General features: G+C 36.8%; 2 protein-coding genes across 4 annotated transcripts; both read right to left on the bottom strand.

Moving 5' to 3' along the window:
• Positions 1-14,786: 14,786 nt before the first annotated feature.
• LOC113322261 (DNA-directed RNA polymerase III subunit 2-like) lies at positions 14,787-31,304 on the bottom strand. 3 transcript variants are annotated; one of them, XM_026570320.1, is made up of 38 exons: positions 31,120-31,304; positions 30,949-31,030; positions 30,746-30,867; positions 30,549-30,641; positions 30,048-30,120; positions 29,883-29,973; positions 29,739-29,791; positions 29,591-29,655; positions 29,273-29,378; positions 29,059-29,169; positions 27,781-27,840; positions 27,554-27,586; positions 27,382-27,432; positions 27,201-27,299; positions 26,626-26,685; positions 26,450-26,539; positions 25,277-25,378; positions 25,079-25,189; positions 24,848-24,964; positions 23,488-23,604; positions 23,321-23,401; positions 22,976-23,080; positions 22,812-22,892; positions 22,588-22,719; positions 22,452-22,496; positions 20,706-20,783; positions 20,501-20,640; positions 20,288-20,378; positions 18,556-18,662; positions 18,315-18,450; positions 18,067-18,197; positions 17,732-17,857; positions 17,590-17,645; positions 17,364-17,434; positions 16,694-16,778; positions 16,504-16,607; positions 15,370-15,498; positions 14,787-15,201 (listed from the first exon to the last, which is right to left on the bottom strand). In XM_026570320.1, the coding sequence occupies exons 1-38, from the start codon at positions 31,134-31,136 to the stop codon at positions 15,151-15,153; spliced, it is 3,402 nt and encodes a 1,133-aa protein (XP_026426105.1). In that variant the 5' UTR covers positions 31,137-31,304; the 3' UTR covers positions 14,787-15,150. The 3 variants fall into 3 exon arrangements, with proteins under 3 accessions (XP_026426105.1, XP_026426107.1, XP_026426106.1); XM_026570322.1 differs by lacking the exons at positions 30,746-30,867; positions 30,949-31,030; positions 31,120-31,304 and adding an exon at positions 30,210-30,469; XM_026570321.1 differs by lacking the exons at positions 30,746-30,867; positions 30,949-31,030; positions 31,120-31,304 and adding an exon at positions 30,210-30,472.
• Positions 31,305-35,337: 4,033 nt separating this feature from the next.
• Positions 35,338-36,439, bottom strand: LOC113324483. The gene is made up of 4 exons (XM_026572803.1): positions 36,077-36,439; positions 35,765-35,990; positions 35,641-35,681; positions 35,338-35,484 (listed from the first exon to the last, which is right to left on the bottom strand). The coding sequence occupies exons 1-4, from the start codon at positions 36,437-36,439 to the stop codon at positions 35,338-35,340; spliced, it is 777 nt and encodes a 258-aa protein (XP_026428588.1).
• Positions 36,440-72,089: the final 35,650 nt, after the last annotated feature.

A 72,089-nucleotide genomic window follows, 5' to 3' on the forward strand; every position in this document is an offset into this window, starting at 1 on the left:
AGATGGACCATCTTTTAGAATTCAAAAACACGCTTCGTAACGAAAAGGTTTGTCGTGAGCTTCCTCCCAATTATCAAGAGTTGTTTGGACCACTGCATCTTCAGTTACATCGATGAAATTTTCTCGATCAATTTCCATTACCAGAGCAAGAAATGGCTGGGCTGCAAGCCTAATAGATTGAAAATGAGCACACAATCGACGAGTATCTCGGTTTCCTGGGTTTCCCATCAATGAGACGAACATTGAAAAAAAATTCTCCCCAAAATAAGCGTCTTGAAAGACCATACCAGTGATTACCCTATGAAAAAATATGCTTTGCATATAGTTATATCCTCTTCTTCAGTAAACTTGGGACCACGATTTCTAATAGACATTTCTGGAGAGTGAGAGAGATTAAGAATTTTAGAAAAAAAAAAATGTGATTTTGAAGATGGGAAGAATGGAATTTATAGGTCAAGAAAGAAAATCGAGCCGTCAGAAATTTAGCCGTTGGCGTTTGTAGTATAACCGCGCGGCTTTCCTTTAAGCGCCTGTTTGAATTACCATAAGAGTTGGCGTTTGTAGTAAAACCGTGCGATCTTACTAAAACCGCTCGTTTGAATTACCAACGCGTATTTTTTTGTTATAAATACAACACTAGGGGTGGCCTCTCAACCAAACCAACAGATTTCTTTCTCAATATTCACCATGTTTTCTAAAGGAAAAGCGAAGCAAATATTATGTGTCGAAGCAAAAAAGGTTTGTCCATTATGTTTCATGGATAACCACAGTCTTATGCAATGCCCTTGGATGTATTCAAAGTATCCCCGGGATGCTTGTTCACGCATCAGAATGGAGATTGAATCACAATCGGAAAAGCTCAGGTATTTGCAATGTCAAGATCCCAACTGTCCAGAGGAACCACATATGCTAGATGATGCTATGAAGATTAAAAAAGAAGAAGAAGAAAAGATTGCAACACTCCGCAGAAACTTCAAACTTAAATCCAAATCGAAGAAGGAGTTATTACACTGCAAGCATTATGGATATGGAGATCACGAATACAAACATTGTCCACAAAGAATCAGTGGATGCTCAAAGCTCGATTGCAAGATTCTTACGCATTTGCGGACTTCTTATGAAGAAGACACATATGAAAGGCATTTCTAGGAATGTCCTAAGTGTTTTTTGGTGGAGTGGGATGATTGAAGTTGAAGGAAAAATCGATTCACTATGGTATTATGTTATTTGGTTTGTTGTTTATTTTGTGTTATTACGATTATCTAACACCAAAAATGTGGATGTCTTCACATTTGCACTATCAATATCATAAGTAATTTAAATTTTTCCTCGATTAAACATTGCACCATAAATCTCATAAATAAAAACATGTGGATGTCTTCACATTGTATCATACATGAGAATAAAAAAAATATATTAGATTAAAACAACTAGTACATAGGCGTCAATTCTCGGTGGGTGGTGGAATTCCTAGGGTGATGTAGGGATTGTATTTGATGAGCACCCTAAGAATGTTGAAACAAGCATGGAAGTCGAAAGGACGACCACAGTGAGATGCTGGACACATTGCTAGAGTTATGGGTTCCAGTTCATGTTCGGCTTCACCGTTGAGCTTATTTTTGTGATTCTCCATTATTTGAGCGACGAATTCCAATACATTACAACTAATTACACTAAAACGATGCGCCAATCCGTGACAATCACGCCCATGAATGTTCATCGTTTCAGCGGCGAACATTTCATAAACTTTCTCCCAGAATGTCAATTGGGATACATTACTACTGGTATCGGCAACATCTTGTGTGTGAAAAACGTAGTCTCTGCAAATAGTTAAATCCCCTTGTTGAGTGTATCTAACACCACGAACTCTGGGAGGCATTTTTGTAGATGGTTTGAGAGTGAAGGATGTGTAGAATGTGTGAATTTGGAGTTGAAATGAGGAGTATTTATAGAACTCAAAATAGCCGTTAGATCACAAGAGTTTTCAGCCGTCCAGATTCAGCTGTTAACGTTTCTATGAAAAACGTGGCGCTTTCAGGAAATACGTTGGCTCTTTAATCAAGAGCGCGCTGGAAAGACAAGTGCCAGCGTTTTTGGCTCAACCGCCAGCACTGGTGCGAATCTCGCCCGGCCTTTCATCAAGCGCGCGCTACATGTTCCAACTCAATGAACAAACCAACAAATTTGTTGGTTTGAACATCCACTTTTCATGTTTGTTGAGTCCATAGTGGGAGCAAAAACTGCTCTAACATTTGATGCATATGTTGTCGCAGTTATTTTAAGTTTTGGAAACCATACATGCTTTAGAGAAGTATAATTTAATTGTCTAAAATAGATGATTAACTCCACGCTTTCATCAATGATTGCACAACTTGTCGGTTTGGGGATCTCCATTTGGGTATTAGTTTCTTCACCAGTAGTTTGTGTTCGACCTCCATGTTGCATATTCTCTTCTTGAGTTGATGATGCCATTTGATTGCAACTAGAGCTCCCAGATTTTTGCTTTTTTGTAGGGAATCTACTTTGCAGTTGAAAGCCCTCTCTCCCTTGACGTCTCCTTTTTCATCTGTCAAAACGACTACTACAATTGCAATAGTTGAGTATTCATGCCAAGTACTGCAACATAGCATAGAAGATTGGTTTTGGATGGTTCTAACTTGGATGTTGGTTGGGTGTCTTAGGTTTGGGTTTCTGTTCAGTGTGTATTTGGTTGAACTTGTGTTGCAGGCTTTGATATGACTATGGATGAGACTAATAGTGGTTGCAGGTGATGACTTAACATTTTGGAAACACTTTAAGCATCGAGCTTTCCAAATGTATCATGATGTTGGTGCACATAACTGACTTCAATCTAGGTTTTCCAAGGGTGTGTCATTTCTGTTATTTACCCATGACTCTATCCATTGCTGCACACTTTGATTGTTGGTGTCACTTATGCTACAGTTCAGTCCAAACCAGTCTGCCTTGCTAAAGGGACAAAGCAGAAATATATGCATATCAGTCTCAACAATTCCACTGCACATACAACAAATGGGAGATACTGCGTTCACCCTAGTGCTAAGCTTACCGTTAAAAGGGAGAATCCCATTACAGCATTTCCAAACAAAGACTTGTATATGGGGTAAGACCTCTAAGGATCAAATATGTCTCCACATAGGACTGAGATGAGTTCATGTAACTGGGTTAACCTGTCCACCAACTAAGTATTCATAGATCGATTTAACTGTTAAGACACCATCTTTTTGTAGGGACAAATCAAATTATCAGTTTGACTAGAGTTTTTATTGAGGTCAATACTGGCTATGGTTTGCACAATGTTAAGAGGGATAACTTGATTCAAGAAATCCAAGTTCCATTCCTTGGTGGCAGCATCAAGAACTTCGCTTACTCAGGTTAGAGTATTCATCACAGTGGGCCTAAAATCACTTATGTTTATGGTATTGGGTCCATTTAGTGGTATCCAGTTGTGATTCCACAATTGGATATCCAGTTCATCCCCAACTTCCCATATAATAAAATCTTGGATGATTTTTATGCCACTCCATAATTCTTTCCATAGCTAGGAACAATTGTTTTTAGGTTTTTGGATGCATAAAGGAGAAGTGGAATTGAAGTATTCAGCCTTAAGGACTCTAGAGCACAACGAATTGGGATTTTTAATCAAACTCCACACCATCTTTGCAAGCATGACATGGTTGAACTTTTCAGATTTCTTAAACCCCCATATTAGTTGGTTTGTAGATAGATCCCTAAGATTTAGGGAAAAATCATTTGTTGTTTTCCTTGGAATGTCACCACCAAAAAGCTCTGTTCAAAGCATCCATTTTCTTTGAATTAGCTTTCGGTACGACAAAGCACGACATTTGGTAAGTCGCTAGAAAATCATCTACATGTTTAATCATAACCCCTCTTCCAGCTGGGGATAGCAAACTACGCACCCAACCTTTGAATCTGACCTTTAACTTATATACAAGCGGTTCAAAGCATTTTATTTTAGACTTGTAGGTAAACAGAGGGACCCCTATGTACTTTTCATCGAGTCTTATCAGCCAACCTTGAGAATTTGAAGGATTTCCCTAGCTTCTCTACTAGTAATAAAGTTACTCAATAAAATACCAGATTTTTCATAATTTATGAGCTGGATTGATCCCTGGCTAAAGAGGTCAAGGATCTTAACAAGATTTTTGCACTCTTTTTTCCCAGATTTTTCATCCGCAAACAACATGTAAAATATAGAAGGAAACATCTTAGCGGATTTAACTACATTTATGAGTTTTTTCCCTCTGCTTCCACTAAAACTCTAGAAAGACCCTCCATACAAATAGTGAATAAGTACGGTGAAAGAGGGTCTCCCTGTCTTAGTCCCCTAGTGGGATTAAAAAACCCAGTTGGGGACCCATTCTCAAGGACAACACTAGAGATTGTTCCTATGCATTGTTGAATCAACTCAATCCAATCTTTACAAAATCCTAACTTTTCCATGACTTAGACAAATGGGTCATTCAACCCGATAAAAATCTTTAGACATATTAATTTTAATCCACGTATGCCCTTTTTTTTATCTTTTATCTTTTTTTCTTTTCTTTTCTTTTCAGTTCTCATAGTATGGATGATCACGTGCAATAACTATGTTAGCAACTATCTTCCTATCAGGGACAAAAGCCAACTGATAAGGAGAAATGATCCTTTATTCTGTTAGCAAGCAACTTAGAGATAATTTTGTAGATAGTATTACGCAGAGATATGGGTCTAAAATATTTAGGAGAATCCGGCGAGTCCTTTTTGGAAATAAGGTTGATGAAAGTGGAATTGATTTCCTTCGGAATATATTTTGACACGAATAAATGTTGGATCATTTTTGTTAGTTCATCTTCGAGAAGAAACCAGTTTTTTTTTTTGAAAAAAGATGGTCGGGAATCCATCAGGCCCTGGGAATTTATTAGGGCACATATCAGATAAGATGAGTTTTATGTTAAGTTCATATGGTTGTCTCATCAACTTTGTATTGTCCAGATCATTAATGCAATTTAGGATCAAATTGATAAGTGGTTAGAAATACTAGGTTTTGAGGTAGAAGCCATCGAAGCAAGATGGGAGTAGATAGTATCTATAATCCCATGTCTTTCATTGCACCAAGTGCCATCATCTTTTTTAACTGCCTTAATTCTCAGTTTTCTTTATCTATAATTAGCAGTCGAGTGAAAATAACCAATATTTTTATCTCCCAAATTAAGTTTATTATCAGTGACTTTTGTTTTCCATAAGGGTTCTTCGTAACAATACCATTTTTCTAAATCATTTTTTATTTCCAAAATTTTGGGTTGTTGTCTTGTAGCTTAAGGTTGTTCTTTGCAAAATTTAGATTCTGGTTGGGTTTTTTAATATTTTGTTGGATGTTTCCAAAATTTTCAACATTCCATGTTATTATATTTTGCTTGACATTTTTTAGTTTAGACACTAAACTGAAAGCTGCGACCCACCAGGATCGAAATCCCATCAATCCCCAATGACTTGGAAGCAAGAACGCTCTTCCATATATATGCCAAAGAACTTAAATGGTTCACCCCATGTTTCTAGAAGGAAGATGTTCTTAAGAGAATAGGACAATGATCCGAGCCCATAGGGTTCATACGGTACACCATGGCTCTAGGAAATAAATCCAACCAACCAGAATTTACCATGGATCTATCAAGTCTAGCCTCGATAAAATCGTGGAAAGTTCTTTTGTTGGACCAAGTAAATTGGTAATTGAAAATTTACTTTGTGATAAGTTGGGGCTAGGGAAACAATATGTACTTTCGTTGTAATTGGTTATTGAATTTCTTGTTATTTGAAGTAGTTGCTCTTTATGTAAACAATATTTTTATATTATGTATTTGTTAGTTTTTTAATATTAAAAAATTATAATAGTAGAAAAGAAATATCGCATAACAATGTGTATAGTTTTTAAATATTTGATCCCCAAGATAACAAAAATAATCTTTTATAGCAGTCGTTTACGATTGATGCCAAATTTTTATACACAAAAAAGGATGCAAAATGAAACAGAATGGATCCATATCAGATACCCAAGATGCACATCATATGTTATATATATATATATATATATATATATATATATATATATATATATATATAAAATAAGTGTTGTCTGTCTAAACTGACAAATCCGACCATCAATTTCGTCATCCTGTGACTCAGATCGAGAGTTGGCGAGAGATATTTTGGTGCACCGGATCCCCTGATTTCCTGATATTTTTACGTTCCCTTTAATAATTTTCGAGCATCGGATTCCCTTGGTTTCCTGATATTATTAGGTCCCGTAAATATTTAGGTTTCCTAATTCGAACAACAAAGATGTATAAAGACTTTGCTTTCATATCAATAGGATTTCCTGCGACAGATTTTTTTTACGATTGATTGGAGTTTGATTTATCGGTATATTTCGTCAAGATCCATTGAATAATTTTGTTTCATAGTGCCGACAGTACTGTTGTGATAAGAATATCAGGTTTAAGAGCAGTTAAGTTGTTCATGCAGCAACAATTTGTAAAGATACAAGTTCAAAACCTTATGTAAATCGCTTATGTCATTCGATAATTTGTTTTGGTTATTTATACAACAGGAACGGAGACAAAGAGAGAAAGAAGAGAAGTTACAGCATGAAGTAAAGAAAAAAAAATAGAAGATGCACACCCTCAGCAAAAAGAGGCTTTCGTTAATCAATTTTCCTTACAAAGAACTAAAGTAGAATTTCATTGAGTAAATTTGTTCGTACAACTTAGAACGTAGATGAAGTTGTTGATTGTTTGGTGCAAGTGATTTTAATGTTTGAATGAGATTCAATTTGCTGGGATCCTTATCTAGTTCGAATGTGTAGGTACAAAGCTATATAAAAAGAGGCGCAAATGCTGATCCAAAAAAAAAGACGCAGAAAACGAAAGAAGGATATCTCTTTTACCACCAGAGCATGCAACTCAAACGAGCCCCGTCCGTAGGCCTGATATAAAGAAAATAGGTATTTTGGTTGGTCACAAAAGTACAAAATAGCTTGGTGTAACCCTGATATTAGTAATATGACCTTCAATCAAATATCATTTCATAGTTCATATATATTCAAGGGTAAAAACGTATATTAAATCAATATTTACTTATTCAATCTTATATGTTTACAGATTAACAGAAATGCCATTGTTTTAAAAAGTATATCAAATTTTTTAAAAACTTGATGTTTTTCAAAATACATGTCGGATTTTTGTAAAATTGACATATTTGGAAATCTCTTTGCATTATCTACATAATTACTACAAATAAGAACATTAAATTTTATTTTACGAAAAAAATATCATTGTAATCATGTTTGATATTGTTGAAAGAGTAAAATTCAAGCATGTGCATCCCACATGTAGTTTGACTAGTTAAATTAAAAAAACACGCAAAACAATCTAGCATCAACAATAAAAAATATATATAAATATTGTTTCACTCCTTTTTTCATTATTTTATTTTTTTTAAAATCCAATTTTACTAAAAGACATGTGCTACCTATAAGCTCAAAGAATTAGCTAAAAAAGAAGAATGATTCCCCCACGTCGGTGCAAGTGGAATTCGAACCCCATAAAATCTGGGTACTGTCAGCATGTGTCTGACCAATTCACTTGTTAGACACTTACAAAACCATTCAACAGTGGACGAAAAGGTCCTGGATTTATAACATCAGTCAAGGTGTATATCTGAATGATAAAACTATTATATTAACAAAGTTTTATATTTTATCAAAGTTTGAATTAGGTGATATCCATATAGGAGTAGAATGAACATCCAATAAAGGAAATCAACTCGAAGATTTACCAAAAGGCATCGCTAGAAATGAGAATTTGGTACCCAATTTGCTTGTCCGGTCTATATAATGGTGGACTAGGTGCGGTTGTAATTTTTGGAATCCATCGATTATTGGATTGTGTGCAAGTGTTGTCTTAAAGATTCGTTGGACCCTCACCCCTGTTATGAATGATGTTTCCTAGGATGCCACCAAGAATATTCTTTTATGAATGGTGTTTAGTTGTGGAATCTTGTGTATTTGTCATGTTTGACAGAAGTATGTTTATTTACATCATATACTACTTGTGGTATCAAATAAAGTAACATTTTTATCATTACCATAAAAAAAACATTAATGTCACAATCTTTGTGATGTAATACACGTAGGATGTACTTAATGTGTAATCATACTTGGGACAAAGGAATATGAATCTTTACCGTTTAGTTTATCACATGAGAATTGAAACCATATTTTTTAGTTTTGTTTATATACATTTTAAATATATGTTATAAATGAAATCCATTAGATTTGTCCGTAGCTAATCCATTCATTTGCGTATCTATCAAATATAAATCAATTGGATGCTGGATTGGAAATAATTTCAAACATGAAATCCGTCATGTATGGGATGTGGATGAGGCCAAAACCGAACCAATCTGAACTGTGCTTAAACCTGAGCGTGCTCGTTCTACTGCTCGTTTTTGTTGAAGATTGTTACAAAATATCATACCTTATTAAATCATATTTTTGTGATTCAATAAAATCAAAACTTTATATGCCTTTTTCTCCATTTTTATTTGTAATAAGTTTTCGCGTAATACTTATGAAAGTTGCGGTTGAAAAACAATTATATAAATACATAAAAGTATATATACTAATATTGGGTAATGGTTTGGTCGCTATACAGAACTTTGACGAAGTTTCTAAATACATAAATTTTTTTCAAATTTCCGATGTTTTTCATGGTTTGTTGTATCTACTAATACGAACCCTTTTTTATCGCGTCAAATTTGTATTTGTTGATATTGAACTTACATGCTTAATTTATTTGTAGAACATAATATTTATTCTGTTTCGGCCAATACGTAGTATACTGATCGATATTGACTAATATAAAATAGAAAATACATATAGACGTCAATGCAAGATGCTATACAATGAGGCCCCTACTTTTTACAGCGTGACATGTTAGTTTTATTAGCTAAGTTCGATAGTCAAGATGATCAATCCTTGATGAATACAATTCGATACTTGTTAGTTTGATCTAGTAAAATCACTTATTATTATTCAATAATCAATAGAGAATCAGTGGAATTTCGATCAACGTTCTCAATATCCAGTGCATGAGAATATCGTGATAGACAAGAAGTATCATTCTCTACAAATGGGATCTTAGCTAGAAGAGCAAAGTCAACCATCCACCAGTTACTCGAATTTTGAAGAAAAAGTTAACTCAAACTTTAATATCTTTTCACATTATTGTTATGAATAATAAAGTCAATAAAATACACTTAGTCATATCTAATATCTGACGTAATAATTTATTTGAATTACAACATTTTTGGAATTAATAAGTTCAATCATCTTTGTTTAACTAATTTATATTGTACTTGACAATGTATTTAACCATACATGAAATTTCTAAATTGTGATTTACGATAATACCTTATTTAGGTAGAATTGCATGATTTAGATCAGTATCGATCAATCTCGGTTAGCAGATACCATCATATCGTATCTATATATGTGAGGATCGATATAATACTGATACCCAGTACAACGAACCATGGTTATTTTAAAATAAATATAGATGTCGTTCACCGGCCAAAGGATCCTTATAGATGAAATACGTAACAAAGTATAAAGAGAATCAGTTGATTAGAAATTATAACAAAAAAGAATTGGAAGGCATTTTAGCTATTAAAGAAATATTATTTTAATTTCTTAGCCTCAAGATCAAAATAAACGCATGGACCGTAGACTAGTAAATACTAAAAGGTAGGACAGGACATGGACTAGAGATTAATGAATATGACTGATGAAATAGAAGAACAAGCATTGGCCTATCTGGAAACTCGATACCCAACAATGGTTAAGCTACACAGGTAGAGTTTTATTTCAGCAGAAGTATATTGGTTTGATAATTTTGTTTCACGCTTTTAAAGTTTTCCAGTTATTAGCATCTTGATAAGGCTTATCTTTTCTTAGGTTTATCTTTGCTTAGCTTCCAAGTTTTGGGTTCTATTTAAGTGTTTATTGAATGCTTTTAGAAGGCGGTTGATGAATGATAATAAAAAATTAGAAACTCAAAAAGTTCTGTTTCTGTTCCAATTTATAACCACGCATCAGTTTTAACGCTATAAACTAATCATGTCCATGGCTTGAGGAAGAGAAGGACGTCGAATGAATACTTATGCTAACCTCCAAGAGGAGGAAGCGATGGAGTCTATGGGAGGATTATGGAACTTGAACGATAGGTTGAAGTACTCACCTGTCAGTTGGATGTTATGCAGGAATAAAATGAACATCGTCAACATCCAAATCGTGCGAGAGGCAGAGGATGATGATGAGGGGGAGGAAGACATGTACAATATCTTTGCTGGCAGCATAGTGGATAGTCAACACACCGCATATCGAGGATGTGGTTCCAGAATTGGGAATCAGGATTAAAGGTTGATATTTCTGAGTTTAATGGTAGCTCGCAACCAAATAAATTAGTTGATTGTAGAAGAAGTTTTGGAGTTTAAAAGGATACCGAAGAGCGCCATTACTAGCAACAAGGTTTCGGGGAACGGTTATTTCCTAATGAAACAACAGAAAGCTCATCGACAAAGATAAGGTAAGACAAATTGATTCATGGGAAAATCTTAAGAAGCATATGCGTGATGTTTTTATTCCTTTCAATTATATTAAGGTGTTGGCTCAACGAACTCAGCGATTGAATCAGGTTGGAAGGTTTATCGATGACTACACTAAAGAGTTTTACGAACTAGCTAGCATCCAGATCTACTCGAAAAGAAAGTGAAGAATGATTGGTTGATATATTGGCGTCTTTAGCCAGTATTATCAAGACACCCTAAATTATTTTGACCATTGGAATGTGTAGGAGAAGCTGACAAAATAAGGTAACTTGGGAGAATAGAGCCTCAGCTCGACCGAAACCATTTTTATTCTATCGGCTCTACTAGTCAACAATAGGTTAAAAGTCAACCTAAACCCACGGGAGAGTTGAAGTGTTATAAATGTGGTGATACTGTCCCTTTTACGAATGATTGCAAGAAAGTTACTCGTCATAAGCCAGTTCGTCCCGGAGTTAAAAGTTTGTTCATTGAAGATAATGGAGAAAATCATGTTCAGGAAATCACCCGCCAACCTGTATTTGACAAGAAATAATAAGACAGAAGAGCTCTCTGGTGATAACGGGCCAATATTGATCCTTGGAAGGTCTGATTACGTCCGCGATGATGTTGAATCTTCCTCCACTAACATTAAGAGGTTACTGGTGGTATAAATGGATTTGTTCACTCCTAAATAAGAAGAGGATGATTTCTGGATATGTAACAACATATTTCACTCGACTTGCACCATTAAAGGAAAAATTTGTTACTTTGTTATTGCTGGTGGGAGTTGTGAGAATGTTATTTCAACAGAAGTTGTGAACAAGCTCTGGTTAAGTACTAAAGAACACACTAAGCTATACAAGCTTTCATGGCTTAAAAAGGGAACCGAGGTAAAGCTTGGTGTGATGTATTACATGTGGATGCATGTCATATTTTGTTAGGGAGACATTGGCAGTTTGATCCAGATGTTTCTCATGAGGGAAAAAAAATACTTACTCATTTTTATTTGATACTAAGCCTATTATACTACTTCCAATAAAGAAAAAATTTCAACCATATGCCAATTTTGCTGACAATGCATAATTTTGAAAAATAAATGAATGAGTTAGATGTCGTATTTCTGTTACTGATAGGGAATAGTGGTGATGATTTCGATGCTCTGTATGAGGTTAAGCCACTGCCATCTTTATGTATAAATGTGTTCCCAACATATTTTCCTAAAGACTACATCATCCAACATCAGATTGATTTAGCTCCTGGTTATGCCTTGTTGAGTCAACCTCATAACCGAACGAGTCTGAGAGAACACGAAGAGTTGCAATGGAAAGTTATGGAATTATTAGCAAAGAGATTCATTTGAAAAGTCTGATTTTCCGGCATTACTTGCACTAAAGAAGGGTGGCAATGAATGAAGCTGATTGCAGTGAGTTAGTTAAACCAATGACTAGGGATGAGGTGACTGTTGCCCTTGCTTCTATTGGGTCCAACAAAGCTCCTGGACCTGGTGGCTTTAATAGTAATTTCTTTAAGGTTTGTTGGGATGTTATTGGTGATGAATTTGTAGTTACTATTCGGGATTTGCTTAAAAAGTATAAATTATTTAGAAAGATCGATAACACTTTTATTGCTTTGGTGGCTAAGAAAGATAATCCTAGTGGAGTAGCTGATTATAGACCCATTGCTTGCTGCAATGTAGTCTATAAGTATATTACAAAAATTATTGCTCTTAGAATTAAGGGAGTGTTGAGAAGGTTGATACATCCAAACCAGTATGCCTTCATCTCTGGTAGATCCATTCAAGACGGTATTTTAGTGGCTCATGAGATGGTGAGATATTTTGATGAAGATGGGATTTCATGTTGTATTTGTTCATTGGATTAAGTTATGTATTTCAACTCCTAAATATTTTATTCTCATCAATGGTTCTCCCTATGGCTAATCTGGTGCTCATAGAGGGTTGAGGCAAGGTTGTCCTCTCTCTTCTTATCTCTTTGGCATGGTGGTGGAGATTTTTAGTATCATCCTTCATACGTAATCTTACTGGCCTAACGATCACCTTTGTTTTGCAGATGATATCTTAGTGTTTTTCAAGGGTACAAGAGTTGCTGCTGTTTCTTTAAAGGATTGTATATCTGTTTTTTCTTCGTGTTTTGGGTGGGAAATGACTCAACCGAATACTTCCCTTTTCGACTCTGCTGTTGATGCTGATTCTTTGAGGATATTGTGCACATCCTTGATTGTGCTTCTGAAAAATTACCTATTAGATATCTTGGAGTTCCTCTTCTATCCACAATATTGTCCTATATTGATTTCAAGGATTATCTCTAAAGTCAAGTCTTGGAATGCTAAATTCCTTGATGGTTTGCTTTTTTTTTTTTTGCATGTCTTGTTTCATTTTGCCTAATAGAGCCATAAAGGAAATTTCCAGTATCTTTAAGAGGTTTCTTTGGGACGGTAGTGAGATGGGTAAGAAGCATTGCCATGTGGGTTGGTCTAAAAACTTTAGTCCTTATAAAGAGGGAGTGTTGGGAGTTAAGTATATTCAAATCACTAACTCTGCTGCTAACCTGAGGAATTTTTGGGATATTGTGTCTGCTAAGCATTATATATGGATAAATTGGGTGCATGCTAACTTACTCAGGAATAAAAACTTCTGGACCATGGCATCTCCTCAAGATGCTTCTTGGAGCTGGAGAAGAATTCTATACCAAAGAGAAGTTGCTAAGGATTGATTGCTTGTGTTCTGGGAGATGGGAAAGATACTATGATGTGCTCTCTGATAAATGTCACCCCAAAGGTAGATTGTCGGATTAGCTTGATGAGACCTTCATTCAGATTTTTTTTCCTAATGGTGACTATAAGGTGTCTGAGTTTGTTGCAGATGGCCACTGGAAATTTCTTCATTGTGCTGATGATGGATTAACTTTAACTTTTCTCAAATTTCTGTGGTTGAGCTGGATTTTAATGAGAAAGATAAACTTGTTAGTCAGTTAGTAATTATGGGGATTTCGGCATGAAATAGATTACTATGCTTTGATCAGTCCTGGAAAGAGTCTAAGTTGGAGTTGTTTGGTCTGGTTTAAGTATCATATTCCTAGACACTGCTTTATTTAATTTAATGGGGATTAATGAACTCTGCTCCTTGTACTTTGTGTGATGGGCGCCAAGTGGAAAGTGAAAGTCATTTGTTCCATGGGTGTGCTTTTGGTAATTAGATTTGTAAAGGTATGATGATTAAAATGGGTTATTGTAGAGAAGTCTGCAGTAGTTGGAATAATGAGGTGAGGTGGTGTGAAGAGCAGTTTAACGGTAATACTCTTATTTCTTTTGTGAGAAGAATGGTCTTCAATAGTTTTATTTATCATATTTGGAAAGAGAGGAATTTTAGGATTTTCTCTTCCAAATTTTCTTCCATAAAAATTGTGAGTTATGCTATCACTCATGAAGTCTGGCTTAAGATGAGTTCTCAGTGTCTCAACACTGATGATATTGTTGGCAACAGAGAGTTTGTAGAGAGATGGAGATTTGAATGTGCTTTTATGATCAAAGTACCAGTTCAGTGTGTTTGGCTTGCTCCTAGTGGCTATGATGTTAGGATTACATTAATGGTTCTCTAGGAGAAGATGCATCGGGTTTCAGGGCTATTACTAGAGATTCCTTGGGTACCCCTTTGACTGCAGCTTATTAAGGTTTTATTCCTATCTCTGTCATTACCCATGAGCTACAGGGTGTAGAAATTGGCATGTTGATAGCTATCAAGATTCAAGCTCTGTTCGTTCATCTGTGTACATATACCTATATGTTCTCTGCTTAATTCCTCTGATCTTAAGCCGCCTTGGAATGCAGTCTTGTAAATTCTGTTTCTGCGAAGATCAACCGTTGCTGCAAGGAAACTAATCAAGCTGCTGATCATCTTGCTAAGATCCATCCTTAGGAAGCTTGGTCATTGAGGATTTCTCTCCTGATTTGATTTCACAGAGATTTTAGCGGCAGACAAGGCTGGAAAAGTGTATTTTAGAGTTTAGGTTGGTTTTGGATCTTTGCTTGTAGAGTAGTTTTGCTTGTTTCTTTTGTTTGGTTGGGGTCTCTTTAACTCCACCTATCGTGTCAAAAGATAAGAAAAAGAAAAAAGAAGGACCGGTATCTTTCACAGGCGTTGCGAACTTCTGATACAAAGAAAAAAAAAATCCATTGATTTACGTTCCATTTTTTTTCCGTACAAGAGAGTTTTCTTATACCCCCTACTTAGCACTCGCAAAGTATGCTGTATGAGGCTGATGTCGGAGAAGATCTTCCGCCTTATGGACACCACTGATTTGAAATTTGAAACTCATGTAGTAGCAGCAGCGCAGTGTCACTTCATGTAACAATATTGGAGCAAATGAAGTCCGAAATAATATTTAAAAAGGGAAGCTGGAAAGTATGGGTAACTGCCACCTCATGACCCGTGTCTGACGGATGATCTTCTGTCCTACTCCACCTCGTTTATCAGGCCTCAGTAAGCTTCAACCGGGGAACTATATTCATTGATTGAAGTTCCTACAAGTTGCGGATCAGAATTCCATCAAATAAAAAGGAAACAAAGGAACAGTAAAATTCAAAAGAAAAATAAAATGAATAGATATCTCGCAATTTCTTTTCGAGTTTTTAAAATGTGGCATCTATGCACATACAACTAGTTCAGATGGATGAAAAATTACAACTCACTTGGAATAAGAGTTTGCAAGCATATGGCAGTTTCATCTTCGAGATATTTTCACCGTTTTTGCAAGAAGAACAAATACCAGTTTTGAGCTTGTGGTTGTAATAACCTAACAAACCGCATACCCGGCAAACCTGCACAAAACAACGGTCGTATTGAAGTGCTAGAGAAACAGCATTGACAAAATATGCAACCATATCAAAAGCACAATTCGAGCAAGCTCTCTTAGCATGCATCTTCCTATCAGTTTATAAACCCGGGATACAAGAGTGGTGGCTTCGGAAGTCTAATAATGTAAAATGTCTTCTTAATCAACTAAAGTTAGATAAATTATGGCAAGAACTGGTGCAATGATACATTTCACTGGAGTCCCATAAAAAAGCACTACATCTATGCATCGGGATTTTTGGTATCATGCAGCATCTTCACGACTTATATCCCATTCTACTGTGTTTATTATGAGTCACATCATGTGTGTGCTGATGAGAGTACAAATAGGTTCATTCTGGTTGCATATTCTGCGGATAAAGTAAAATAAAACATCGATAGTATCCTTGGGTAATCCAAAAAAGGACTCATGTCAGTGGAAAGAATCAGATAAGTAGTTTCTGCTGTGGCATCTCTATGGCAAGGAAAAGTTTTGCAGTCAGATAAAAATCTTCATCTTCCTATTCGAGGGTCTAACTGTGGCGCGGCTTAGCAAATCCCTAAAATGCTTTTGAACGCGAAGTCAACCAAAGCCAAGGTTGTTACTGTGCGGAGTGCTTCGGGCTTATCAGTTTGACAACTGTGCTGAGTTGTGTCTCCATAAACTACAACTTAAGGCTTTAAATGTCCATGCATATCGTGAGGATATCATGCGGTGCTAATTCCCAACCCTTAACAACAAAGACATGATCATGTTAAACATTTTGACTTGTATTGATCTGGTGGAGGCAACAGAAATAAGTCCGTTCCCGCACTGCCTGCATGTTGCTACTCATCCCTTCTGGTTGATAGTTATGCACTCCACACACAGTGATCCAAGCAGATCCCGTTGCCCATGGGTTTACGAGAAATTGATTTATATTTCATTGCTTAACAAAAGAGATAATAACCCTTTAGGTTTCAGTAAGAATCGTATAGGCAAGTGATAATACCTGAACCTCAAACGGATCACTAGAGATCATTAAGCGTTCATAAATCAGCATACTAGCACCATATGCAATCAAGCAATCACGTTCCATTTCTCCTAGTCGCAACCCTGGAAGTAGTTAAACAAATTAACACGAGCACACATTTTGCAGGATATGTGATAAGAACTTTAATTGGAGCTCAAGTATGCAATACCTCCATCACGACTTCTCCCTTCAGTAGGTTGCCTAGTGAGCATGACACGAGGTCCTCTACCACGTGCATGCATCTTATCTAGTACCTAAGAACCAAAGGAAGTCATATAAGAAAACATAACAAGACGGTGGGAAAAAAAATATGAAGATATTAGGTGGAGATGCGGAGGGTGTAGTGTGCATGTACTGAGATGTTCTCCAAGAGTCGGGTGGCGCAAGATGGGCATTAATTCCTAATCACTTAAAGAAGTGATTGCTATAATAAAGTTGCTGCTTCATACATCAAAAGTGAAATCTCTGAAGAGCCAAACCAAAAGCAGAGAAACATTCTTAACATAAAAGGAACTATGAAAATACCATATCAGGAGCTACTGAAGTCATCAATTAGTATTACACCTCTCCCTTGCATTTACTAATATCAGCAATCTTATAAATAAGAAAGTCGAAACACCATGGATTTGGCAACTTAGGAAGTAACCATAAGATTTCTGAAGGAAATAAACAAGACACTCCACACAGCATTTGCCAAGTCAAACAAAATAGACCACTACGGTGGCCAATAACTCCAGAAATACAGAATAACATGCATTAGAAGACTAATTAATTTTTAATCTAAGCTTAATGACCAGAATAGGAGTGTCTAAAAGAAAAATTAAGAACAAGCCTTTTACCATGTGCTTCAGCTTCTGGTAGTATATTGGTCCCATGAATATATATGCCTGTAAAGGAGACCCAGTGATACCTGAAACGGGAGGTACATGAGAAACCAAACAAAAATGGAGAAAACAGGAAGAACTGTTAAGTAATCCACGCCTATCCCCTAGCTATTTTTTAAATGTTACATGGTCCACTATTCAATAATTAAGCTGTTTAAAGTTTCAGAGGCAATAGAAAAACCTGAGTAGAGGAAATCTTTGCCATTGTAGCTAAAGCCCTTCTCCACAAGTGTTTTACTGTAACAAAAAAGAAACAATTCATTGGTGAGAATCTTGAAACCAAGTAAAATAATTAACGCCTTTGAAAGAAAGAGAAGGGATACCTTATGGCTTCAACTGTGTCTGCGTGGCCACTTGGTTCCCCAAAGGCACTGCCATAGTGAAATCTACCACATGATACCCCGGCCTTGCCACCAAGAAGCTCAATCATTTTTCCAATTGTCATTCGACTGATTCAACAAAACAAATTTTGATGAATACAATGAAAAAGATAATAATTATCCACGGATTCAAGGTTAGGACCTATCCACCAAAGTTACTTCATTCATCAGACATCAGTTGACTTAATGACAACAGACGAAATCTCATTAAGCAGAAATCCATTAGAAGGTCAGAAAATAAATAATCAATCATTCAAATATGCTAGGATTGTTCGCACCTTGGAAATCCGTGAGGATTCATAATTAAGTCAGGGCAAATACCACGTTCAGAAAACGGGAAATCCTCCTGCTGAACTATGGTGCCACAAACACCTTTCTGCCCATGTCTACTGCTAAATTTGTCACCCACCTGTGCCAACAGATAAAATTGATTCACAAAATTAAAACAAATAGGTTCCAATGATAATGATAAACCATGATGTTGAAAAGAAATTGTAGTTTCCTAAATGTAGCCATGTAAAATTACCTCCGGTCTACGGGTATGACGAATTTGGAATTTGATGCATAAATTATTGTTCACATCTGAAGAGAGTGCAACTCTATCGATTACTGCTCTCTCACCTTTAGCCCCTTTGTATGTCTGATAGCTAGGCTTGAATTGACTAGATTCCAAAAAGAGAATACATATATGAAAAAAAAAAAAAAAGAGGTTAAGAGACGCCTACATCTCTTAAGCAATAATGTTAAAATCCGAAAGTCAAATTTACATATTTTGTGAATTATCCTTGGTATTCATTGGGACTTCTTTATTGACATAGATGTCATAAGGCCTAATTATTTCCCCCGGAGCTGCAATCCCATCCTCATCTAATACCTATACATAAAGACAACTGTGTTTACGATCAATTTATATAAAAATTCATTTGTACAGAGCTTACTAGAGATGTATAACAGCATAAGTAGATTCAAATATCTCAAGCAGAACAACCAGTACAGGAAAGTAAACTTTACGAAGAGAACCAAATAAACTGTCTGTAACAAAAGCCAAACACAAAGTAACCATGATGAGGCGCAAAGGTTGTGACTGTTGAACATGGTTTGTGGGAATGCACACCAAGGCAAGCTTAGAAGTCACTATGTGTTTGGCATTTTTAATAATAGGAACTACGAAACCAACACTGTACTAAATTATTCAGACGGATCAACTAAAGAACTACATGGATGGGAAAAAAGGCCGACACAATAAATTAAACTTATTTAGGAAAAAGAAAGGAACTTTAACTAACTGAGATCTCATCAAATCTCAAGTAAAGAGTGATCCAAGTTACATAGTTGAACACTGACATTTCCAACTTAAAGTACAGAAGAGAAACATCAATGCTGTAATGCAATTCATCTTTAACTTAAATACTTTACTTGAAATTTGAAATCCATGCACTAGCTTATGTGTTAATCGAACCCGCCTACACAGTTATCTAAGTTCTCTGCATGGAGTTATTCCAAAATGATGAATGAAAAAGGAAACCTATGTCCTCCTAGGGTTCTGCCCAGAAAGCTTGCCACATTCTTTCCCTGTGTTGGTGTAGACATCTGAAAACTAGAAAGTTCTCATTCTAAACAGGCAAGATCAATTTCTCCCAAAGGTTGAGATCCTAGTCTTTCAAATGATGTAAGCAAGTTTGAAAAACTTTTCTTCTCTGCAATGCTGTAACATTTGAGTGAAGTTTCAAGGTTCTTTTGGAGTAAAATAAACTTGTTTCAGCAGAGCGTTTTAGTTTTAATATCAGTGACAATGCTAGAGACGATTATGAAAAGCAGATACTTTTCATGTCAAAATAAGACTCTCGTTTAAAAGAAAATAACATGAAGGAAAAAAGGACACAATATAAATAAAGAAGAACAATCACAATTTTGGTTTTGGGCTAAATATAAGTCGAGTAATACAATGACATACATAACCTCTAAGAAAGGAAATTCCATGCTTATTAGTTGATGCAGCAGTTGCAAAGAGTTAAGAATCAACAGCGGGAATAACAAATTAAGCTTGAAAAAGCAAGGGTTTATGTTCTGAATCCACAAGAAAATTCCTGGATAAACCTAAATTTATCATTTATATAGGATGATCCGTCACCTAACATGCTTTTAATGTTAAAGTGCACAGGTAACGGACACAAATTAAACAGAAGAAACTAAATAATTACTAGCAAAGAAATAGTAATTGCTACAGATAAATTGGAATTTGGGAACAATACAAAGAGCTATTCGGGTTCTGCATCATTGCTTTACAATGTCCGACAAGTGTCAGTCATGTAGCTAATTTGAGAACATGTTTTTTCTTTTTTGAGCGAGAAGGTTTTCAAAATCAATCCGTACACTCACTGCTTTTCCAAGTTGAGGGCAAGACCAGCATAGAAATTGTATAGCTTTTAAACTTAACTACCAACAAAATACAGGTATATCAAAAACAAAGCAGAGGTGAAAGGTCAAAAGATTCTTAACCTTCATCTTATGATGGTCAACACCCTTTCTGTCAGGCCTACGTATCCTGTCTTGTGTGTTGTTACCATACTTCTGCAATATTGCAACACTCCTGTCCAAAGAAAAATAGCTAATCAAAGAAGCGTCCTAACCATAAACCCAACAGCAAACATATGTAAGCTTGCACGTAAAACTGATAGGCAAAAATCATTTACGGTGAATAAGGTTAGTTACTTTTTCAGTACAATGCAACGGCCAAAGCCGCGATCAAGAGATGATTTGTTCATAACTATTGCATCTTCAATGTCATAACCGCTATAACTCATTACAGCAACTGTTGCATTCTGGCCAGCTCCTAATTTATCATAACCAACCTGACAATAAAAAGTATTTAGTTTCTCCAGCAGTCAAAGATCATAAAAAATGAACAGAAACCAACCAGTTCAATTGTTCTCGTCGTCAGTAGAGGTCTTTGAGGATACACTAAAAGGTAAAGTAATGAATCCATTCGAGACAGCTGCAAGATCAAATAAATAGAGGATTAGTTAATAAAAGACTATCATGTAACATTGACCATAACTTCAAAAGGCATTACTGTATTTGCATCCAAAACCAAAAGTATTTTGAAAAGGAATAAAAAGATCAAATAGAACCACGAGATCCGTGCCAAAACCGCATAGCCTACTTGCAACACCTAAACTCTGATTTTGCACTGAGTACAAACTTTAATTAGTATTCCTTATTAAAAAGGTTTCTTAAGATAAACCAGCAGGAACTCAACCTGTACGTGCTAAGTTTTATTCAAATGTGCAGTACACGGTTGCAGTTATAACCTGTCTGCTCCCAGGGATGGAGTGAGGTAGTGATGACTAAAGAGTATTATTACTCTGTTACAACTTAAACTAGAGAATGCTTACGGTTGCAGTTGTAAAGATAATAATCAAGCCGTAAAATTGAATAACTTCTACATATACAACCTGTTTATCCAGGATACCCTTCAAAGTAGATCATTCTCCTATGGTGCAGTCAGATTGGAAGGGAAACCGACAGACAGGCTTTCAGAATTTCTATGAACTTACTAAAAATTTCTCTAGGTATATGATGCAGTTTACTCTCATCTTGGAAGTCTATAAATGTGATGTGGTTGTGTTATAGTCCACCTGCATGCCACGTAAGAGTTTAACACCTCTTAGCCCTCAACTTTGGCGCAAACTGCTCAGCAATGAAATCCAGTTTTAGTAACCCCTTAATATGTTTATATAATTACTCTCTAAGTTGTTTGCTCTTACATACTACACCTGCTAAACATGATTTAAGTAAATTTGCATTGGTAGCCAAATCTCCACGACGCGGAGAAGGATCCGATGACCTTAAACTACGGTTTAAGGTTACCAGAGGAGGATTGGCCATATAAACTTCCATGGTCACCAGTTGTGTATACAAATTAGGAGTTAATCCTTGTTCTTTTTTTTTTTTTTTTTTTTTTTTTTATTTTTTATACGTGTTCCGGATTTTATATATAACACTGTTATACTATAAAAAGTTTGGAATCGGATTCCTCAATTAGTTTTTTTCATTTTAATATATATATGTATATATATATATATATATATTAAAATGAAAAACTACATTAATGTCTTAGATCTATTAGATAATTGAACCCTAGAAATATAAAGGAGGTGAGGGTCGAACTAAAATATTAAGAATTAACAAGAGATAAATCTGCTACAACTACAGTCCTTCACTGTACTCAACTGAGCTAAGGTCGGTTGTTTTACTAGTTGAGAACTGAGGCACTTTAATTTTCCAAAACAAACCACAAATGGAGCATAAACATTGAGACATAGACCTAGAAATCCTCAACAGTTTATTCAGAAGACATTGTGAATTTTGAAGGACGCATTTGAAACCTTGAACTACGCCCATTGCGTTCTGTATTGAACACCAGTAGTTTTGTGTAAACTTTAACATTGTTAGGTAGAGTACTTTATATGCATGGTCATACAGCTCACTGAAATCTGCAAGACCCTCTTCATAGCTCCAGGTACTACACGCATCTATGATTTATTGAACATGTAAGCTAAAATTGACTGGCAAAAAGTGTAGAAACTAAGAACATGCTAAAAGAAGAGTCTGGTTTCAGTAGGAAGATAAATCTCTTTTGTGGTATGAACAGAACTCTTACTTGGTTATAGGCAATATTGCCCATTGCTTGTTTTCCCATTGCACACTACAAAAATAACATGAATCAAGTTAGTTTAGGCAATTCCAGTATATGAAGAAAATATTATGCTTGAAACTGCAAAAGAAGTTCAGCAAACCTGGTATGTATTTCTTGGTGACTGATTGTGGTGAGGAAATGGAATTAGCCCAGCACAAACACCCAAGATCGTGAAAGGTTCAATTTCTATATGAGTGATATGTTCTTTTGGTTCCCCTTCATATAAAGCAATCTAAGCAACAATTTTTCACGTAAGCCATTATAGATAGCTTGGGATTAACATTTTCAAGGAGAACCAAGCAAATGATAGAGTTATAGACAAACCAATGCGTTGTTCTGCTCATTAACGTCAAGATATTCGATTAGTCCTTCGCGTAGGAAGTCGTTAAAGGTGCGCACTCCATCCTAAAAAAATTAAAAAAACATGAGGAATCAGATAAAGACAATATTGGATTTGCCTAAGCTTGAGAAAAATTTAGAATACAAACTCGCATCTCCTGCATATGGTGTTCTTTAATCCTGGATATTCCCTTGTCAGCAATGACAAGTGGACGACATACGCGACCTCCATCCGAGGCAATGTAAACACAACGCTGCAATAGATTTAAATAAGATTAGATGTACTGTTATAAGCTTAAACTGGGAGAAATCAAGTTGCATACTCATCCTTTCTCCCATCAATTGATGTTTTGAATTCTCTATGCTGACAACATTTGACAACCACAACACAAGTTCATTAATATAGAATCACTCCTCCTGCAATGACAGGAAAAACAGCCTAGATGACACTCTTACAGAACAACCGAAGTACCTGGTTGCAATAAGAAACTTACCTGCTTATCATTCACATATACACTGACAAACTCCCCAATCTTTCCTGCTCTCCGCAACTTTCTCATGTTACTTGCAAAACGCTGTTGCAAAACAGAAAGAAACGAGATATAAGATGTGAGCTTGAATAAAAAGTATAGGAAAAGAAAAACATAGCTAGGAGAACTACCTGTGGTTGCCTGTGCTTGCCAAGGATAAGCCCATTAAAAATGACCAAAAATGAGTTTGGCGTGTGAAGCTCTTCAGCGGACAACAGTTCTAAACCTTCCACACCCAAACTGTGACACTGACGCAAAACCACGGAATATGAGTGAATATAAACGAAGATAAATGACAAATACTACAAGAATCTACATAAGTTTCATTTCAAAGTGATACACAAGCACCAACAAGTTTGAAATGCTCTCGGTTAAGTAACAACAGTTGCTGGGAATTTTTGACCTGTCTTTGAAAGACGTCTCTATTGAGTGACGGGATACAAAAACTAACATTTCAACCTACGAGGTTCGCTGTAACAATGTCTAGTGTACTAAAGAAAAACATGACTGCACATTGGTTTTCTAAGTCAACGGACATAGTTGAGCCGAAAGGTCTAGGCATTTGTCTTCCAATTCAATTTAGTTTGACAGCGAGCATTGTTCAAATGATAGAATGAGTTTGTTGATTAACAATAGTAGTGTTCTGGAACCAAGTGAAGCACTTATAACCAAGATTTCTCCTTCAGAATATTAGAAAATAACATATAAGAGGGTTATCTAGGTCCAGTATAATCTTCCACAAAAAAACTTATTCTCTATACTTCCCGAGTCCAATTAATTGCTCAAAGAATCACAATAAGAAGCGGGTAAGTTTTACATTTTCTTTTTATAAAGGAGATAAGTAGATAAGTAGAACCTCTTCCTAGAATGTTAGTACACGCACAAAAGTTCTACTACCCCTTCAAAATGGCCTTCTCCAACTGCCGCTTTGAAAATTCAAAACTGAAAACCGTCTAGATTGTTGAAATTCTCAATGTCACAACATTAAAAAAATCCAATGCAAACTTTGGATTCTTGGACATCTAATGGCTATGGGTAAGCATGTTTAGAATAGAATCAAGGAACTCAAAATCTCAATTAAATTTATTGTTCCCGTTTAGCACTTTTCACCATCAAAACCAGAAACTTGGTAAACCGTATCACATGTATATAACAGGTTCTACTGCTACTTAGGTTGAATAAGTTCGTCCCAATTCTTATATATTATAATGCTACAGTTTACATATGTACACAATCCCCACCAGTACAACCCTAAATAAGATGAAGGACTGCCTCTACCCAGTTCCTCTATTGCGTAACTTGATGCTAAATCGAGAATAACACTTAAAATGCCGGTGAGGGTAATACTGGATGGTTCTTAACCTCTTGAATTTAAACTTTACTACTTATTTTTGGCAATTACCATTTACATTACCAAGGTATAAGATAAAATTTCTAATCTAGATAGATAGATAAGTGGCAAACAAACAACTTTATGTTAAAATGACAAACCAGCGAAATCAATGGACCTTCCTCTTCATCTGTTGTAACATGAGTCATCAGGGCCAAATTTTTAACCAGCCCACAAGCTTCCCCTTCAGGAGTATCACATGGGCAAAGCATACCCCACTGTTCCAAAAACAACCAATAGAGAAATTTCAACACATGAAGGACGACGAAAAACACCCTAGCGAACTTGAAAGTTCCACACTGAAAGTACCTCAAAATAAAAACCACACATACCTGGCTCGGTTGCAACGCCCTTGGTCCACTTACTTTTCTAGACTTCTCAAATTGTGGTGAAACTTTCGTCATATGTCCCACACTTGCGATAAAGGAAAGCCGAGCCAGAACCTATACAAGGAAGAAGTACTCTGACTTCTGAATTTACACACACAAAAGAAGGAAACTACTTTAAATAAAATAGAAGTAAAAGTGAACCTGTGTCATTCCCTTCCTGTGCATTTTGAACCGTTTTAAATCCCAATTACCAGTAGAAAGGGCCCTTTCCAAGCCCTGGGTGATACTATCTCTCGTTAAATACTACAAACAGCAGCATAGTTGAAAATTATTAGAAATTTTTGGACATAAGACTGAAACATTAACACATCAACCATATTTATTAAGTAAACTCAAAAGAAATATCATCTGAAAAAATTAGTACTGAAGATAAATTAGAAATATAGAGTCCTAGGGAAGACCTGGCATCAGACTAGACTAAAAACTAAGATAGCAGTCGCAAGACTTAAAAGACTAGAATTTTAGTAACTGAAGATATGAGTTATATGACCCCAAGCTTGTTGAGCCTTTCGGATATTCCTATGCCGATTATCCAACCAATTCGTCCAGGCACCCAGTAGATATTTTTTCGTATTGCTAGATTATAAACTAATGAAACTCTTCGGTAACAAGTGATTCAAAAGTAGGTTCGTTCCAACCATATTAGAAACAATGAGATCACTATCCTAAAGAATGCAGCAGAACTCAAAACCCACAAAAAAGGAAAGAAAGCTGACATCACATAGTACTGAAATAGGAAAACACAACTATATATGCCCCCTTGTAACTTTTAAGCACTGCAGTCTGGGAAAGGGATTGATAGACTTAGACCTAGTTCTAGAAGATCATTCAGCATCATCTTAGCTATATATTGAAATCCTCAAATCCATCCTAAAGCATGAACCATAAAGGCAACATCACCCATTTCTATTCCCCTTCAAGACCAAGATCAGAGTCATCAGACCTATCAATCAAAGGATCGCAGCAATCGAACCACTGTATCACTAAGAACTGGTTGCTTGATATAATATAAGTAAGCTTATTAAAAAAAAAAAAAATTTAGGACAACTACAGTTTAGCGGTATTCTAACTAACTAGGTTACATGAACAGAGAAGCTTGTAAATAGATTCTCACCACATATCTGCATTGTTCACCAAATTTAGAACGCGAACAAAAAAAAGATTAAAAAATACAAAACCTTCTTCTGACAGACAGTGAAAAGATGTGTCTTTATCTAAGGCACCAAAAGAAATATGTTGCAAAAACAAGTTTCCAGCCCCGTCAGAAAACAGGAGTAAGCTTACCTAAGAACAATCAAAGGATTCAACACTTACATTTGAGTTGTCAAAGCTCCTTGCCAGATTTTTCGTTAAAGCCAAATCCATTTGCTTCTTCACTTCACCATTCATTGTCTTAAATAAATCCTACCAAAAAAAAAGCTTACAATGAGAAAAAAAATTGATGAAAGTTATTGTCTTACTAAGTGGGACAGAGACTACATGTCATGTACCTCAAAAAGCAGAGATATCAATTGTCCAGATAACTCCAACCGCTTGTTCCCCACATAATCCTGTAAAACAAAATTGGTACAGTGCATTTATTCTGAAACTCAACTTTGCATATAAAAGATGATCCAAAGACAACAACACACTAACATTCAACTTCCCAACATCTGTCTCCTTTTAGATCTGTGATTCTAACACATGCTACGAAATTGATAAGTGCCACCTTTATGCAATGTAGGATCATATGGATCATCCTTCTTTGTACATACTGAAAGAAATTACATGTTGTATGGTGCACATTTGCAGGTTTAGGCATCTGGGTCTGCACACCAGAATTTGCTTTACCTCAACAACCTTCGGACACACCCCTCTCGTTACAATGGATGCACCTTTTTAGTTGCAGATTTGTCTCCCCATATTTGAAAATATAAGTCTATGCAATTTGAACTTAAATGGAACTATAACCAGATTCAATAGGTGCGAACTACATACTAGAAGACAAACATAAATTAATAGCCTAATCCGCAAAAAGAGAATACAGCAATTAGCTAGTTTATACAAATCCTTTCATTCAATTTACCTTGTCATCTATAGCATCCTTATTCAAAATCGCATCCATCATGCGTCTCAACATTACAGCAGCATATATACATTTTGGACGGAAGTTCTGTTCACGAACCTTTTGGAAGATCAAAGAAGGATACAGTGATTAGCACAACTGAGCAAAAAAGAAAATCTTAAGAAACGTAAAAAAGACTTACAGGAACATTAGCAAGAAAAACATCACGCAGAATACTCAGAGCTCTTCCTTCCTGTCGCATAAGAATAAGTCAATAACTACATTAGGCCTATATCACTTATCCAGTGGAATAAATGTCTACAGAGAAAAAGGGGTAAGACAATAAAGAGGCAGTGAAAAAAGGAGAACTTTACCTGATTCACATTCGAAAATGCGAACTTCTTGACCTGCAAGAATAATTGTACAAGTATAAGACGCGGAATAAGCCAGAAACAGCAAACAAACACAGCATGCAAAGTATCAAACCATGAACCTATCCACATGAAAGGATAGCATCTTTTTTAAGATTAGCTTCCAACTGAAGGTATAATGGTTGAAGTAATTTCATAAACCCTTAATTATAAACTACAGGAAAGTATACCTTATTATCAAGATACTCCAGAGCCTGTTGTTGATTAAATATATTCTCTGTTGCACATTCCTAAGAGGGAAGCAAACAGTACCATTAATAGGAAGAAGAAAAAAATAGATGAAAGATATGCATCATGGAATAGTGAAGTCTAAGCGCACGGGATGTGGAATCGGAGTGGCAACAGAAATAAACAACCAACTAACAAAATAAAAGCTGATATCAAATTACCCAGGCTAGAAGCAATCATATCTTAACAAAAGTAGGCAATTACCATATTATATTGGTTAACTGGCTAATACCTTACAGAACAGCTGGTATAAACTTCCTTCCTCTGATTAATGGCTGGTCATGTACCGAAAATCGAAAATAAGGCAAATCCTCACCTTGAATTGGTGGTTCCTAGAACTCAACAACTCAACAGGGTCTCACTGTAGGTATTTTTAGCTAGATATACTGGTTGTCAAATAGATTTACTTTGCGAGGACGAATGACCTAAACCCCAGTTCAGAGTTTAATGCCGGATTAGTGTTCAATGTTAATCACACGTTAGTATGATAACACTTTCGAATGCGAAACTACAATAAAAACATAGGGTACATCCCACCTTGAGATGGTGCTTCATAGGATTCAACAGGGTCTCCTTGTACAAATTATTAGCTAGTTATGCTTGTAATCAAATAGGATTACTTTGTGAGGACTAATGACATAAAAGTCCGAGTCCACCACACATTAGTATGATTGCAAGTGTGAAATTGTGATTTTAGAAATTATTAGCTAAAAATGACCACCACATTAATATATCCTTTTCCGCCATATAATGACATGGGCAAGAGTGCTGGTGTCTGACACGGTGAGTTAAAACACAGACGCAGTCACACACTTACACATGTACTTGTCTCAGGAAAAATCCACTTCAGATAACATTTGCTGATCTTCGATTTGATGGCCTCTTAGTCTCACACAGCCCGACCAACATAGTGCATTTAATAAAAATTACTTTACTAAATACTTAAAGAATACTTAATCTCGACTTGCACTTATGAATGAGTACTTCTTAACTCCAAAACTCAACCATCGGTAAAACTACTCCAAAATAAGGGACTACTATGCATCTGCTCCATATGATTGCAAATCTATAGTACTGCTGTTAATGCATAAAGCATAACTAATTTTGCAGCATCAACTCTAATAACGAGAAAGAATCTCTATCACCTATGAGCAAGTCCTAACATAATGATGAAATCAACCAAAGACCATTACACATTTTTATCTTCAAGGAATACATACCTGAATCGACGGAAGAAGTAAAGCTGCATATCGAGGGTCTCTTCCAACCATCTGTACTACCTCTTGATCACTCTCAATTCCCATAGCCTTCATGACCACCATGATAGGAACCTATACAAAGCAACAAAACCAGTGAAAATCATCCAACCCAAACTCCTTCTCACCAGTGTGGTAGCCATATATGATTAAAATAATAATAACTATGTTACAGCACCGGCTTAGGAAAAGCATTCAGTTGTAAGAAAATCTTCTCTTTGTCCATGAGAATAACTGTCTTGCTCTTTGTCGCCTCTGTGCTGCTGGTTACAGATGCGACTAAACTGATCATGCACAAATACAATTACAAGGAAAGATTAGAAGTAAAATCAAATAGTTGAGTGGCAGAAGATATTTAGACATTATGCATAAACGTACATAAATAACATAACATGATCAATATACAAGAACAAAAATACTAACATAACTGATCAATATATTACAAAATTGATCTGAATTGATAAAGAAGGAACAACACTAGTTACGAAATACTTACTGTCCTTTCTTGTCGGTCTCTATGATTATTCTATTCTTTGAAAGTTGCTCTTGTATTAAGATGACCTACAAACGAGCAGTTTATTCATCTATACTGTAGCTTGTTACGAATTTAAATGAGAGTGACATTCTAACAATCGTAATGTTACCTTCTCTGTTCCTTTAACAATAAAATAGCCTCCGGGGTCGAGGGGACACTCACCTACAATAAACAGTTAAGATATTGAGCATATTTCTGATAACAAATACGTACATTATAAAAAATAAAAAAAAACACATATATTGTAACAAACCCAGCCTGGCAAGTTCCGCTTCATCCTTTCCGGTCAAAACACAACGGCGACTACGTAGCATGACAGGCATTCGTCCGATAATAACATTTACCTGCAGCAACAAAATTATTAAATAGCCTAACTACACATACCAATGTCTAAAAAATAAAGTAATTTAACTTGAACCTTTTGCTTTATTTCTCTCCTTTCTTTCAGTCCTTTGGTGTACGTTATATCCACTAGTATAGGAGCTGCATACCTGCAGGTAATTGCATTTGTAAAGAAGCTATCCTAAAATACAGTTGGCATAGGGTTACATATTACCAGATCATCATAAAATTTACATACCAACACTGAAACATTTAATTGAAGTGATTGAATGCATAACGGTGAAACTGGTAATGCAGGCTCAAAATTTTAGCAGATTGATAGACACTTATACTGTTTTAGGTGCACACTTCTACATGGCCGTGGGTGTGCAATTTGATTATAGTGTACTTCTGTATTTTCACGTTCACATGCGCTTGATTTATAGGAAATACTTTATCAGATTTCAGCCTTTGTCAAATTGGCATACTTGTTCCCTTAACTATACTTAGTTGAGGTACCTACTAGAAGAATTTCAATATTAATAACAGAAGAAACTGCATATATATATATATATATGTATCGATAAAGAAAACATACGTTGTGTCTGATAGGCGGCATCTGTGAGGTGTGAGGTTATCAACAGAATGATCTATTTCAATCGAGGGGTCTCCTATTTTAACATTAGTGTACCTGAAATCCATAAACAATGAGTTCTCAACATTTTCTTATCATCGAATACACAAAAATTAACATATGAAGATGATAACATTAAGACGGGCAATAGATATAATTACCTAATGTAAGTTTCAGGATCGATACTAGATTGAATAAGAGAGTTAGCACGGATAATTTTCTTGATTTCAGTATTTACAAAATAGTTGTAGGAATCCAAATGTTGTTTCACCAATCCCCTAACCTATCATAGAAAAGAAAAAGAAGTCAAATAATGAACTGAATTCACAAATGCGAAACTCCAACAAAAAGAGAATGGTATTACCTTAAGAAATTCAGGAAGAAGTTGGAATTTGTCTACAGATTTTTTTATGGGGGAAGCAAGAAATTGTTTATCAATCTGAAGACTGCACAAGAGAGAAATATGAATTAAAAAACAATGGAAACTTAAATGGAATACTGAAAGAAGTAAGAAAATAAACCCTGGTATTCATACTTATTAGGGACTTCCATAGTTGAGGACTACTCCGTGTTTATGATTACTTCGTTTACCGGAACTCGAAGAGAATAACCCTCTCACCGATCGAAAGAGAGAAGGAGCTTCTTCAACAATCTCTCAGATAGAGTACTAACTAAAAACCCAGAAATGGGCAAAGAAGAAAAACCTAAAACCCTAAGGGCATGTTTGGTTGTCGGTATGTTAAAGTTTGCCGCCTGAGTTCAGGCTACTTAGATTGGGCTTGGAATTGGTCACTAGGGTTGAGTTTTTTACGGGTTTACCCGTGAACTCGGTGCTACCCACATCCGGTTCATTTAAATATTTAGGAATTACTGTTTAGTCCAGTTTTTCATGACCCAGTTAATGACTAGTCCACCCGTGAAAATCATTTACTCGTCTAGATTATTTACTCGCTAGTCCAAAAACTTTGTGAAGATTATAAAGTGTGTTTTCTAAATGCCTAAAACACCCTTTCAGATCTAATTAGTATCAACACATGTAAATGTTACTAGTAGTATGTTACTACATACTAGTAGTATCAATACAGTGATACTACATATTAATATGTACTGTACTAGTAGTAACAAAAATATGTTAGTAGTAAATTAGGTAACTACTTTACTATACTAGTAGTAATATATGTACTAGTATACTACTAGTAGTAATATGTAGTACTGATATTAATACTAGTAGTAATATGTAGTATTAATAATAATATGTAGTACTGATATTAGTATGTAGTATCAATACATAACTTAACAGTATTGATATGTAGTACAACATATTGATACTACATATTAATATGTAGTATAGCCATTAACCCGGGTCGGGTTTAGTGGACTAAACAACAAATTTCCCTTTAAATATCGGGTGCTAGATTTTTATCGCCATCAACAGATTGATGCGACAAGTTGATGCGTCCCATGAGGTCCAGGTTCGAGGTTTCGATAGCGCAATATGTTAGAAATTGACATGGAAGGTAGAATTAGCTTGTCCTCCTTGCGACATAATCAATAAGATGTTGGAGCTTAGCTTGTTAAGCTTCCGACTAGTTTCTTGTAATAGTATTTATCCAATTATTATTTATCCAATAATAATTGGGTCGGTCGAAGGAGGGGGTCCCTTTTATGAACACTTTTTTTGCAAAATGAAGCATAACGCAAATGTGCAATTTGATAAAAATATTGGATTTAGCGAGGCTTTTTTAGGTGGAGCATTTTCACATAATTCCTTATGTATCCTATTTTTCAGGGGTATAATTGGCAAGCAAACTGGAATATAACATATCTAAAAGTTCGTGCCTTGGAATTTTACAAATTTTATCACGTTAGAAAAAATTTAAAGAGATCTACACAATGAAAACAACAATATCAAATTTAAAATTCTTACGAAAGATTCGAGGGTGTTTATCCTAGATCGAATAGGATGAAGGTATTTAAAATTCGAGGGTGTTTAATCTAAATACGAAAAATTCGAGGGTATTTAGAATTATTACGATAAAAATAATGGATGGGATGAAGGAATGATGATGGCAATTAGTGAACTCGAGTCGGCCATGGAAGCCTAAATCGATGGGGTTTGGCAGTGGTGATATAAGATAGAAGTCGAGTTGTTGTTCCATAGCAGATGGAGTTCGAGTAAGAAGAAAATTTCAGAAACTTTTAGTTTTCACGGAGAGCCTGGTATATGTGGAGTTATTGGCTTAGGTTTGAAAACTCAGAAGAAAAATTGTTTCATGGATAGAGGAGTACCCGTGGAAATTGGTTGAGAAACTAAAAAATCCCGTAATTTTTATTTTTTACGGCCGGAAGAATGTCCGCGGGAGAAAATCAAAGTTCAGGCAAAAAAAATATTTCACAGTGGCAAGAGTATTCGAGAGTCTGACGGAGGAAGTTGAAAGTCCAGGGGAAAATTTATTTCACGGATACATGGATGTTTGTGGATGGAGAAGACATGGATATTAAGGATTGGGACTTTTGCAACCTGCGCAAGCCCAATGGTTGTGTTAGTACATCTCTACACGGCCAGGAACTTGAACATGACCTGTTAATGGAATTTGGCTAGTTTTTGGCAACCATTTAGCACGGGATTTGGCGCATGGGCACAACTATAATTTGGATACCTATATAAGAGATATTGTTAAATCTTATAATCTTGAATCAAGCTTTTGGAGAAAAAACTCAAAAGAAGAAAAGTTAGGGTTTTGGAGCGTTCTTCATCACCGTAACTATTTCTTTTACTTTTATCATATGTATCTCATGGGTTTCACTAATCCCATGAGTAGCTAAAATTCTTAGTGATTGAGGATGAATTCTAAGTTCTAATACATGATTTGATTCAGTATATACATGTATTTTAATTCTTCACATGGTTATTGATTGTTTTTACTATGACTAATATTATGATTGATTGATAAACTGTTTAGGTGGCCAACTGGACTAGTTTATTAGTTAACCTAATGCTAGTAAAGAATTAGGATTTGTTGATTAATTCTCTACACAAGTAGAAATTGCGAAACCTTGCAGAGGGATTCTGTGGAGCAATCGCAAGTAAAAATAACACTAGAAAGTGAACCTTGCGCTAAGAGTTCAACTACTAGGATTGACCTAAATTCACAAAATATAAAGCATTCGACCAAATTACACTTAGAGTGCGCTACTTCTAGGTGGTTTAGACGAATAGGATCTGGCATTCGAGTGCTTCAGTGTACAATGACTTAAGGAATTTTGAGGATAGCATTGCGCTAGTTGCTTTCCTACGGTTGGTAATAATCTATGATTTACAAGGAATAGATGGATATGCTACTTTGATGAATGTTTAGTAACGAAGAAGAATGCCCTGATCATATTTCTCTTCATTGCTTGCAATCTTAATTATTTTTAATTGCTTTGATTTTACTTTATATCTAAAAAAAAAAACCTTGTGACACTTTTGACAACTAAAACTCCTTGCTCTTCGTGGGAACGAATCTTATTTACTGCTATATTAATCATTAGTAAAGTAGAAGATAAGTTATTTAATTTGAACATCTACGACGTACATCAAAGTTAATAGGCAGTGTCCACATTGTTAATTGAGGTTTTCCTCAATTTTGGGGCAGTTCTGGTGGTTTAGGATATTGGCCAACAAGACCTTGAACCTACTAAACTTATTAGTGATTTTTCTTATCGACTAGAGCATAAATGCTTTGGTCAATCACTTCTGTAATTTCTTTTTTAATTTTTTCCTCTCCTCCATGTAACGTATCTTTTTTATTTATAAATTTTTTTATAATATTGATCAAAAATAATTCTAAAAATAATCTTAACCTAATAGCGCATTTGGTTCAAGTTTTTGGGAGTCTAGGAATACAATTACAAGGTAATCGAATTGCAGAAATTGGATTCTTGGGAATGAGATTCCTGATTCAAATATTATCGTTTGGTTGACATAATCCAATTACAGGGTAATCAATAAATGCCAAATCACTTTATACCCTTCCTTCCCTTTGAAATTTTGATAGCTAAGAACAAACAAATTCTAAAAGTTTGAATTTCAAATTTCTAAACCAAAATACCGTTTCTAGTAGTTTTACATCATTCAAATTCAAAAAGTTCTAAATAAACAAGTTGTAATACTAAAACAGATGATGTATAGTCACTACATAAAAAAAGCAAGGACTGAAAAGTACTGCATAAAAAGACTATATAACCTTGTCTTTGGCACAAATGAGATAGTGCACCTGTAGAAGTAGCTAAATAATTATTAAGAACATGCAATATCAGTTCCTCCTAACATCACTCACAAATATAAGCCACGTTACTTAAGAATCATGTTCTTCACATAGTTGGCTCGTTTTTCTTCCCCCATGCCGAAGAAAACCTTTGTTTTTGTAGATGAATCGGGAATATTAGATGCGAAATCTACCACCTCATCTTCAGTGAGCCCATCTATCTTAGTCAACTCCTCAAACAAGCGTTTGTTGACATCGGCTTCTTGAGTAAGGGACCCATTAACCGCTTCAAAGTGATCAAGTGTACCCGTTACAAATTTGCTAAACGAAATAGCCATCAAACTAAGGCCATTTGAATCTCTACTTGATTCACCGAATACAATGTCAAAGGATGATGAACGTACCCCTTTCCTTCTACCTTTACTACTGTTTGACTCTGACTGATTACTTTGTTGTTGATCATTTTCTTGTTCAGTATTATGTTGATTTTCTTATTCCTTTTCTTATTCGTCTTTTTTCTCTATCTCTTCTAGCTCTTCAGTAAGTGAAGCAGCCCCTTTACCATTTTCCCTATCTTCACCAAATATCTCAACTAATGCATCTAAATGAGGGAATGCTTTACCATACAGTCCCTTTGCATTTGCATGAGACTGCAAGAACAAAAGCGACAAACATAAACTTGTTACCAAACTATACAAAGAAACTTGACATTTTGAGCATTACTTAAGATAAACAGATTTAAAACATCCATCATGGCTCTGTTAGAGTGTGACTAGAGACTAGACTCTAAATTATATAACACATACACATGAATATCTTGTTCCATTGTCATGACAGATGTGCAAGACTAAGACATCAATATCTCACTAAAGAACACTAGAAACACCCATTAATCCGCATATTTAAGTTTTAATACACTAATGAACTTACCTTGTGGAACTTCTACGCCATTCTTTTTGTATATTGCTTCTCTAAGTACACGAGAATCGGCAGCTGAACCTTCCCAGCCAGAATATACATATATAACCTCCAAGTTATGGGAGCACACACATAATACATTAGTTGCAATTGCACTCTTCCTTGTACGATACCTAGGCTTGTCTTCGGTTGCCACATGGGTACTAATATGTGTTCCATCTAATGCCCCTAGGAAGTTCTAAAGGTAAACAAGGTGTTACTGATTCATTAAGGATACGGGGTATATGCTTAAAAGACATGAAACATCATAGTTTGAGTTCATACCTTGAAGCAATTCCATCTCTCATCAATAGAACTTGTAGCCACTGCAACTGGTTGTTTAAGCAACTCCCCTTGAAGCCTAATAACTCCTTTCAACATCGTCTTTACATATCTGCTAATGGTTTCTCCAGATCGCTTGAACATAAACCCTACAACTCTATTCTTATGGTGATGTGCAATTACATACAAAAATATCACAACCACTTCTTCAACATCACAATTCCTATTGTATTCTAGTCCGCTTATAGTGCGCAGCTTATGGCAAAGTATTCGAAAAGTTAGTTTATCGAGGCGAAGTTGCGATTTACATTTTGTGTCGCTTTTGTAAACTAAATCTTGCATCACCCGCAATCGTACAGTAGTCATTTCAAAACGATCATTTGATCTTAACATGCAATTTTGATGACGCAGAACATATGAATAAAAGTAGACGTAAAATAAAGTTACGACATCCAATGTTGTTCAGATATTATCATTCATCATCTCAAGTTTTCTTTTCTTTGTCAAGACTAGAGAAGCCATACTGGAAGTTGGTATGAGTTCAACAAGCATAAGAAAAGAACAGTCAAGCATAATAAAAAGCTATATAGTATTTCAAGGTTGGACGCAAGCTACATTCAGACAGAATATAATGCACATATGCAGAACATAGTAAAGCAATCAAAATCAGTGGTTTTAAACTGATGCAGATTAGACCCGTCAAAAATTCAACTAACCACAAATCAACATGTAGCTTTTGGGCAAACACAAGACAAAAACCTATGGTTAATGCAAACTGTCAATTTACTTCTCTTTTTGGCATTTTCACAAACACCCAACAAACTACTAAACTAACCATCAAATAACACCCTCGAAATCAGAGATGGAATTGCTTTAGAATACAATATGGTTTCCCGTCGAAGTAGAAGAAGAATCAACGATTAACAGTAATCAATTGTCTCAATCATGGTCGATCTCCATGATTCTTCTAGGTTTTCTTTTTTCCTCTCGTTCACTCCGTCTCTCGGTTTTAGAAATGAAGGAAATGTGGTTGATAGATTTGGTTTTGTTTTAAGGTCAGTTTCGTCATTTCCCCTCTTCCGTGTTTTTTCCCAGGAATCAGATTATATTCAGTCGGTATACTGATGGAATGGGAAAGAAGGATTTGGGGGGAATCGGATTACCTCAGAATCCAATTCTCAGATTATATGGACTGTTTGGTTCGGGGGAATTGGGCTGATTCCCTCGGAACCCAATTCCTGGGCGTCCAACAACTTGAACCAAACACGCTGTAATGGTGTGAGTATCCAATAGATTTTTAGACATGATCCTGTACCAAATCCAATATTTAATGGATATTCAAGAATTAATCCATGTCCAATCGACCTATGAACGAGATGGGTGTCCACCCACCAAATTTGTGGTGGATTGGGTCGAATCAGCGGGTTAGGCCACCCATACTCAGGCCTAACTATCACCACATGTGTAACTAGGGTAGTAGAGTGTGACTTGGGCGGGGTTAGTCGGGTTTAAGCTTAATCCAATCCCAACAAGAAATTTTATTATGAGCTTGAGCATGTATCATATTTTAAGACCTAAAACCCATGCACGAGCTCAATAAAGCTTGGGTTTTTCAGATCGGGATTAAGTTCTAGATAAAAGTTGACAAGAAACGGTAAATTGTTTTCTTCAATTTTTCTTACAAGTCACTACATAAAATGTACAGTTTTTTTAAGCAAACAAGCTCTTTCTCTTCATTCGGTTCATCACAAAATAAAACTTGTTATATTTAAATAATATTACCATTCCAAGTTATACTGGAGTGTAATTTAAGAGGATATTAAACGAAACAAAACAAAACAATACAAAACAAAAAAAATCTCCATTTTGTTCACTTTTGGTGGCAATACAATAAGATTTGGAATGAGTTGGGTGCAATTGTTGAGGTTCTTATTAGTGGACATATTATAAGAAATTCTCAACTCAACATCCATTCAGCTGAAAAAAATTAGTCAAATGATAGACCGGTGTAGTTTAACGTATTTAAGAGCTCATGGGATAGGATTTACCCGGAACAACAAAAGAATTACCGTAGCCAATTGTTTGTACCTAAAATTTAGTTCTAGGGTAAATAATGTACCTTCAAAGTACTTTCTTTAGGTTCGGGGATCAAAATCGTACAAAACAAGCCTAAACCAAGAAAATGGTCGTTCACATTTTGCTTTAGTTACATGAAGATAAGTAGTGTAGAACTTATAAAGGTGAAAGCAATTCAGAGATTGCTGAGATGAGAAGTAGAAGAAAAGATACGAATCAAGACTGAAATTGAGTTGCACGAGAAGAAGCTGATAGGAAATAAACTGTTTAAGTTGTTAATCAGTAATAATAAATTGTAAGTAAACTTGAAACAGAACCTGACTACTTATAGGCTAAACATAGCCGACTTGAAAACTATCTAAAGAAGTTTAACTAAATATAGAACTCACAAAACTAGAATAGGAAAATAAGGAAAGACTAAGCTTAAGTTACAAGGCAGTTAATGTGTATGCTATACTGCATCAGTCCCCCCTTCTTGAATTAAGATCGTCCTCGAGATATCTGGAAGCAACATCACTTCATTATCTCCATGGAAATGGAAAACTTCTTGAACATTGAATACATTGGATATGATCCAATAAGCTGGAAGATCTATGACATATGCATTGTCATTGATACGTTTCAAGACTTTAAATGGACCATATTTCTTCATTTTGCTCTTATTGTAAGTACCAACTGGAAATCTCTCCCTGCGTAAGTGAATCATAACCAGTTCTCCCTCTTTAAAAATGTTAAGTCGTTTGTGTTCATCTGCAGCTGCCTTATACCTAGCATTTGACTCCTCAAGTTTGCTCTTTACCCCATGATGAAGTTGCGAAGCTCGTTCAATCATTGCATCAGCTTTTGTATTTGAGTTCTTTAACTTAGAAAGCACCACAAGGTCCAAAACATGATTAGGAACTTTAGAATATACAATCTCAAAAGGATTCTTACCAGTAGATCGATTCACAGAGGTATTAAAATCAAATTCCATATGTGGAAGGAGAACATCCCATAGTTTGTTGTTGTTCATGCACTTGGCTCGAATTAAATTTCATAAAGATCGATTAACTACTTCTGTCTGACCATTTGTCTGTGGATGAGAAGTAGTACTAAACTGTAATGCAGTTCCAAGTCGCATCCACAAAGATTTCCAAAAGTAACTCAAAAACTTTGTATCTCTATAAGAGGTAATTGATTTTGGTACTCCATGAAGACGAAAAATATCCTTAAAGAATAAAGAAGCTACATTAGATGCGTCTGTAGACTTCTTACAGGCAATAAAATGTGTCATTTTGGGATATCGATCAACCACCACCATGACTGAATCATTACCTTTAGCAGTACGAGACAATCCCAAAATAAAATCCATGCTTACATCTACCCAAGGTGCATCTGGAACTGGCAATGAAGTATATAATCCAGTATTTGGAATAGTACCTTTAGCTTGTTGGCAAACCATGCATCTCAAAACGTATTTTTGAACATCACGCTTTAAAGAAGGACAAAAATAACGGTCTTCCACAAGAGCAATAGTCTTGTCACGGCCAAAGTGTCCACCAAGACCACGTCCATGAGGTTCCCTAATAAGATGAAGACGTAATGATCCATGAGGTATGCATAAACGATTACCCTTGAATAAAAATCCATCTTAAATAAGGAAATCATCTACATTATTAGCTGGAGAACCACATTTTTCCCATATGGACTTAAAATCTTCATCTTCTGCGTAAATGTCTTTAAAATAATCAAAGGCAAAGCTCTCATTACAAATGGATGCAAGAAGATGAGCTCTCCGACTTAATGCATCAGCAACTTTATTAGTCTTCCAACTTTTATGCCTCACAGAAAATGTATATTTGTTGATTGTAGATAACCAACGATCATGCATTCTGTTTCTCTTGGAAGAAGTTTGTAAAAACTTCAAAGCATGGTTATCAATATTAATAAAATTCTATATGGATTAAATAAGTATGCCATTGTTTCAAAGCTTGAACTAAGGCAAGCAATTCAAGTTCATATGTAGACCACTTCTTCTGAGTAACTGTATTCTTCTCACTATGAAAAGCCACAGGATGGCCTTCTTGAGATAAGATTGCACCAATGCCAATGATTGAAGCATCACAATCAATCTCAAAAGGTTTATAAAAATCAATTAAATCTAGAACTAGAGCCGTACATAATCTTTGCTTAAGAATATGAAAACTCTCATCAGCTTTTTCTGTCCAAACTAATCTTTCTTGTTTGAGACATTCGGTAATAGGAGCTGCAATAATACTGAAATTGCGAATAAACCTTCTATAGAATGAAGCTAAGCCATGAAAACTCCTCACATCCTTAATTGAAGTAGGAATAGGCCATTCTTGAATAGCTTTGGTATTAGAAGGATAAACAAGTATGCCTTGATCAGATACTACATATCCTAAAAATGTAACCTTAGAAGACATGAAGGTACATTTCTTCAAATTCACAAACAAAGTATGTTCTTGTAACACTTGAAATACCTTTGAAAGATGAATTAGATGTTCTTTTTCACAGCGGCTGAAAATCAGAATGTCATCAAAGTAACCAATAACAAATTGACTCAAGAAAGGTTGTAAAACCTGATTCATAAGTCTCATGAAAGTACTGGGAGCATTAGACAAACCAAAAGGCATAACAACCACTCATATAACCCTTCACGTGTTTTAAAGGCTGTTTTCCATTCATCGCCTTCTCGAATACGTATTTGATGATAACCACTTCTCAAATCCAGCTTGGAAAAAATTATAGAACCAGCTAACAAGTCAAGTATGTCATCAATACGAGGAATGGGAAATCTGTAAGGAATAGTTATTCGATTCAAAGCTCTACAATCAATACACATTCTCCATCCATTGTCCTTTTTTGGCACCAAAAATGCAGGACAAGCACAAGGACTGTTGCTAAGTCTAATTAATCCTTTAGCCAATAACTCATTCACCTGACCTTGTAAAATTTCATGTTCACTTGGGCTTAGCCGATAATGTGCTTGATTAGGAAGAGATGCACCAGGTATGAAGTCAATACCATGTTGAAGATTTCTTAAAGAAGTTAATGCCACATGTAACTCATCAGGAAATAAAGCACTAAACCGAGATAGTAATGGACGTACCTTATATGGAATGTCAATCATTGGTTTGTCTTCTTCATGAGAACTAAGAGTATGAGAAGTAAGTAAAGAATGATCAATGGTAGCCACCAAAGCGCTAGTCTTCCCATCACTATGTTCTTGAATAGTCGAAGAATTCTTTGAAGGACATAATTTTTTTAACTTCCATTGATGAGTAAAAGTATAAGTGTTATCGAAACACTTGTATACTTCTTTAATGTCATATTGCCAGGGTCTTCCAAGTAAAAGATGAGAAGCAGACATCTCAATGACATCACATAACACAGAATCTTCATAACCCGGAAAGAGAAATCAACAACATATTGATGAGAAATTTGTTGAGTAGAAGAACCATTAACCCAACCAACTGTGTATGGATTTGGATGTGGAATAACGGACAAGCCAAGTTTTTCAACCACATGAGCAGCAACATAATTTCCACACTGCCACTATCAATTATCATATCACATACCTTGCCTCCAATGGTATATTTAGCTCTAAAAATACTGTGTCTTTGAGAAAGACAAGGTTGACTGATTAAAAGTGGATGTATTATTCCCACCAAATGTTCACCATAAGCATCATGAATTTCAGTAGCTTCCCCATTATCACCTTCATCATCCCAATCCTCATTGTCTTGAGATTCTTCATTACGTTTAGTATCTCTAATAAAACCATTAAATCTATGGCATTCAGCAGAAGTATGTCCATGTTGTTGACATCTATTGCACTTCTATCCTCGAAATTTAGAGTACATATTTGTTGGTTTTGAAGGAGGAGGAAACTATTGTGGGTTTCGATTAGAAAAACGAATAGGTGTAGACTTGGGTGGAGTTGGGAGAATAGGGGTATTCTCAGTAGGTTGTGGAAGAATAGGTGAGGTATTAGCTGGTAGAGGTGTTTGAGAATAAGTCAAATTAATGGGTGGTTGTGATTGATGTTGAGATGGAGAAATATCTTCTTCATAATAACTATGACTTTGAGCTGAATGAACAAAATTATCACGGTAAGTGTTACCTGAAAATTGTTGTGTTTTATAATTGGAAACATAACGAGACTGACGAGGTTGAGGGAGTCTGGAAGTACGCAAAAGACGTTTCTCAATCTTGATGGCTTGTTGAATGGATTCTACCATAGTGAATACAAATTGGGTCATGCTGTTTTGAATTAACCTGTGTAAACCCTCAATGAAACGTGCCACTAACTGTTCCTCAGTTTCTTGTATCTCATTACGAGCAATTAAATTGTAAAAATCAGCAACATAATCTTCTACAGGTTGTGTTCCTTGCTGACAATTCTGAAGTTTTACAAAGAGTTGTTGTTTGTAATCCACAGGAAAAAAAAATTCTCGAATTAATTTAAGCATGCGTGTCCAAGTACGTACTGAAGGTTTATTGTATTTGACTCTATCTTCACGAATCTTTACCCACCATGCAGCAACACCACCTTTAATCATGTAAGCAACGAGTTCAACTTGTGATTCCTCAGGAACATCTATAAACTGGAAAAAGGCTTCAACTTCATAAAGCCAATCCAAAAGTTCTTCTATTCTGAAACTTCCATTGAAGGTTGGAATATCAGCCTTCAGTTTATATTCGGGTAAAGAACCATAAGGGTTTGGTCCAGTTCTCTGGCATTGTTCTTCAGTCCATATTTGATGTATTTTCTCTTCAACAGAATCATCCTCATCATTGTGATTTTGTAACGGAGGAATTTTCTTTTTTTTTGTTTAGGTTCAGAAATAACCTTGTGTTTGTCTTTGTTCTTGTGTGAATTCTCAGCGTCAACGTCTGGTATAGTTTATGTGTAAACAAAACCATAAGATTTAGAAGATTTTCCAGCCTGTTTAGAAGACTCAGCTGCTTCTCTTCTTTGAATACCAAGGAAATCCATCAATCCAGATATTAGAGCAGGAAGCTCTTCTAGCTTGGTTAGTTTTCCATTAATAGTGTCAACAGCAGTAGAGAGATTATCCACTTTTTGTTCCATAGGATCAGCCATTGAAAAACGAGAAGAAAAAAAAATCTGAAAATTTTAGGGTTTGAGTTTGAGGTGCGGAAGCGTTTGTATAGGATCAAATCACAGATAAAAATCTAAGAAAAATAGGTATGGATACCAACTAGTGTAGAACTTATAGAGGTGAAAGCAATTCAGAGATTGCTGAGATGAGAAGTAGAAGAAAAGATACGAATCAAGACTGAAATTGCGTTGCAGGAGAAGAAGTTGATAGGAAATAAACTGTCTAAGTTGTTAATCAATAACAATAAATTGTAAGTAAACTTGAAACAAGACTTGACTACTTATAGGCTAAACATAGCCGAATTGAAAACTATCTAAAGAAGCTTAACTAAAGTAGGAAACAGGTGTTTAACTAAATAGAAGTCACAAAACTAGAATAGGAAAATAAGGAAAGACCAAGCTTAAGCTGCAAGGCAGTTAATGTGTATGTTGTACGACATCAATAAGATGGGTTGATCTTAAGGGAGGGAAAGCAGAGTAAGTTGAGGAAATCAATGGTGATTGTATTTCTGTGTGTATGAAGTTGTTGTAAACTTTGAAAAACCAGAGATATGAAAGATAAGCTTGTTATGTTCTGATTGTTCTGAATAGACAAAAGAGTCAATTTATAGTTGTAAAGGACACACATTTTTTCCTCGTAAGTAGCGGAATAATAAAGGGATGGAGAGATGGATGTCGTAAAGATAACAGTGAAATCATGTCCGCTATACTGGGGAAGCTTCCATGCCATCACTCAACCACTCCTTTAAATACTCTTAACCGACATTACTGTTTGCTACTTCCTCAACATGCGGTGTTGCCACGCTGCATGTTACTGCAATTCATCAGACCAATAGCTCACGAAATCCCCCCATGTAACATGTTTTGATTTCATATAGGAATTAGTGGAGTCATGGACTACTGGTGGGCCCGGAAAAGTGTGTAAATATGAAGAGCAATGAAACGCGGGCCTACAGTAATACCGCAAGTGCACGGTCATCAGTTGTAGCTCGTGCAAGTACGGGTCGATCCACAGAAACTGGGGGTGTTTGGAGTTTCTAGCTATTTGGGCTCTAAATTGCTATTGGGCTTCTAATTGTGCTTTGGGCTTAGTGGGTTTGTTTGTAATGATGAAGTGCTTTAGGCCTTGGGCCTTTGAATGATTTTGGAATGAACTGTGAACTTGGGCTCAACAGTTCAATTGTGAACTGGGCTTGGGTTTTTGAGCCTGGCAGTGAACTAGGCCTTTGAGCTTTAAACAGATTACAATGGGCTTTTGTAAAACAAGGTAATGAATGCTGTAACAAGAACAAGAGAAACAAATGAGAAGAAAGAGCAAATAGTGGCAGTGAAGCTGTGATATTTACAAAGCAATGAAGATGGTAGTGAAATAATGAGACAATGGATGATAAAACAATAAACACAAGAAAACAGATACAAATACAAAACACAAAACAAGTGACAGTGACAGTGGAGAGTGATAGTGAAGAAAAGCAAAGGAAATGGTGAAAATGGCAGTGAAGATGGCAATGGAAATGAAGCAAAGAGAAAGAACCAAGGCCTAAGCCAAGGGCAATGGCAGGCAGTGCACTGATTTCAGTGCACAACAAGATGTGAAGTGCAAAAGCTAAATAAAACAGCAAGGAAAACTCAACTGAGCAATAAGAATAACAGAATTAGAGTTGCAAGTGACTGTAAAAACAGATTGTGGGTTAAGCTAAGGCTTTGAATCCACCCTTGTGTCCTAGCCAAGAAATGTGATCCTAGGTTGAATTGAACATCCTATGCATACATCTAGAATGGGAGGAAAATCAGCTTGCTCACTGATATGCCCCTAGTATTGACTGTCTTTTGACAGCACAGTCAATCACAGGCATACCAGAGCACTAATTTCTTCCCATTGCACAAGCAAAACAGGCACTAAGGCTTCTAACCTAACATTCCACTACCTAACAGTCCACTAAAGCTTCATCTGAGCCTCAGCTAGTGAGACTTAGCTCATGACTAACATGCTAACACTAACATACATCATACAAGATAATTGAAACATGAATTCAAAAATTGAACATAAACAGAACATGAACATTACACAGTGAATACCAAGAATAGAACATAAACAAAACAGCAAAGTTCTGGACACTGGCTAGTCCAGCATAAGCCTTTACATCACACCCACAGTCATATTTATACCCAATTACAAGTTAGGGTTCTTCCCAAAAAATCCCTAAAATCAAACAGAAATTAGGTAAATTATTTCTACCTAATTTGACAGTACAAATCAGACCCATATCTTCTATAATGCTCCTCCATGCTTCTCCCTAACAGTAATTAGAGTTTTACTCGAAAATCCCCAAATTAACTGAAATTAGGGTTTGGGTTTTTCTTACCTTGATGTGACAAATCTCCTCAATTAGCATCGACCCATGTCTTCTCTGCTTCTCCTGGTGCCTTTCCCATACCTTGATTTCTTCTCTAGATCACCTACTTCATCAACCTCTCACGCTTAGGGTTTCAGGGAAGAAACGTGAGAGATTGAGGGAATAGGGGGCTAGATAGTTAGGGGGTGATGATGGGTTGGTAGTTTAGGGATGATGTGAGACAGGTAGAGGTGGTGATGGAGTCAGAGCAGGTGGAGAAGGTGGTGGTGGTTCTGCAACTGTCGGGGTAGGGGAGAAAGATGAGATCGATGGTTTTGGGAAGAAGGGAGTGTTTGGTTTGCTGCTCGACTTGGGATGTAGGTGTTTGGTACTATGGTGTGTGTCGGGGACAGAAAATGTTGATGCACAGCGAGGATGAGACGTGGGATGTGTGGATGGTGGATCGATCTAACGACGAGATGAAGTGGATCCTGCAGAGGCCGTTGGATTATACAATACAACAAAGTTAACGACACCAGATGGAGTTAGGTGTTGTAGTGTTAAGAGGAAGTATCGAGGTTTGATGCGCAGGCAAAGAAGCGACCGTAGGATGCATATGCGATCCAATCTGACGGTCGGGAATGGAGGCGGGTATGGATGTAGAAAATGGGTTTGGGTAAGGGTTTTGGGCCTTGGGTATGCCAAGCCCATATCTTCTTTAAGAACAATTCTTCCTCCTTGAGCCCATTCCTAGCTTTTTGGACGTGCGCTCCATTCTTTGCGGCTTCCTTGCGTAATTCTTCCCGACTTTTCACTACTTTTCTGCTATTTTCGCTCCGCGACTCATCCGAACTTCGTTTATTACCTAAAAATGCAAAATTAAGTAAGAAAAATATTTATTCTTGAAAACAATGAAAATACAGAATATGGGATAAAATGTAGAATTAATGCACAAAAGATGAGTTAAATGCCAAGAAAAATATATAGAAATATGCACTTTTTAGCACTCATCAAATACCCCCAAACCTGAATTTTACTTGTCCTCAAGTAAAACAAAACTAAGGAAATCCTAACTATACCACTGTCACTGGTTTCTCGAATGCATTTAGCGTATGCACTAAGCCTTTTAAACCACTAAGTGTCCCTAGTGGACGAGTTAAGTCTCGTGAAGGTTTGCTTAGAACGTACCTACAAAGTTCTAGGTCAAAATATAAGCTCATATTCCATCAAATGTGACATGTGCAAGACAGTTTAAGCTCACAGCAAAATGGAGATGTCAATCTAGCTATCAAAGGCACAATCCTAGCACTGATAACAAAAAAAGACATGTGATAAGAGTGTAAAGTGTATCTACACATGTGTAAAGAAAGATCTGAAGTTATGACTACTAATCACCAAGAGATAGTTTCTCAGGCTAAGAACCAAGGTCGAAATCTAGCTAGCTGTCCGGACTTTACGAGAACTGTGAATGAGTTGGAGGTATTTCACAATTACTCGCGTTGTACATCAATGGCATACACCCTTCCTTGCTTATTACAATAAAACAACAAAATGACTATTTACATGACTCTTATTTACATTGACTACTCTCTTTTATTTTTGGAACAAGAGAGGATGGAATTGATAAATACTTGATTATTTTTTTTTGTATTTTTCTGATATTTTTTTCTGAATATATACATCGTTTTTTTTTTTTTTTTTTTTTTTTTTTTTTTTTTTTTTTTTTGATAAAGAAACACTTTTGATACATATACAAAAGGAAACAAAAGATTACATGACACTTTGCAAGAGGTAGCCCTTTTTGATGCACCCAGTTAAATTCGATGGTTGTCTTTCTTAATGTAACCTCCACCTTCTATCCCAACCAACCAAAGAACAAGCTAGTCAAGTTTCGTTCAGTATTCTAAAGTGATTGGCAATCGTGACTTCCTATCAAACACCTTGAAGATCGAGGCTATACATGTATTGGTAGATCGTGCGCGTGCAAATTTCTTATCACTATGTGAATTGTGCTAGAATCAGGGTGCCTAAATATCTAGACTAAGACTCCTAATAATTACATATTTGCACAAGAGTCAACATTTCAAGGTAAATGAGCTCCATTTTTTATGTTTTTTTAATTTTTTATTTTGATTTTTCAATTTTTTTGGAATTTTTCAATTTTTTTCAAAAAGATGGAGTTTTGTTTTCAATTATGGCATATTATCAAAGTATCTACTTTTCACCCCCAAACCTAAACTAAACATTGTCCTCAATGTTTCAAAATATGAACAAAATTATAATACAACATGTGAAGAGGATCATGTTGAGTAGAGAAAAAGGAAAGAGAATACCCGATTTCGGCGAAAGCAATATTAGAACTCCGTTATTCAAGGCAAGAATCCAACATATGTCAGCCGAGATCATATTGGATTAGGAAAATATATACAAAAGGAACAAAAGGATTTTTAAAATTTTTATCTACTGGATTATATACAAAAAATTCACCATACACTAACAATCTAAAGAGTTGAGGATCAACCCAAAAGACAAAGTGTAGAGGTTTCAACAGCTTCACACAAATATAACAGGAAAGAAACGCAAGTGAAACTGTGAAACAAAATGAGCTACCCCCAAACCTGGATTTTTCAACGGATAAAATTTTGGAAACAAAATCTCGCAGTTTTGGGGGTTCATCATGTACAAGGTCTAGCTCGAAATGAACTGTGCTAGGGACGGGCAAACATGCTAATTCCAACTGTGGTTCCTCAAATGTATTATACTTAGAAGCAAAATAGTCCAAGAGGACTTGGGAAGCACACAGTTCCAAACCTAGATTAGGGACTCTCAGAAAAGTTGGTTTGACAATATTGGTACAAACCAAATCTAGGTTGGATGGAAGGGTATCAGATTGTGACTTAGGCAAGAAAGTGACATCTAAGCGTCTCACATGCATGAGATCAAGAGTATCAATATTATCATTCACATCAGCATTATCTAAGTCACACTCAAGATGTGTAGCATGCTCATCATCACAAAAAATTTGCACAAGTCCTAATTCAGAATCATGGTTATCCGATATATTCAAATTATCATCAACATAAGCAATATATTGTGGCTTAAGTATGGAATCAGACACATCAACTATGTTTTCATGCATAGGATCATTAGTGTCAACAGAAGATTTACCTAAGTCATGCTCTTCACAGGATAATTGCACAATATCTAAATCAGTATCAACATCACATGCATATGGAATATTAGAAGAAATATCATTCATGAAGGTCGGGGCAGAAAAGCCTAATGTATTTGAAACCAAAGGTTCCACAACATTTTCAGCATAGACATGTTCTTCTAACATAACATTATCATCATCATCATCATAGTAATATGCATACTTGTCCCTATTAGCAGTTGTGGTGTCATTAGTCAACTCATGTTCCTCTAGATTAGGTTCATATTCAATATCATACACATGAGAAGGACTAGACATGCTATTTTCAAAGTTCAATTCATTACCACCTATATCCTGTGATAGTGTCTCAGTTTCCCTAATGGATTCCCATTGACGGGTTTTCTCCGTAATCTCAGCTAAAAATTTCCATGCATCATCCACAGTTTTATCAAGAAATTCACCATTACACATACACTCAACCATGGCTCGAGATTTAAAGTCTAGTCCCCCATAGAGGATAGTGACAAGTCTCCGCTTCTCAAATCCATGGTGTGGACATTCACTCAACAAATCATTAAAACGTTCAAAATAGTCAAAAACAGTTTCCTCATCCAATTGGACAAAACAATTGATACTTTGATGAATAGCGATGGTCCTATGATGTGGAAAGAATTTTTTAAAAAATAGATCTGTGAGTTGGTCCCAAGTGTTGATTGATTGTGGTCTCAAACCGTAAAACCATGTTTTGGCCCTTTCCTTTAGAGAAAATGTAAATAAACGCAATTTCAAAGAGTCTTCGGATATATGGTCAGGTTGTAAAGCCCGGACAATTTGTTCAAACTCTCTTACATGGTTATAGGGATTCTCAGAATCGAACCCTCGAAGTATAGGAAGTATTTGTATCATACTTGCGTTTAGTTCAAATGGGCCATCAGTCTGGGGTAAGACGATACATGATAACGGAATTTTTATTGTGGGATACATGCATTCATGGAGAGTATTAGGTTGGCCCATATTGAAAAAGACACAAAGCCCACTATTTGGTTTTAAAGGGTTTTCAAAATTTGGTTTTTTATGGGAAAATTTTGGTTTTGATGGGAATGAAAAACATTTGGTTTTTATGGGTTTTGAAAACTTTGGTTTTTTATGGGATTAAAAATTTGGTTTTCGAAATTAGGAGCAATTTTTTTTTTTTTTTTGGTTTTTTAAAATTTGGGAGCAAGTTTGGTTTTAATGGGTTTAAAGAGGAAAAATTTATTTATTTATTTATTTTAAAAAGAAAATAAAATTTGGTTTTTTTTTTTGAATGGGAGCAAGCCCACTGTTGGTTTTGTGTTTGCTTTGGCTCAGCTGGTTTGAAAACGTTTGGTGAAACTGAGTCCAAAATCTCGGCCTAGAATTTGGGTACTCGGCCCACTAACGAGTTAACCTAGCGTGATCGGTTACAAGCTCAGCTGGGTTTAAAAACCCAGAATACAAAATACCAGTCCAAATTAAACAAGCTCACAAAAATTAAATACAAGCCCACAAATTAAACAAACAAGCCCACAAAAATTAATTACAAACCCAACAGAAAATAAAAAGCCCAAAAATTGGCTTTAATATTACAAGCCCACAATTAAGAATTGGAAGCCCACAATTCGGGTTCTCTTAAATGGGTTACCTTTTAAGCACAGCCCAGCTGCTCTGATATTGTTGCAAAAACCCAGTTGGGCTTTGGTTCTTTTCCTTGGTGGCGTCCCAGCAGAGGAAAAACTGGTTCAGAACAGCAGGTCCAACAGCAAATGAAGTGAAGCAGATGCAGGTGCAAATGCTATGCAGTGAAATGCAAAAATAGCTAATAAAACTACTAGAGAAACAAAGCACCAATCCCCGGCAGCGGCGCCAAAAACTTGGTAGGCCCGGAAAAGTGTGTAAATATGAAGAGCAATGAAACGCGGGCCTACAGTAATACCGCAAGTGCACGGTCGTCAGTTGTAACTCGTGCAAGTACGGGTCGATCCACAGAGACTGGGGGTGTTTGGAGTTTCTAGCTATTTGGGCTCTAAATTGCTATTGGGCTTCTAATTGTGCTTTGGGCTTAGTGGGTTTGTTTGTAATGATGAAGTGCTTTAGGCCTTGGGCCTTTGAATGATTTTGGAATGAACTGTGAACTTGGGCTCAACAGTTCAATTGTGAACTGGGCTTGGGTTTTTGAGCCTGGCAGTGAACTAGGCCTTTGAGCTTTAAACAGATTACAATGGGCTTTTGTAAAACAAGGTAATGAATGATGTAACAAGAACAGGAGAAACAAATGAGAAGAAAGAGCAAATAGTGGCAGTGAAGCTGTGATATTTACAAAGCAATGAAGATGGTAGTGAAATAATGAGACAATGGATGATAAAACAATAAACACAAGAAAACAGATACAAATACAAAACACAAAACAGGTGACAGTGACAGTGGAGAGTGATAGTGAAGAAAAGCAAAGGAAATGGTGAAAATGGCAGTGAAGATGGCAATGGAAATGAAGCAAAGAGAAAGAACCAAGGCCTAAGCCAAGGGAAATGGCAGGCAGTGCACTGATTTCAGTGCACAGCAAGATGTGAAGTGCAAAAGCTAAATAAAACAGCAAGGAAAACTCAACTGAGCAATAAGAATAACAGAATTAGAGTTGCAAGTGACTGTAAAAACAGATTGTGGGCTAAGCTAAGGCTTTGAATCCACCCTTGTGTCCTAGCCAAGCAATGTGATCCTAGGTTGAATTGAACATCCTATGCATACATCTAGAATGGGAGGAAAATCAGCTTGCTCACTGATATGCCCCTAGTATTGACTGTCTTTTGACAGCACAGTCAATCACAGGCATACCAGAGCACTAATTTCTTCCCATTGCACAAGCAAAACAGGCACTAAGGCTTCTAACCTAACATTCCACTACCTAACAGTCCACTAAAGCTTCATCTGAGCCTCAGCTAGTGAGACTTAGCTCATGACTAACATGCTAACACTAACATACATCATACAAGATAATTGAAACATGAATTCAAAAATTGAACATAAACAGAACATGAACATTACACAGTGAATACCAAGAATAGAACATAAACAGAACAGCAAAGTTCTGGACACTGGCTAGTCCAGCATAAGCCTTTACATCACACCCACAGTCATATTTATACCCAATTACAAGTTAGGGTTCTTCCCAAAAAATCCCTAAAATCAAACAGAAATTAGGTAAATTATTTCTACCTAATTTGACAGTACAAATCAGACCCATATCTTCTATAATGCTCTTCCATGCTTCTCCCTAACAGTAATTAGAGTTTTACTCGAAAATCCCCAAATTAACTGAAATTAGGGTTTGGGTTTTTCTTACCTTGATGTGACAAATCTCCTCAATTAGCATCGACCCATGTCTTCTCTGCTTCTCCTGGTGCCTTTCCCATACCTTGATTTCTTCTCTAGATCACCTACTTCATCAACCTCTCACGCTTAGGGTTTCAGGGAAGAAACGTGAGAGATTGAGGGAATAGGGGGCTAGATAGTTAGGGGGTGATGATGGGTTGGTAGTTTAGGGATGATGTGAGACAGGTAGAGGTGGTGATGGAGTCAGAGCAGGTGGAGAAGGTGGTGGTGGTTCTGCAACTGTCGGGGTAGGGGAGAAAGATGAGATCGATGGTTTTGGGAAGAAGGGAGTGTTTGGTTTGCTGCTCGACTTGGGATGTAGGTGTTTGGTACTATGGTGTGTGTCGGGGACAGAAAATGTTGATGCACAGCGAGGATGAGACGTGGGATGTGGGGATGGTGGATCGATCTAACGACGAGATGAAGTGGATCCTGCAGAGGCCGTTGGATTATACAATACAACAAAGTTAACGACACCAGATGGAGTTAGGTGTTGTAGTGTTGAGCGAAAGTATCGAGGTTTGATGCGCAGGCAAAGAAACGACCGTAGGATGCATATGCGATCCAATATGACGGTCGGGAATGGAGGCGGGTATGGATGTAGAAAATGGGTTTGGGTAAGGGTTTTGGGCCTTGGGTATGCCAAGCCCATATCTTCTTTAAGAACAATTCTTCCTCCTTGAGCCCATTCCTAGCTTTTTGGACGTGCGCTCCATTCTTTGCGGCTTCCTTGCGTAATTCTTCCCGGCTTTTCACTAATTTTCTGCTCTTTTCGCTCCGCGACTCATCCGAACTTTGTTTATTACCTAAAAATGCAAAATTAAGTAAGAAAAATATTTATTCTTGAAAACAATGAAAATACAGAATATGGGATAAAATGTAGAATTAATGCACAAAAGATGAGTTAAATGCCAAGAAAAATATATAGAAATATGCACTTTTTAGCACTCATCAACTACCACTTTTCTTGCCTAAGCTATAGCAGTAATATGCTTTGACTGGGTGTTAAGCTCTCAATAGGCTGACCACATCTTTCCGTAGTGATATTTAAAACTTGGGCTTGAAGAGATAGCTGAGACCCAAAGTATGTGTGAGTAATAGGAATTTTTTTGTAAGATAACACTACAAATATATTTATGCCAACGCAACATGGTTGTTGCATGTTTATGGCGTATTTATGTGCAGTGGCATGTCTTGGCACGCTTGTAAGATGCGATGGAAATAATAGCGCATGTAACTTCCATGGGCATGGCTGAGGTATTGCTGGCACATGCTAGTGTCGTGATCATGTCCTGACCATCGTTAGTGCTGGCATATTTGGTGCCATGTCTGTAACTCGAGTAGTGTTAGCGCCATGGCCATGGATGGATGCTGCTAGCACCGACCTGGATTAATGCCGCGGATATGGCTTTGACCGTGTTGGCGCCAGCACGAATTGGTGTTATAGCCTCGGACTAGGTAGAGTTCGAACTAGCGTGTGTTGGTATGACGGCCAAGATGCTGCTAGCGCTGGTTTGTGTTGATGTCGCGGCCGTAGATATGGCCTTGTTAGTGCCAGCACATATTAGGGTTGTAATCGCGGTGTAGGTAAAGTTGATATTCTTGTTTAGGCTGGCAAGGCAATAGCGTTGGCGCTAGCAGCACATTATGGTCATGGCTTGCTGGCTATGATAAGTGTCATGGCCAAGCGCTGGTGTTAACACGGGAAGGTTCCGCAGCATTGCCCGAGGTTTTTCCGTGGCGCTGTCCGAAATGTTGGCGACAACATTGACCGAAGTGTTGGTCGTGTCCTTGGCGGAGATGCTAGCAATAGCACTAGCCAAAGTGTTGGTGGTGGCCTTGGCGGAGGTGCTGACAACAACACTGGCCAAAGCGCTTGACGTGGCCATGTTTAGCATGTGCACGGGCTTTCCTCAAGGGATATTCTGATTCTAATACATTATGGAAGCGTGAATAAAGAAATTTGGATAGAAAGTGGAAGAGTTGTAGAGAAAACAAATATTGATCAATAATAATGTTTTTCTACTACACAGGACTTGTCTCCTGTTTATAAAGAAAATAATAAATCTCATATTCCTAATATAACTCTAATTATCCTAGCTTGGAAAAAAATATTCCAAAAATAAACAATTATCCTGAAATTAAATAAATTCTAATCCTGGAATTAATTAATATTATTGGATAAAGAGTATTATTACAAGAAACTAGTTTGAAGCGTAACAAGCTAAGCTCCGACGGCGTACTACTACATTAGTTGAACAAGTTTTCGTGCTAGCCTACCAGTGAGCCTCATGAGGAAGCAGCTAAGGGAGCCAAAGCGAATAGGGGGATGATTATGTGCAAGGGGCAAGTTAACTCTACCTTCCATGCCAAATTATGCAATATTGCGCCATCAGGAACTCAAACCTGAGACCTCCTAGAACGCATTAAATCTTTAAGGAACGGAGATGACCAACTGAGCTAGCTACCCGAAATAATAATAAAAATATAAATATAAATCCTTAATTTAAAGGATACCCTACATCAGGCCCACCATCTCGAAAAGAATTCATTATGAATCGACAAAATATTGAAGAGCACGTCCCATCAGATGTCCTACATCAGGCCCGCCATCTTGCAAAGAATTCGTTCTAAATCGACAAAATACTAAAAAACACGTCTTATGTCATGCATGATGTAGGACACCTGATGAGACATGCTCTTAAGTATTTTTTTTCTCTTTTGTTTTGTTTTGTTTTATTTATTTATTTATTTTGAGAAAAATCAAAAAATAAAAGGATAGTTGATAATAAATTTTAAAAGAAAAGATACAGAGTTCTCAATAAATAGAGGGGACGAAAGTGTAAAGAAAATTTAGATGAAGATAATAAGAGGACCGGGAGCCAAAGCACTTGATGCCACTCAATGCAGTACAGAAGTGTGAATAAATACATAGGATGCATTGTCTCATTCCTCACCGATTATTGTCGATTTCCGAGTTTATGTTTTTCAGATGTAATAGCAGGAGCAGCAACGAAAAATAGAAGAGCTTATGGTGGTAAGTGTTGATTCCATGAGGATGTGGCTTCTTCATATCCCCAAGAGTATGTGACACTCTGAGAATAAGCAAGGATCTCAGTGGAGGTTAGACCTTCATGGAAAGTGATCTCATGGATGACTTCATGGATGAAGACCTCGTGACATGCTTCATGTCTGACGACCTCATAACAAATGGTGAAGGTCTCATTGTTGGATTTTATTACACATCTTAGAAAATTTATGGCTCGTGCATGATGTTGACTCATCATAACCATATTTATGGGGGAAATGCTTGAGAAGAAAGATAAATTGATGACAAGGTAAGAGGATCACCAGTATGGATAAGCCAAGAGGATGGAATCAAGGCATGAGATTGTCACTAAGTTCCTGACAGCAACTTGTAAACCCATATTCCAGATGCTAAGAGGAGAATCCTGAGCCTGAAGTGATCATGACTGTTAAGTATTCACTGTGTGCTGAGGATATCGTCACCACTCTCAACTATGCCTCTAGAATTTGATCAGGCAAAGGAAGTCAAGAAGGTTGAAGTCTCCCTTGGTCGTTGTTGTTTTTGTCGCGTTAAGGCTGGCGCAAGAATTTATGCTGAAGCCTTCGTTGGCGTATGGACTGTTGAGTCGTAACTTGGATGTTTTCCCAAGTCGTCAGCATTGAGCGAATGAAGCAGTGTCTTATCCTTACTTTTAGATACATGAGCTTATTGTACTCTTTTGGATGAGATGCTTGGAACATAACACAAACTAAGTCCCCTGGAGACATAGAGAATGAAGAGGTAGAGGTGACAGGGGTCATGTTGCTAACGTGGTGCCCGTGTGTCTTCAAGGATAATGTTTCCAGCAACGTCTTTTAAGTTTTCTCCTGAATATTTTATTATTATAGGGATGAGATGCAGTGAGCAGTGACCAGTCTCACATATATTTAGATGTTAAAGTTGTTATCTGGGTAGGCTTGGGATGCGTCTCAGCCTCGTACGGTTACGGCGCCTACCAGATATGACATAGTTGAGAGTGGTGATGATATCCTTGCGCTACGTCTTTGAAGAGTGGATGACCTCGTCAAGGTTATGAATCTTCGGTTGACCATTTCTTATAGAATGAAGAGGATCTTGATAATGAGGGGATCTCCGGTCCCCAAATGTGATTTACGTGGTTCTATGTTTTATGGTAAGTGGACGTTGACCATGAGTCAAATATCACCATCTTGTATTCGTACTTCCGGTAACTCCATTACTTCTTCCATGAGAAAGTAAAATATGGAAAAGTATGGGTTACCTTTGGATGTAGTGGTTGAGATTCAGCCGGTATCTAGATTCTAAAGCGTAGCTTGTCTTTGAGCCAGTACTAGTGATAAGAATGGAGCTTGGGTTGTGGATGATGTTGAGCATTTAGTTTGTAACTCTTACTGAGATGAAGATGTATTCCGACCCCCTTCACTACTCATAGATAGTTGGGTGATAAATTGGTTGTCCACTAAACATGTCCCACGGGTTTCTTCATAAATTACTTCTCAAAAAGGCCTTGTTCTTTGCATCAAGGCAGGGGTAGTTGTCGTATATTGCTTTAGTTCAGATATTGGCAGTCGAGAGTGTGGATCCTTTATAAGTGACGAAGTTTGATCATTGGAACGTTGGTTGAGGATCTCGAGGCCGCATAAAATATTGACTTGAGATGCACTAATATTGGTAGCGTTGCAGCGCTGGTTGGCTTCATCTGGTGATGGCTTCGCTTTGTAGTCAATTTATCCATGATAGCCCTGAGAAAGGTGAAGACCCGTTTCAGAGTAGTTGTCATATCGACTTGGTTACTGATGAAAATTTATCCCCTTTTTTTTTGATGCAAAAGTAGTTGTTGTTAATTTTTTGGTCATCTCATAGAGCTGGAGAGGTTCTTGATGTAAACGTTGTTGATGACCTCATGATGATTACATAGATTGACGGGCATGTTAATAAGCATTTCCTACTTCTTCATGCAATACTAGATGAAAAGAGATATAATCCTTTAGTATAAACTGCTCTAGATCTCTGGCAGATATGGAGGTTGGTGCTGGTAGAATGGAGATAGGTCTTTCCCTCAACGATTTTGTAGAGGCATTTCCAGATTTCCATCGGTATTGAAAAAAAGAATTTGATTGTTTTCTGGTACCAGATTAGGAACGAAGTGAACTGTTTCATCTCTTTTGACGTGAACCGTTGAGGTGTTAACATCACCAATAAATATGGAAATGTTTCTGGATTACTACATGTGATACTTGTGTTGCTCTAGAGGTAGTTGTTGCATTCGAGTCTTGAGAGAGACGAGTATTTCCTTCTGAGTAATAGGCACGTCTGCTTTTTCAACAAGAGTTTTTTTGTCTCTTCATCAAATCTGAGAGACTTGGGGATGCTTGATCATCCCTGAAATCTCTAGAAGCAAGACCAGAAAAAGGGGTTTGGTGTTTTCGGTGAAGCGTTTTGAGGAATGGTCTTTGACGTTCCATCACTAGTGTTATTAAGATTGGGATTGGTTGTTCAACCTATATTGGTGTTAGTTAATGAACCAGACCTAATATCCACCATTTTTCAGACGGTTAAAGAACTTAATTTGCAACCGAGAGGTTGATGTCCGATTGTGATCTCCAATTATTTGTACCTGAAATTTGGTTTTAAGGTAAATAATATATTCTTGAAGTACTTTATTTAGGCTTGGAAATTAAAATCGTACATAACGAGCCTAAAACAAGAAATGGACGTTCACGATATGCTTCAGTTATAAGGAGAGACGATGGGTTGATCTTAGGGGAGGGAAAGCATAAAAAGTTGAGGAAATCGGTGGTGATTGTATCTGTGTGTATGAAGTTGTTGTAAACTATGAAAAACCAGAGCTCTGAACGATAAGTTTGTTCTGTTCAGATTGTTATGGATAGACTATTTGTTAGTTGTAAGGGACACACGATGTTTTCTCGTAAGTAGTGGATGTGAAGGACCAAAAAATTACACCTAACGCGCGAGAGCACGCACGCAGGCTATGAATCTTACTTGTGCATAATCACCCTCCTTATATGTATTTTATTGACATTTCCACAAATCAAAGTTGGGGATCACTTTGACATACTTGCTTCACTATTCATGGGCGATTCCATGTATCTCTGACTAACCGACTATGATGGCTTTGTTTCCATTCTTCTCCCTAAAACAATTTCAATATTTACAGCCATGATGAATGTACATTATCTCGGCCAACCGACTCTGGCCTGATGCATCATTTGTGGATAATATGCTATAGTAGTGCTACTTTGCTCAAGGCCATCCTCCCAACTTGCCTGATGTACCATTTGGTGCGACATTGGTTCTTGGCCAATATAGCTTGTGTGTTGCACCATAGTAGAACATTATTAGATATAGGTCAATGTAACCCACGTAATGCACAGTGATGGTGTAATATTGGCCCTTAGCCAATATAGCATATGAAATACGCCATACTTGGAGCAATATTGGCCTTGGCAAATATCGCCAACATAATGCGCAATTTGGCGCAATATTTTCCTTTGACCGATATGCCTTCGCAGTGCCCCATATTGGCTCTAGGCCAATGTTTCTCTTAACATGCAACATAATCTTGAGATGAAACTTCATCTCAAGCCAATGACGCATCTTTGAGCATGCGCCACGCGAAAAATACGGGAGCTAAAGTGGAGGTAGTGAAGGGATAGAGAGATAGAGGTCGTGAAATAATGGCTAAGTCATGTCTGCTATACTAGGGAAGCTTCCAGGACATCACTCCATCACTCCTTTAACTGATCTTAACCGTCACCACTTTTGTTACTTTCTTAACATGTGGTGTTGTCACGCCGCATGTTGTTGTAAACCACCAGACTAGTACTCCATGAAAATCCCCAACATAACATGTTTTAATTTCATGTAAAAATTAGTGAAGTCATGGACTACCTCTTGTCTTGGCTAAGCTACATCCATGATCTTTGATTGGGTGTTCAACTCTCAATAGGCTGACCAGATTTTGTTGTAGTGATATTTACGACTCAGGCCTGAAGAGATAGCTCAGACTCAAAGTATGTGTGGGTAATAGGGAGTTTTTTGTAAGATAACACTAACAATAGGGTTATGCCGATACAACATGCCCATGACATGTTTATTACTACTTTAGCACAGTGGAATGTCTTGGCATGTAACATGCATGCAAGGTGCGATGGAAAAAATGGCGCATGCATGGTGCGATGGAAAAAATAGCGCATGTTAGTGTCGTGGCCATGGCCTAAAAACGTTAGTGCTGGCACATTTGGTGCCACATACGTAACTCGGATAGCTCTATCGCACGTTGGGGACATGGCCATGGCTTGGGTACTGCTAGCACCAACCTGGATTAATGCCACGGACATGGCTTTGACCATGTTAGCGCCAACACGAATTGGTACTATAACCACGGATTAGGTATCGCGTGATGGTGTCACAACCAAGATGTTTCCAGAGTTGGCTTGTGTCGATGATGCAGCCACAACTTTGGCCTTGTTGGTGCCAGCACATATTAGTGATGTGGCCACGGTCTAGGTAAAATTGGTATCGATGTTCAGGTTGGCGAGGTAATATCGCTAGCATTGGCAGCATATTCTGGCAAGTGTCATGGCCAAAGTGCTGGTGCTAGCACTAGAAGGTGTTGTGGCCATGGACAAGGTGTTGGTTGTGACACTGGACAAAGGTGTTGGAAATAACACTGTCCGAGGTGCTGGCAGTAGCACTGACCAAGGTTTTGGCCGCGACACTAGCCGAGGTGCTGGGAGTGGCACTGACCGAGTTGCCGGCAGCAACACTGGGAAAAGTGCTGGCAACGATACTGGCCTAGGTGCTGGCAACAATACTGTCCAAAGTGCTGCAATGTTCTTAGACGAGGTGCCAGCGGTAGCACTGACCAAAGTGATGGCATCAAAACTAACCAAGGTGATGGCAACAACACTGACCAAAGTGCTGGCTGTGACCATGTTTAGCGGGGCACGGGCTTTCCCCAAGGGATATTTTGATTCCGTGACATGCCTAGGGCTTCTCAATATTGCACGAGACTTGTTGTTGACACTGGGTTGGCATCATGTTTGATGGTACTTGGACGTTAGTTTCATTGCGAATATGGTAAAACATCGATGTTGGAAGATAAGAATATGAGTATAAAGCGTATATATAACATGTTCAAGCGATTCACCCGTGGAAGTTCTGCGACTTGAGAAAATATTAAATATTACTCAATCAAATTCTAAACATTGATGTATGGAACGAGTTCAAGGAATTCAGCCGTGGAATAATTGCAACTTGAGACAAGTTCAGTGTTGCTCTATACTAGTGGGCAATCTATCTAGAAGCTAAATCAATGTAGATTTCATACAGAGGTGAGTACAACATAAATACTGAAGTGCTCCATAAATATATACTGAGTGTTCAGTTGGGTGAAGCCCTAGCACGTGTATATTAAATACACAAATATATTATCGTGTCAGTACAGAACTCCCATGACCATTAACATACCTACAAGCATGGCATATGTGTCTCTGACAAGGGTTTAGACATGAATTTACAAATTTTCCCTTGTCAAAAAACCACCATCAACACCAATATAAAAGAGAAGCTGGATCGTTCCATGGTGAACTCTCGCTGGTGCAACGGTTTTCATAATTTAGCACATGTGCATCAGTTATCTAAATTTAGTTTTGCATATATGGTTTAGTTAGCTGATCTCGAGCCAAAAAGAGAGTTCAATCTCAGACCTCTTAAATTTGAAGGTATGTGGGCTAGTGATCGTTGGAATCTTAAAGAAAAGTTGGATTTCAACTAGAGTTGCTAATAGCAATAACTATTTTGTTATATTTTTAGATTGCAGAAGGATGTTGAATCTTGAGATGAGGATGTTGTTAAAGAAACTACTATGGAATGAGTGTTAAAAACACGCATTTCGCTTCCAAATCCAATGAGAGACTAGGTGAAAGAGTGATTTTCTGACCAAGGGACGCAATTAGTGGAGACCAAAAGGTTGATGTTCATCCGTTTAGAGAGAAAAAATCTCTCCAAGCGGATGATCATGTGCCTCCCAAGTATATATTTAGGGAGTTTAACAAAATGTGCTTTTAAATTTACCAAAAAGAATGCAAATGAGGAAGCTCACAATTTAGCAAGTTTCGCTCATAAAAGCCAATGAGATATGTGTTAGAGAGGATATGCATGTTTATGTCAACTGATTTTGAGCGAAGTTCATCATTTCGATGAACATCAAAGAGAATCGATGGTTAAGTTAAGAACATCCACTGATTCTAGGTAAAAGTTATAATTTCAATGGTGTGAAATCAAAAAAGTGCCTATTATAAAAAAAAAATCAAAAATGGTAGATTTTTACATAAAAATACGTCGATAATCGGTGGATAAGTTCCCCCGCGTACTGATTGTAAAAAACTGGTTCCTTCCTTTAACTTGAGAGTTTCTTTGGTGGGATTAGAAGCGCACAATTGAAGTTTTCTTCTCTTATGGTTTGAGTGAATGAGTCCTAAAATTCAAGAGTTTCTATGTGAACTTTTTTTTTTTTTTTGCAAGAATCGGTTTACATTTTTTTCGTATGTTTTGTTCATAATTTATTCGTCTGATGTCAGAATGACCTCATTCTTTTTGCATTCAACTCGTATTTTCATGTTATATAATGTAGAGATAAAGGTTTCTGGGTTTGTGCAAAAATTCAAACATGGTTAATGAATCGGTTGATATAGGCATTAACGTATACCAATCGTTGATGTCCATCAAATACTAAAAACATCAACCCAGAATCCCTTGATGTGTTTGTACCCTATGCACGGTTTCTAGGAGATGTTATTCGTGTTTGATGAACATCAACAACAATCGTTGATGAATCCCTCTTAAAAGGAACAGACTAAAGGGATTTAACTCAATCACTTGAATTGTGTCGCCGAAAATGTTATTTGAAAAACCATCAAAAAAAATAAATCAAATTCTTAGTTGGAATTAAGTTTTAGCTTTTGATTATCATGGAAATTGAAAAAAAAAAGTTTTTAATTAAAAATTGTTAATAGAAATAATTTAGATTTCTTATTTATTTTGAATAATTAGAATTATTAAGATTCGTGTAAAGGGTAATTTGATATTTTAACACACTTTAGATACCCCATATCTCATTCTCTAGGTTGGGGAAAAAATGATAGGTATGGTCAGTCCAAAAAGAGTATGCTTAAATATCGATCTTTGTTGAATTATATCTATTTTTCCTGGGATTTTTAGGGGCCACTCAAAAGGAATTAGGGGCCAACAATTTATACCTATCTAAGGGAAGTAGCTAAGGGATACCCTATAGGACCTTGAGGTTAGTGAAAATGCGGGGGGTACAACAACCACACCCAACAAATTCGTTAGGAAATCTGAGAGGACTTACTCTAATATACTTTCAAGAGAATCAACTAGACAGTCAGACTCAATCTTGAGAAAAGTATATCAAAGAGTTATATCTCTATTTCTCAATTCAATCTGCAATCAAACAAATAGGAATTTGCGAGCCCGAATGAATATAAGAAATAATTTGGATGGTATTAAAAACCAATATCCAAGTGTCAATCAATTTAATCAACAACCAAGGTTGGATTCCCAATTGATTGATCTTACGCACAACCTGTGATATTTCAATTATATAACAAAATATAATGCAGAAAAGAAATAACACAGACACCATAATTTTGTTACTGAGGAAACTGCAAATACAGAAAAACCCCGGGACCTAGTCCAGATTGAACACCACACTGTATTAAGCCGCTACAGACACTAGCTTACTACCAGTTAACTTCGGACTGGACTGTAGTTGAACCCTAATCAATCTCACACTGATTCAAGGTATAGTTGCGCTCCTTAAGTCTCTGATCCTAGAAGGAGACTACGCACTTGATTCCCTTAGATGATCTCACCCACAACCAAGAGTTATTACGACCCAAAGTCGAAGACTTGATAGACAAATCTGTCTCACACAGAAAAGTCTATAGGATTGAATAAATCTGTCTCCCACAGAAATACCCAAGAGTTTTTGTTCATTCTTTTGATAAATCAAGGTGAACAGGAACCAATTGATAACCCGGACTTATATTCCTGAAGAACAGCCTAGAATTATCAATCACCTCACAATAAACTTAATCGACCAGCGAAACAAGTTATTGCAGAATCACAAACAATGAGACGGAGTGTTTGTGATTACTTTTCTATCTTGCCTATCAGAGATATAAAATCTCGAGACAATTATTTCAATTGCACTCAACACGATAGAAACAACAATATCATATCACGCAACTACAAAGATAATAGTTGGGTCTGGCTTCACAATCCCAATGAAGTCTTCAAGTCGTTAACCTACAGGGTCTCGAGAAAAAACCTAAGGTTAAAAGAGAATCGGCTTTAGTTATACAACTAGTAACACACAGGAGGTGTGGGGATTAGTTTTCCCAGTTGCTAGAGTTCTCCTTTATATAGTTTTCAAATCAGGGTTTGCAATCCAAGTTACCTTGGTAACAAACATTCAATATTCACCGTTAGATGAAAAACCTGATTCAACCAAGCTAATATCTTTCAACCGTTAGATCGAACTTAGCTTGTTACACACAAATGAAATGTGCCCTCATTTAGGTTTATGTAACCGTACCTAAACGTATACACCAAGTTGGCTCACAAATAGTTAACCGAGGTTAGCCATATGATTACTCTCATATCAACCTTATTCATCTTAACCATAACTAGTTCAAATGACTCAAATGAAACTAGTTAAAGAGTTGTTCACTTGTATAGAAAACACAATCGAAACCAAATCGGTTTGATTCACTTGAATCAATCATGAACATTATAGCCACGGTTTGCAAAGATTGCATTCCTTATAATTTAAATGTTTAAGTCCATGAACTGGTCGATTTGACAAAGTAACCAGCTTAAGTATGTGTACGGGTATGCGTACTTAAGCAATTGGATTTTGAGTTTGTTAAGTTTCCAAACTCAACAGAAATTTTCGGTTCGAAAACTTCCGCCAGTATGCATACGGGTACGCATACTTAAGGTGACTAGTTTAAGAGTTTGTAATTCCCAAACTCAGCAGATATTTTCGGTTCGAAAACTTTCGCCAGTATGCGTACAGGTACACATGCTTATCTTGTCTCCTTCACCAATTTCGTATACACACATATGCATACTCTTGGTTCCCGGTTTATGGATTTATATACTAATGTGCGAACACACTATATATTCTTATATCCAAAGACGGTTACATCGTCAAATCTTTATTTCAATCATTGAAACATTCTTCTATAATGAAAATAGTCGTTTTGACACACTATTAGCATCAAAGCAATTTTCAAGATATTGAAATAATCATTATCAAAACATTCCAAGCCTACATCAAATGATTGTATCACACAAACCTTGTAAGATGTTACTCGGAAATTTTCTCATGATATAAGATGAACTTGGTCGAAGCGAAATCTTACCAACACATATTTCGAGAAATATGTAAGCGAGATATACTCAGCTCGAAATCTCAAATGTGTATAGAGAAAACTATATCGTAACACGACTTGTGTCTCAATATAGGAGATAGTAGAAATAGACTTTCCAAGTGATAGATGAGTTCAAGTCTCCACATACCTTTTGTCGAAGAAGTTCCACAAGCTCCTCTTAGTAGTTCTTCTTCTTCAAGAGATGAACGCCGAGAAATCTAAGCTCAACTACACTATCTATATCCTAGTCCGAGACATCTATAAATAGGCTAGAAATCAAGACTTATAATTTTGATCACTAACATTGACAAACATGCTTGAGATAGCAACACATGCGAGTTCGACCGAGCAATGCTCTACAGTTACTTATATGCCCTTATAGTAATAAAACCAGTAAAAACTAATCTAATTCATTTGAACTATTCTTCTTCTCCTATTCTTCACTCCCAATTGTGGAGAGTAAAATTTTTTTCTCTTTTTCTTCAATTCAATTCATCGTCTTCGTGAATCCCTGAATCAAAACATCGTCGATTCTTCTACAAAACGATGACTCGAACTAAAAACGCTGCTCGTGGAGTTGACCCAAAAATTGGAATTGCAGCAAGAAACAAAGAGATTGTTACTGAAAATGATGAAGAACACGAAGAAATCGAAGAAGATGCATCCGCGGATGTAGTTGGTGGTGGCGGATCTGATAGTCAAACACTCCGGTAACTTCAGATGGCCCCAATTAGGTAATATTCTACCATTTTTTGGGTTTATGTCGTTTTAATTCAATGAGTCGATAAAATTTTTTTCTAGGGTTTTCTATTTTTTTACCCAGATCGGAGAGATATGCATGCCAAATGACTTCCGAACATAATCGTGTTCTTCGTTTCTGAAGAACATAAACAATATTCAGGAGATAGATTTATAGGTTTATCACCGATATGTATGGTCATATCTTCCTGTGACCTAAATGAATATAATCGGTAGGAAAAAATTTATATGTCTTCCGAATATAATAGAGGAATAGAAGATACAAAGTCACCGTAAATTGGCCAAAATCGGAGGTTAAATATTTTTTTGACTTCCGAATATATTGATGTAGAGACAAAGTAATCGGAAATCCACTTACTATAGAATATATATTTTGAAAAATTCTCATAGATTGTGATTTAGGAAAAGTCTCATTTTGGGGTCAGTATATATTCGGAAGAATGTATAATGTGATATACTTCCGATTGTAAAATGTTGAAACTGAAATATTTTTGGGGCTACATTGTATTCGATAGAAAATACTATAAATTACTTTTGATTATATAGGCTCAACAACTTAGAGTTTCCTGAACTCCAATTGATGAATATTCGGTAGAAAATACATTTGCTTATCTTCCGAATGTTATATCTTCGGAAACATAATGTTGCCTTTTACTTTCGATTGTGTATATTCGGGTTTTATTTGTGTGCTTTTGCTAACGATTGTGTAGTTTGTAAACGGATTCTTATGAACCCATTGTTCTTTATTTTGTTATTTAGGCAAAGTAGAGCTAAGCAATCCCCCAAAACAGCTGACTTAGGTCCTCGTCGATAAGGGGGTAAGAAAGTGTCGGCTAGTGCTAGAAGAGAAACGAGTGCTAAGGGACATTCAAGTGCTCAACAAAGTGTAGAACCAAGTGCTCAAAAAGGTGAAGAAGCAAGTGCTCCACAAGGCACTCAACAAGGTGAAGAAGCAAGTGCTCCACAAGGTGAGGAACCAAGTGCTCTACAAGGAATTCAACAAGGTGATGAAGCAAGTTCTCTACAAAGCACTCAACAAGGTGTAGAACTAAGTGCTCAACAAGGTACTCAACAAGGTGTAGAACCAAGTGCTCCATAAGTTACACCCCAAGATGAAATAGAACCAAGTGCTCCACAAGTTACACCCCAAGGTGAAATTTAACCAATTGATCCAATACCAAGAGTACAAGAAGAAACAAAACCAAGTGGTACCCAAGAAGATAATCGTATCCTTTTTATTAACGTATTGTCTATGTGTTCTATCGTAATAGTTGTATTAAGGGTTTTTGTATTTACTTTAAACATTTTTCGTGTGTTTAATATCATCAAGATGCGGTTCGTCTACTCAAACCCACTACCGCACCAACAAAAATGCTGGATTGGCCTTTATCCGGTGAATGTGAAAGGTTCAAGGAAATTATCAGAAACTCGGGGTTGTCTACTGCTGCCGAGAATTCAATGTTGGAACATGACCGTGTGGCTATATCGGCGTTCGTGGAGAGATTATATCCTGAGACCGTCACCTTCCATATGTCGTTTGGGGAGATGACAATTATCCCGGATGATGTTGTGCATATTCTTAAACTCCCTGACCGAGGCACATCTGTGAAGTTTAACTACACAAAGCAGTTAAGTTGGGCACAACTTTATAGTCTAACTAAAAAGTGATTAGGTTGGGATGAAGAGATATCAAGAGTTGAGTTCATGAGGCATGCAAGTTACATAACTAGACAGATCAACACTACCATTTTGATGAATATGTTCCGAGGCACCTTGAATAAAGAAAATAAAGGAACGTTAACTGATGATCAAGTGAACCACGCGACCACCGCATATCTCCTTTGTGTATTAGGATATGTCATTTCCCCTAATACTACTAGCAACCGGATCGATGCCAACCTTCTACAACTTCTGGATCCTCTCCATGAAGTCGGTGACTACTCTCGGGGCACGGCATCCCATGCATTCTTGATGGAAGATTTGAGAAAGGCGTCGACATAAGGAACTAGCCAAGTTGCTGGGAACGTAGCTCTATTTCAGGTTTTTATTAACTCTATTAGTCCATCTATAGTTATTCGGTGGGAAATACATATGTTTTTCACCCGAATATAGTATATTCGGAAACATGATACTGCCTTTTTCTTTCGATTGTTGAGAATCAAAACTTAGTGTAAAACCCTTACTTCCGATTATATAGGCTCAATAATTTAGAGTTTCCTGAACTCCAAATGATGAATATTTGGTAGGAAATACATATGTTTTTCACCCGAATATAGTATATTCGGAAACATAATACTGCTTTTTTCTTTCGATTGTTAAGAATCTGAACTTAGTGCTGAACCATTACTTCCGATTATATAGACTCAAAATTTTAGAGTTTCCTAAACTCCAAATGATGAATATTTGGTAGGAAACTCATATGTTTATCATCCGAATGTTGGATATTCGGAAAGCACAAACTTACGATTGTCTATATTTGGGTACAATTTGTTTACTGGTACTTCCAATTGTTTAGAATCCATTTCCTAATACTTGGTTTCTTATCTATATAGACATGGATCTATGACCATTTCTCTATCCTGAAATTGGCAAGTGAGAACCCGGAGTGGCATAAAGGAACTCTTAGAGGAACAAAGTATATCTTTGAAGATAACCGTTCTAGGATAAAATAGCATCAATTGATTCGCATGAGGGAGATTTTGGACCAACTGCAGTCCTTAGATGTATGCTTTGATCCATACAAGGAAGATCGAGCTAGTGAACATATAAATGCTCGGTCGGACTTGTCCCTTTATTTTGGACAGTTGTGGCACCCCACATGATATGTGATGTACAACCCCTCAAGGGTGATGCGAAAACACGGGTATGTACAACAACAACCAATGGAAGAGATCCATGATGAATGCCAATTGGAGTTGGAAAGTTGCGCTTCTAATGGTAACTCTATGACGATAGTTCACTCAGGCCCACCTTCCATTATTGAACACTGGGATAAGAGAACGAATTTCATTATCCACCCTGGTAGACCTGTCACCCGAGGTGATGAAAACGATCCATGTTATATGAATTGGTATCAGAAGGTATCCCATATTCGTTTTATCCGTGAAGTTAAATCAAAGAGTACGTCGGCGGCGGCCACTTATAATTGTATCATCAAAGACAAACCGAGTGGTTATGATAGACTGGTACATATTCTTATGTTATTTTAGTTATATAGTACGACTATAAATCTTAGGTAATAACCGTTTGATGTTATGTCATGTACAAAAATAGGTGAATAGGTTCAAGCATGTTTCCAAGATGTTAACTGCATGCATGAGGAGTGGAGAGCCTGTGCCAGTTAAGAAGATAAAATAGGCTAGAGACCTAGTTGATAATATGGATAATGAAGATTATGCAACTCAGTTTGGGGAGAAAGGCACGAGAAGAATCCACCCAAGAAAGTAATATCAAAGATGCGTAAAAGAACTCGAGCTTCATCGAGCTCTGAAGCTCAAGCTGAAGGTGCTCAAACTCGTGGTCGTGCAGGTCTTGGAGGTAATCACGGTCGTAAAGTCAAACGGCTGAGATAAGTGACAATGGGTTCATAGTTTGATGGATATGTTAGTTTAATGAGTTTTATAGTTTGTGTTGGATTATGTCGTTTTTAAGATTTGGATCGGATTATGAGTTCTTACATAACGTTTATGGTTTGTGAATGGTTAGTTTTATGGATTATGAATGGTTTTTTAGTTATATTTATGAATTTAACAATGATTTGCAAGGGACTCAAATATAACAGCATGAAACTGTAGAATTTTGATGCACAATCGGGAGATTAGTTGTAGATGGTGGATTTTCGATAAAGGCTAAAATCGTAAAACCATAATTGTACACATTCCTGATCCAGCAATCAGATGAGTATTGAGGCTCATGTCTCTCGTTGAAGCATGAAAACTCATGCCGCAAGAGTCTCTGACTGTGACTGAGTTTATTGTCTCTCAGAGCATACATGAATATGCAGTCTCTCAGCTGAGACAATGACATATCTCATGAATACTGAGAAATTTCAGTAATTACTTCTATATAGAATCGAATGATTGGACGGCTCCTAGACTTCTTGCCTGCTAGTATAGAGCAATAACGTCTTCAGGATGTAACAATGTTTTCCCTTAATATATAAAAGAAATATGAGGCTTCAACAAGCTCATATCGCTCAATTCTTGAATAATTAATGCTCCTAGATGATCGTGCTAGTATAGAGCCATCAATTAATTATTTCTAAATCATTAGATTCATTAACTGAATCCCTAGAAAATATTATACGTTCTTCATAATATTTCATTACTTCAATTCATGGTTCTTCCCAGCAGAATTCAATGGGTTAGTGATATATACTCAATGTACGGGCATCTGAGCCACTATCGAGTAAGCCCCGACCAAAATGGTGCAAGTGTACTCAGCAATAATACACTAACGAGCACCTGAATGCACGAACGATCATTCAAAAATACGAAGGAACGATGAACCTATGCAAAATAGGAAGAAAAATAATAATAATAAGATATTAGCTAAGGCACTAGGGGACTGCGCCTACCGGCCGGCCAGTCATGCCGCGGCCAGTCCCACGCCTGATTCTTTATTTTATCATGTTTTATTATTTTCCTTTGATCTCATGAAAATCCCTTCATTTGAACAGAACTCATTCGTTTTAAGGAAACTCCTCGGTTTCATGGTGTTTCCTTTGTACCAGGAAATAATAAATAATTAGGAAAAGTGTCACGGGACTGGGTTCACTAGCCGAACGATCATACCCTAGTTGGGGCCGGTCCCACACCTTGCGTTCTTTATTATTTTATTATTATTCCTTCATCCCATGAAATTCCTCAATTTCATGATATTTTCTTCACACCAAGGAAAGGATATAAAATTAGGGAAGGTTCACGGGTCCGGTTCACTAGTCGGCCGACCATGCCCTAGCCGTGGCCGGTCCCACATGCCCATTATTTTATTATTTTTATTATTATTGTTTCCTTCATCTCATGGAAACTCCTTCACTCTAAGGAAACTCATTTATTTCTACAAACTCCTTGATTTCATGATATTTCCTTCAAATCATGAAAATAATATAAAATTAGGAAAAGTGCCATGGGACCGGGCTTATTGGACGGACGGCCGTGCCTTAGCCATAGACGGTCCCACACTTCATGGTTCTTTATTTTATTATTATTATTTCCTTCATTTTATGAAATTTCCTCAGTTTGAGCAAAAACCTTGATTTCTTCATATTTTCTCAAAATGTTGATCAAACGCGCATCAGAAAATATCAAAATTCTCAAGACTGAGACATGAACACTTTGGTGGCATGGGCATATTACCTTGACCGACCAAGGTTGGCTTTTTGGCTTGCAAGAAGCCGGTCCCATGCATTCTCACCATTTTGACCTAATTTGTTCACATTGGGTCTAAAACTCTTCCAAACAACTTGGAATTTCACAAAACGATCGTCAATCGATCCCATGACCAACAGGTCCGGTTCCATACCCCTTGGTCGGTACTTCATTTTCTCATAGTAAAGTTTTATTATCTAACGCTCAGACGAGCAATATTTTAATAAATGATTAAACCAGCATTTAATCATCCTTTCACTAACTGGTCTTCAAGAGACTTTGGTATTTGCTCACTCGAGCACCTGGGATCTACATGGTTGACCCATTATCTCATGTGGCTTGTCCCTCCTTCAATCTGTGGTTGATTTTCAATTGATCAGCAATTGATCAAAATTAACGTTTCGAATCCAAGGTTCACAGTTCAAATTGAAACACTAATAATTTTATGTTAATCTCGTAATCAACACTTTAATTATCATACTCGGTTCAGTTGCCAGTATTTTAAATTAATATTTTTATTTGGTTCTGCTACCAATAATTCATCAAATGAGCAATATTTGCTCAGATGAGCAATATTTGCTCAGACTAAGGAATATTGGTTCAACTATCAATATTCAACATTTCATCAAATGAAAAATATTTGTTCACCTTAACTGTCAACATTCATTCAAAAATTGTACCTCTGTCTCAACAGACACGTTCAATTCATGAGTCCTAAAACATTTGCAAATCATGTTCAACTCAGCAATACAAAGACTCATCGTTTCATCAATCAACAACTGACTAATTAAAATCACGAGACATCAATCATGTCACATGGGGGATATCAACTAGGGTTTTGGTCTGGCGGTCTACGACACGTGTGTTCATACACACAATGAGAATGTGAGCAAGTCGTGCAAGCAGTTGGAGGAGTTAGCAAAGTAGTGGGTGGAAAATCAACCAAGTCTCTGCACGATGAGCAACTGGTTTTGACACGATTTCCCACTTCCCCACTCTTCGACTCCAGCAACTGTCACACTTCATGGGATCAAGGTGTCTACAATGCTTGCAATATAAATAAGTCTCTGAATCATGATTGAAATAACAAACAATAGGAGAATAAGAACTCAGCGTCTGAGCAATTACTCTCAACAGAGCAAAATTTAATCAATCAGAACTTATCTTATTTCTTCACGCAGAATACACAACACACCTACACTTTCGATCACCATTGATCTCACACATTTCTCATCTCCTATAGATCGACCCATCCTCTCTTGTGACTGAATTGACC

Source organism: Papaver somniferum, chromosome 11 (genome assembly GCF_003573695.1).
Source record: "Papaver somniferum cultivar HN1 chromosome 11, ASM357369v1, whole genome shotgun sequence".
NCBI lineage: Eukaryota > Viridiplantae > Streptophyta > Magnoliopsida > Ranunculales > Papaveraceae > Papaver > Papaver somniferum.

Bases quoted from the DNA above. Each gene is read 5' to 3' on its own strand.
- LOC113324483 (XM_026572803.1), bottom strand. From the start codon at position 36,439: ATGACTACTGTACGATTGCGGGTGATGCAAGATTTAGTTTACAAAAGC. The intron at 35,991-36,076 runs GTATGAACTCAA...GTTTACCTTTAG, and splicing joins AGAGATGGAATTGCTTCAAG to AACTTCCTAGGGGCATTAGA. The intron at 35,682-35,764 runs GTAAGTTCATTA...TTGATGTCTTAG, and splicing joins TGGCGTAGAAGTTCCACAAG to TCTTGCACATCTGTCATGAC.
- LOC113322261 (XM_026570320.1), bottom strand. The intron at 30,868-30,948 runs GTAATACCATTC...TTTCTATGATAG, and splicing joins TTCTTCCTGAATTTCTTAAG to GTTAGGGGATTGGTGAAACA. The intron at 26,686-27,200 runs GTAAATTGAATG...TTTGTTTTACAG, and splicing joins AGGATGCTATAGATGACAAG to GATTATGTGGGGAACAAGCG.